The following is a 72,089-nucleotide window of genomic DNA, read 5'->3' as shown; positions in this document are numbered from 1 at the left end:
TAAAAAATTTTCTTTTAATGATCTTGGACTTTGAAGGCTTGAATCTGATTGGTTGCTTTGGATAGTTTCCTGACGCTGGGTTCACACCAGCGTTCGGTCTCTGTTCTCAGGTTTCCGTCTTCTGCCGGCAGAAGACGGAAACCTGTCAGACCGTGTCCGGCCATGAGCGCCGGTGAGCGTTTTGAGCTCTCTGTGGCTAAACCGTTTTTTTAAAACCGGACACAAAGTCCTGCATGTCCGACTCTATGTCCGGTTAAAAGAAAACTGTTTTGCCGCAGAGAGCACAAAACGCTCACCAGCGCTCACGGCCGGACACTTTTCAAACCCATTCATGTCCAGTTTCGGGCAGGAAACGGAAACTTGTATAACAGAGACCGGGGCGCAGATGTGAACAAGCCCTGAGTCTGGCTCCCAGCTCTCGCCTTCCCCCTCCGACCCCAATCAGCTGACAGCAGGGGCTGCAATGTAATAGTCTTTATTGACTTATGGTCCTTGCTCCTGCCCAGGACCTCCCTCGCTTCGCAGTTTATTGTATGGAGGCCAGTAAAGAGAAATATACCATGTGGGGGGTCAGTAAACGGGGTGTTCTACCATGTGTAGGAGCCAGAAAAGGGTTGTTTATATCTGTAAGATGGAGGGGGCAGTCAAACGATTGTTATGGGGCCGGTCTTTCCTAGTTATCCCCCTCCTGCAGACAGAGATCATTCCCAGGCTCCCCCTAGTGGTGACTACAGGCAGGCATTATTCCCAGTCTCCCCCTAGTGGTGACTACAGACAGACATTATTCCCAGTCTCCCCTTAGTGGTGACTACAGGCAGACATTATTACCAGTCTCCCCCTAGTGGTGACTACAGGCAGACATTATTCCCAGTCTCCCCCTAGTGGTGACTACAGGCAGACATTATTCCCAGTCTCCCCCTAGTGGTGACTACAGGCAGACATTATTCCCAGGCTCCCCCTAGTGGTGACTACAGGCAGACATTATCCCCAGTCTCCCCTAGTGGTGACTACAGGCAGCCATTATTCCCAGGCTCCCCCTAGTGGTGACTACAGGCAGACATTATTCCCAGTCTCCTCTTAGCGGTGGCTACAGGCAGACATTATTCCCAGTCTCCCCCTAGTGGTAACTACAGGCAGACATTATTCCCAGTCTCCCCCTAGTGGTAACTACAGGCAGACATTATTCCCAGTCTCCCCTAGTGGTAACTACAGGCAGACATTATTCCCAGTCTCCCCCTAGTGGTGACTACAGGCAGACATTATTCCCAGTCTCCCCTAGTGGTAACTACAGGCAGACATTATTCCCAGTCTCCCCCTAGTGGTAACTACAGACAGACATTATTCCCAGTCTCCCCTAGTGGTAACTACAGGCAGACATTATTCCCAGTCTCCCCCTAGTGGTAACTACAGGCAGACATTATTCCCAGTCTCCCCCTAGTGGTAACTACAGGCAGACATTATTCCCAGTCTCCCCCTAGTGGTGACTACAGGCAGACATTATTCCCAGTCTCCCCCTAGTGGTGGCTACAGGCAGACATTAATCATAGTCTCCCCCTAGTGGTAACTACAGGCAGGCATTATTCCCAGTCTCCCCCTAGTGGTGACTACAGGCAGACATTATTCCCAGTCTCCCCCTAGTGGTGACTACAGGCAGGCATTATTCCCAGTCTCCCCCTAGTGGTGACTACAGGCAGGCATTATTCCCAGTCTCCCCCTAGTGGTGACTACAGGCAGATATTATTCCCAGTCTCCCCCTAGTGGTGACTACAGGCAGGCATTATTCCCAGTCTCCCCCTAGTGGTGACTACAGACAGACATTATTCCCAGTCTCCCCCTAGTGGTGACTACAGGCAGGCATTATTCCCAGTCTCCCCCTAGTGGTGACTACAGGCAGGCATTATTCCCAGTCTCCCCCTAGTGGTGACTACAGGCAGGCATTATTCCCAGTCTCCCCCTAGTGGTGACTACAGGCAGATATTATTCCCAGTCTCCCCCTAGTGGTGACTACAGGCAGGCATTATTCCCAGTCTCCTCCTAGTGGTGACTACAGGCAGACATTATTCCCAGTCTCCTCCTAGTGGTGACTACAGGCAGACATTATTCCCAGTCTCCCCCTAGTGGTGACTACAGGCAGACATCATTCCCAGTCTTCCCCTAGTGGTGACTACAGGCAGACATTATTCCCAGTCTCCCCCTAGTGGTGACTACAGGCAGACATTATTCCCAGTCTCCCCCTAGTGGTGACTACACGCAGACATTATTCCCAGCCTCCCCCTAGTGGTGACTACAGGCAGACATTATTCCCAGTCTCCCCCTAGTGGTGACTACAGGCAGGCATTATTCCCAGTCTCCCCCTAGTGGTGACTACAGGCAGGCATTATTCCCAGTCTCCCCCTAGTGGTGACTACAGGCAGGCATTATTCCCAGTCTCCCCCTAGTGGTGGCTACAGGCAGACATTATTCCCAGTCTCCCCCTAGTGGTGACTACAGGCAGGCATTATTCCCAGTCTCCCCCTAGTGGTGGCTACAGGCAGGCATTATTCCCAGTCTCCCCTAGTGGTGGCTACAGGCAGGCATTATTCCCAGTCTCCCCCTAGTGGTGACTACAGGCAGACATTATTCCCAGTCTCCCCCTAGTGGTGGCTACAGGCAGGCATTATTCCCAGTCTCCCCCTAGTGGTGGCTACAGGCAGACATTATTCCCAGTCTCCCCCTAGTGGTGGCTACAGGCAGACATTAATCATAGTCTCCCCCTAGTGGTAACTACAGGCAGAACTTATTCATAGTCTCCCCCTAGTGGTGACTACAGGCAGACATTATTCATAGTCTCCCCCTAGTGGTGGCTACAGGCAGACATTATTCATAGTCTCCCCCTAGTGGTGACTACAGGCAGGCATTATTCCCAGTCTCCCCCTAGTGGTGACTACAGGCAGACATTATTCCCAGTCTCCCCCTAGTGGTGACTACAGGCAGGCATTATTCCCAGTCTCCCCCTAGTGGTGACTACAGGCAGGCATTATTCCCAGTCTCCCCCTAGTGGTGACTACAGGCAGGCATTATTCCCAGTCTCCCCCTAGTGGTGACTACAGGCAGGCATTATTCCCAGTCTCCCCCTAGTGGTGACTACAGGCAGGCATTATTCCCAGTCTCCCCCTAGTGGTGACTACAGGCAGATATTATTCCCAGTCTCCCCCTAGTGGTGACTACAGGCAGGCATTATTCCCAGTCTCCCCCTAGTGGTGACTACAGACAGACATTATTCCCAGTCTCCCCCTAGTGGTGACTACAGGCAGACATTATTCCCAGTCTCCCCCTAGTGGTGACTACAGGCAGGCATTATTCCCAGTCTCCCCCTAGTGGTGACTACAGGCAGGCATTATTCCCAGTCTCCCCCTAGTGGTGACTACAGGCAGATATTATTCCCAGTCTCCCCCTAGTGGTGACTACAGGCAGGCATTATTCCCAGTCTCCTCCTAGTGGTGACTACAGGCAGACATTATTCCCAGTCTCCTCCTAGTGGTGACTACAGGCAGACATTATTCCCAGTCTCCCCCTAGTGGTGACTACAGGCAGACATCATTCCCAGTCTTCCCCTAGTGGTGACTACAGGCAGACATTATTCCCAGTCTCCCCCTAGTGGTGACTACAGGCAGACATTATTCCCAGTCTCCCCCTAGTGGTGACTACACGCAGACATTATTCCCAGCCTCCCCCTAGTGGTGACTACAGGCAGACATTATTCCCAGTCTCCCCCTAGTGGTGACTACAGGCAGGCATTATTCCCAGTCTCCCCCTAGTGGTGACTACAGGCAGGCATTATTCCCAGTCTCCCCCTAGTGGTGACTACAGGCAGGCATTATTCCCAGTCTCCCCCTAGTGGTGGCTACAGGCAGACATTATTCCCAGTCTCCCCCTAGTGGTGACTACAGGCAGGCATTATTCCCAGTCTCCCCCTAGTGGTGGCTACAGGCAGGCATTATTCCCAGTCTCCCCTAGTGGTGGCTACAGGCAGGCATTATTCCCAGTCTCCCCCTAGTGGTGGCTACAGGCAGGCATTATTCCCAGTCTCCCCCTAGTGGTGGCTACAGGCAGACATTATTCCCAGTCTCCCCCTAGTGGTGGCTACAGGCAGACATTAATCATAGTCTCCCCCTAGTGGTAACTACAGGCAGAACTTATTCATAGTCTCCCCCTAGTGGTGACTACAGGCAGACATTATTCATAGTCTCCCCCTAGTGGTGGCTACAGGCAGACATTATTCATAGTCTCCCCCTAGTGGTGACTACAGGCAGGCATTATTCCCAGTCTCCCCCTAGTGGTGACTACAGGCAGACATTATTCCCAGTCTCCCCCTAGTGGTGACTACAGGCAGGCATTATTCCCAGTCTCCCCCTAGTGGTGACTACAGGCAGGCATTATTCCCAGTCTCCCCCTAGTGGTGACTACAGGCAGACATTATTCCCAGTCTCCCCCTAGTGGTGACTACAGGCAGACATTATTCCCAGTCTCCCCTTAGTGGTGACTACAGGCAGGCATTATTCCCAGTCTCCCCTTAGTGGTGACTACAGGCAGACATTATTCCCAGTCTCCCCCTAGTGGTGACTACAGGCAGACATTATTCCCAGTCTCCCCCTAGTGGTGACTACAGGCAGACATAATTCCCAGTCTCCCCCTAGTGGTGGCTACAGGCAGACATTAATCATAGTCTCCCCCTAGTGGTAACTACAGGCAGACATTATTCATAGTCTCCCCCTAGTGGTGACTACAGGCAGACATTATTCCCAGTCTCCCCCTAGTGGTGACTACAGGCAGACATTATTCCCAGTCTCCCCTAGTGGTGGCTACAGGCAGGCATTATTCCCAGTCTCCCCCTAGTGGTGACTACAGGCAGACATTATTCCCAGTCTCCCCCTAGTGGTGACTACAGGCAGACATTATTCCCAGTCTCCCCCTAGTGGTGACTACAGGCAGACATTATTCCCAGTCTCCCCCTAGTGGTGACTACAGGCAGGCATTATTCCCAGTCTCCCCCTAGTGGTGACTACAGGCAGACATTATTCCCAGTCTCCCCCTAGTGGTGACTACAGGCAGACATTATTCCCAGTCTCCCCCTAGTGGTGACTACAGGCAGACATAATTCCCAGTCTCCCCCTAGTGGTGGCTACAGGCAGACATTAATCATAGTCTCCCCCTAGTGGTAACTACAGGCAGACATTATTCATAGTCTCCCCCTAGTGGTGACTACAGGCAGACATTATTCCCAGTCTCCCCCTAGTGGTGACTACAGGCAGACATTATTCCCAGTCTCCCCTAGTGGTGGCTACAGGCAGGCATTATTCCCAGTCTCCCCCTAGTGGTGACTACAGGCAGACATTATTCCCAGTCTCCCCCTAGTGGTGACTACAGGCAGACATTATTCCCAGTCTCCCCCTAGTGGTGACTACAGGCAGACATTATTCCCAGTCTCCCCCTAGTGGTGACTACAGGCAGGCATTATTCCCAGTCTCCCCCTAGTGGTGACTACAGGCAGACATTATTCCCAGTCTCCCCCTAGTGGTGACTACAGGCAGACATTATTCCCAGTCTCCCCCTAGTGGTGACTACAGGCAGGCATTATTCCCAGTCTCCCCCTAGTGGTGACTACAGGCAGGCATTATTCCCAGTCTCCCCCTAGTGGTGACTACAGGCAGACATTATTCCCAGTCTCCCCCTAGTGGTGACTACAGGCAGACATTATTCCCAGTCTCCCCTTAGTGGTGACTACAGGCAGGCATTATTCCCAGTCTCCCCTTAGTGGTGACTACAGGCAGACATTATTCCCAGTCTCCCCCTAGTGGTGACTACAGGCAGACATTATTCCCAGTCTCCCCCTAGTGGTGACTACAGGCAGACATAATTCCCAGTCTCCCCCTAGTGGTGGCTACAGGCAGACATTAATCATAGTCTCCCCCTAGTGGTAACTACAGGCAGACATTATTCATAGTCTCCCCCTAGTGGTGACTACAGGCAGACATTATTCCCAGTCTCCCCCTAGTGGTGACTACAGGCAGACATTATTCCCAGTCTCCCCTAGTGGTGGCTACAGGCAGGCATTATTCCCAGTCTCCCCCTAGTGGTGACTACAGGCAGACATTATTCCCAGTCTCCCCCTAGTGGTGACTACAGGCAGACATTATTCCCAGTCTCCCCCTAGTGGTGACTACAGGCAGACATTATTCCCAGTCTCCCCCTAGTGGTGACTACAGGCAGGCATTATTCCCAGTCTCCCCCTAGTGGTGACTACAGGCAGACATTATTCCCAGTCTCCCCCTAGTGGTGACTACAGGCAGACATTATTCCCAGTCTCCCCCTAGTGGTGACTGGGGCAAATAGTGCAGCGTACTGAATTACATACTGAGTCTGCACAGAGGCTCTTAAATGTGTCTGACTTCATAACTGGATTGTATAAACTCCTATTCGTGGACTGTTACAGTGAGCGCCTGCCATATATGGAGCCAATAACTAATCCACGTGTCCTCTAATGTATTTTTCAGAAGATTCATCAGTTTCCACCCCATCCGGCCGAACCCATGACACAGGCACAAAAATACCGCAGCCTGTCCGCCGACCCACGCACCCGGCTGCAGAGAAGATACTGATAGCCTTGTAGGTGGCGGAACGTTTAGTATCCTCCATTGTATCATAGCAGGACTGTTAACCCTTCATGTCCCTTACTGTATGTACATATGTATAAATATCTACTGCTGTAATATTTTATTTCCATTTTTATTGAGATGTAATATATGGTTGTGTTTCGGGTGACATTTTATTTTTCTACATTTCTATGAGACGTTTGCACTAGCTGAATGCTTTAGTTGTATATTAGTAGTAGGAACCACACTGGGACTTGTAGTGCATCCTATAATATGAATATGATCGCAACCTAAGAGGTGACGGTGTTAAGTCTATAAATGGCTGCTATGAGAGGTGCTGAGAAGCCTCTTAAAGGGGTTGTCCGAGAATATCCACAGTAGGTGATACATTTTTTATAGTTGGGGTCCTTCTGATCATAAGAGTGGGGGTCCGTGTCCCCTGTATCAATCGTCATGTGTGCATGATGCCACTCTAGTCAAAGCCTGCTCGGAGTAATAAACATAATCCATCAGTCCCATAGAGATTGAATGGGGCGGTAGCTTTCAGACATGGGACGCCCGTTGACATGATCGGTGGACTTATCACATATCCTGTAGCGTTCCTAAACTTTATTTCATCAATGAATAGTGCAAGTAAAGATAGTAAACTTTGTAATATATTTTATTAAAGAAAAATGCTTTTTTCTCCCCTTCCTTCAATGTATCTGAAGATAAAGCATAACCTACAGAAGTCTATGGAGAGGGAATGGGAAGAGAAGGTGCAGCAATGAGTTTAGAGAGCAGTCTGGCATAGTCTTATCTTCATACCCAAGTCCGTGATGAGACCTCACTGTGATGTCTTCGCTCTCTCCATAGACTTCAATGCTTTGGAGGTCATGTCTGTGTACAGACTGCTGGAGTATAGAGGTGAACAGTGTAGGGAAAGAAGCATTTTTCTTTAATAAAATCTATTATATTATATTGCTATTCATTTATGGAATAATTCAAGAAATAAAAGTTTCGGTACACTTTAACCCTTCTGTGCCCTCAGCTCTATGCTCATTTGAGATGTGAGATAGACTAGTTGCTGGGGACAGACTGCCGGACAGCTCCATAGCAAATGACTGTTGTCAGTTACTAGGCACTTTATCCATAGCATCCAGTCTATCTCATACAATTCAGCTGTTCAGAATGGAGCAGTAGCGTGGCAGCAGAGTCTGATAAAATGGACAGGTAAATCTTATTTCCAACATTATTTATTTTATAATTCATCTTTATAGGCTTTTTTCCGATACATTGCTCCGAGTACCCTGACACAGCCATACAGTTAAGTGATAAAATTCTGTCTGCCTGCAGCCACCACTAGGGGGAGTATAGGAGATTACAGCATACTTTATTATTACATTAATTTAATGTATTTATGAAGCTCCCCCTAGTGGTTGAAGCAAGTGTATAGACTTTTATTGTTTAGGCAGGGTATTGGGAACTCTGTATCAGTCAAATTAAGCTGCTATAAAGGTAAATTATGATACTAAGCTACAGAAAAAATGTGGACAATCGGCATCATAGGCTCCGCAGATGTCCGTGTCCTGCCGCAGTCGCCCTTAGAGTTCTATGGGCGAGTCCGTGCAGTGCCGCAATTCACGGCCATTACGGATATGTCCTATAAATTGCGGACCACGGTTGCGGCCCGGCCATACCACGGATAGAATATCTGGTGGTGTAAGAAGCCACGTTGAATATAATGTGTCCACAAATGGTCCGCAATGGAAAACCCTCAATTGCGAACTTACATTACGGTCGTGTAAGACCAGCCTTAGGGTAGACAGATCGGGTTGGACTTCAATTTGGTAAACTGTATCATCAGCTATTCCAGTTGTGATAACCCTAAAAACCCTGAATTATTACATCCCAGCAACTTAGATTGCTTGTCTGATCTCTACACCCATGAGCGATCACTTCAGTAGATGATTACTGAGCTTCAAGCTGCCACACAGTGGCCACTTCAGGAGAGATGTGGTATTACATGGTGCCTATTCATACGAATACAACCATTGAGTCCTCCAGGGCAGGAGTTTCCCTTTTTCATGGGTTCTCCACCCAGGGGGTCTTAGGTGGAGGTTACAAGAGGTTTCAATAGAAAACGCCTTTATGTGTTGTAGCATTTCCTCACATTTTTTTGTTCTTGCAGCATTTTACACTGACCCATGACTCAATCTGAATACGTACATAAGCCTACAATCTGTATTTTTTATTCTGCAAGTTTTTGAGCATTTTTAATACATTTTTTAAAACCACATTTTATTCCCATGGACTGTTTTGGGCTGGAGGCTCAGCAGGATCAATCACACGACTGGATGTGATATCATCCTCTTATCACCAGGGGGCAGTATAACACTTTTATCTAATGTATAACATTTGGGTTTTCTATCCTATAGCATTTGGGTTTTTGATATGTCGGTTATACATGTGTGAACGGTTGTACACTGGAATAAATACCGTCCTATATACTCTAGAGATTTGTAACTACTATAATGCACTTTACTAGATTCTTATATTTTTTATATTTGAATATACCTCATTTTTTGAGTGAAAGCTAATTTAAGTTTTCTGTTGATAGAAAAAGAACATATAATTATTTTAATATCCAAAATAAAATGGTGAAATAAAAATCTTCTGTGTACGGAATTATTTATAGAAGGAGGTTTGCGGGTTTCTATCTGTCACCGAAATAGAAGACAACAGGGAAATGGGGAAAGGTAGAGATTAGATGTTTTTATTTTCTTTATTTGATTGATACTGGGTGAGGGGGAACCTGGAAAGGGGACAATGTACTGGGGGGGATATTATACTGGGGAGGGGGGGGCAAACTGGAAAGAGGACAATGTACTGTGGGGGCAACCAGGAAAGAGGACATAATACTGGGGGAGGGGCAACCTGGAAAGAGGGCAATGTATTGGGGGTTTCAACTTGGAAAAAGGACATAATACTGGGGGAGGGGCAACCTGGAAAGAGGACATTATACTGGGGGGGCAACATGGAAAGAGGACGTTTTTCTGGGGGGGGGGGGGGGTGTAACCTGGAAAGAGATCATTATACTGGGGGGGGGGACATCGAAAGAGGACATTATACTGGGGGGAGGGGGCAACATGGAAAGAGGACATTATACTGGGGGGGGCAACCTAGAAAGGGGACATTATATGGGGGTGTAACCTGGAAAGAGATCATTATACTGGGGGGGGGGGGACATCGAAAGAGGACATTATACTGGGGGGGGGGGGGCAACATGGAAAGAGGACATTATACTGGGGGGGCAACCTAGAAAGGGGACATTATATGGGGGGGCAACATGGAAAGAGGACATTATACTGGAAGGGCAACTTGGAAAGGGTTCACTGTACTGTGGGGGCAACCTGAGAAGAGGACATTATACTAGGGGGGGGCAACCTGGAAAGGGGACATTGTATTGGGGGACAACTTGGAAATGCAACATTATACTGTGGGGGCAACCTGGAGGTATTATAATATAATGACTGAGGGGCCACTGGGGTGGGACAGGTTAATCTATGGGGGCACTACTGGGGTGGAGTTGTTAATGTCTGATGCCTCTGCAGCGACATTTGATAGTGTGATGGCCCACTGAGGGGCATTATATTGTATGGGACCACTAAGGAGGCATTATATAGTATTAGGGTCACTGAGGGGCATTATGCCATGTGGGAGCCAATGACGGGGCATTATAATTTCTGCAAGTCATGTATTTATAAGGGGTGGTGATGGGGTGGGCCATTTATGAAACCTTAACACTGGACCCACCAATGTGTTAAAACGGCCCTGTACAGATGGATAGATATAATGGGGTCCAGGGAGTATCCTGACTTTGCAGGACGAAAACGTCTGCAATTATAGACACCCCACCAGATGAACTACAGAGCTGATGTGAACGTAGTCATAGATAGATTGATATTATATAGATAGATAGATAGATAGATAGGAGATAGATGGATAGATATTAGTTACATATTAGACAGATACATACCCTGGAGCAGTGGCGTAATTTGGAATGGCGGGGCCCCGTGGCGAACATTTGACACAGGTCCCGGTCATGTGACGTCATGGACATCACACAACTAGGCCTGAAGCCTGCCCGTAACACTATTTTTTATGTTCCCTTACCTCTCCCGGGCCTCCGACCATGATACTTGGGGGTCTGAAAAGACCCCCGAGTATAATAATAGTGTTTGTGGGGCCCGCGGCGTCACTTACTGATCCCGGCCCCTGCTAGGATCAGTAAGTAAATAGGGCCCGTTACCAGCTGGTGTAACTCCAGTCAGTAACGGCCTATTAAGAAAAAAAAAAAAAAACGCAGCAGTAGCGGCTGTCTCTGGGCCCCTAATATCCCGGGCCCTGTGGCAACCGCTACCCCGGTAGATACTCCCGTGCCCTGGAGTATCATGTTACCCAGGGGTGTAGTTATAAGGGGTGCTACGGCAATTGCTACCAGCCCAGTACCTGAGGGGGCACTAAACATCCCTCTGCCACATAAAATATACCGCGATTGTGAATGGCACATGGTGGGTTGGAGCCCCATCACATCTACAAGTCTAATGTTACACGTATGACCCCATTTGTACCACCCACACCTTACATGTGGACATACACTAAGTGTATTTGACCCCGCATCCCATACAGGTTGCCGCCATTCCAGCTCTAGGTGACCGCATGTTTCTGAGGAATCCCAGTGTTCCAGAGAGCGCCTGCAGCCAGCTGTTCTCATGGACCGCGGCCAGATAGAGTTTGTAAACATCTCACTTGCTTTGCATCAGTCAATGACATTTATAACTAATTCCAGATCTGCCAGAGAATGGTCAAGGGCTGCGATTACAACATCCGATGTGGTAACTTCATCTCTCCTCCATGAACATTGTTTACACTGTCTCTGAGATGATGAGATCAATGTGATGTGCTGCAAAAGACTAAAAAACAACCAGATGATGTTAAATAACACCATATACATACCAGTCACTGTCTTGTGGACGGACGCAATACAAACAGCCCCCAGAACATCCGATGAGGAAAAAAAATTACCATGTAAACTGGCGTCATCGGTGTCTGTACATCAGGCCTAGACTGGCACCGGACAGATCTAGCATGTGCTACAATCTATAGTATGGTTTGGCGTTAAATTGGATACACACCCAACTCTGGGTCTGTATTTCAAGGGAATGTGGCAACCGAAAATGGCCTATTTTTTAAACCAAACATATTTCTTAAGAATTTGAGATGATTTCATTTTTAATTTTCCATGTCACTACCTATATTTTTAAAATTTTTTGCTATATCTTGCAATTTTCACTCTGGCTACCAAGCCTAATAATAGACAAACACATGTCAATTCCGTAGTGGTTTACTTTGCACTTTGCATTTACATCATAGACAGGATTATGATACAGTCCTATGAAAAAGTTTGGGCACCCCTATTAATCTTAATCATTTTTTGTTCTAAATATTTTGGTGTTTGCAACAGCCATTTCAGTTTGATATATCTAATAACTGATGGACACAGTAATATTTCAGGATTGAAATGAGGTTTATTGTACTAACAGAAAATGTGCAATATGCATTAAACCAAAATTTGACCGGTGCAAAAGTATGGGCACCTTTATCATTTTATTGATTTTAATTCCCCTAACTACTTTTTACTGACTTACTGAAGCACAAAATTGGTTTTGTAACCTCAGTGAGCTTTGAACTTCATAGCCAGATGTATCCAATCATAAGAAAAGGTATTTAAGGTGGCCAATTGCAAGTTGATCTCCTATTTGAATCTCCTCTGAAGAGTGGCATCATGGGCTACTCAAAACAACTCTCAAATGATCTGAAAACAAAGATTGTTCAACATAGTTGTTCAGGGGAAGGATACAAAAAGTTGTCTCAGAGATTTAACCTGTCAGTTTCCACTGTGAGGAACATAGTAAGGAAATGGAAGACCACAGGGACAGTTCTTGTTAAGCCCAGAAGTGGCAGGCCAAGAAAAATATCAGAAAGGCAGAGAAGAAGAATGGTGAGAACAGTCAAGGACAATCCACAGACCACCTCCAAAGAGCTGCAGCATCATCTTGCTGCAGATGGTGTCACTGTGCATCGGTCAAATATACAGTGCACTTTGCACAAATAGAAGCTGTATGGGAGAGTGATGAGAAAGAAGCCGTTTCTGCACGTACGCCACAAATAGAGTTGCCTGAGGTATGAAAAAGCACATTTGGACAAGGCAGCTTCATTTTGGAAACAAAAATTGAGTTGTTTGGTTATAAAAAAAGGCGTTATGCATGGCGTCCAAAAAGAAACAGCATTCCAAGAAAAACACATGCTACCCACTGTAAAATTTGGTGGAGGTTCCATCATGCTTTGGGGCTGTGTAGCCAATGCCGGCATCGGGAATCTTGTTAAAGTTGAGAGTCGCATGGATTCCACTCAGTATCAGCAGATTCTTGAGAATAATGTTCAAGAATCAGTGACGAAGTTGAAGTTACGCCGGGGATGGATATTTCAGCAAGACAATGATCCAAAACACCGCTCCAAATCCTCAGGCATTCATGCAGAGGAACAATTACAATGTTGTGGAATGGCCATCCCAGTCCCCAGACCTGAATATCATTGAACATCTGTGGGATGATTTGAAGCGGGCTGTCCATGCTCGGCGACCATCTAACTTAACTGAACTTGAATTGTTTGTCCAAAATACCTTTATCCAGGATCCAGGAACTGATTAAAAGCTACAGGAAGCGACTAAAGGCTGTTATCTTTGCAAAAGGAGGATCTACTAAATATTAATGTCACTTTTCTGTTGAGGTGCCCATACTTTTGCACCGGTCAAATTTTGGTTTAATGCATATTGCACATTTTCTGTTAGTACAATAAACCTCATTTCAATCCTGAAATATTACTGTGTCCATCAGTTATTAGATATATCAAACTGAAATGGCTGCTGCAAACACCAAAATATTTAGAACTAAAAATGATTAAGATTAATAGGGGTGCCCAAACTTTTTCATAGGACTGTAGACCAGGGGTAGGAAACATACGGCTCTCCAGCTGTTGAAAAACTACAACTCCCAGCATGCATACTTGCTCTGCTGTTCTTGGAACTCCCATGGAAGTGAATGGAGCATGCTGGGAGTTGTAGTTTCACAGCAGCTGGAGAGCCGAAGGTTCCCTACCCCTGCGATAGACAATGACACCACTATAGATAACACAACTGACCCATCAGTTGGCACTTGGCTCTTCCAGAACTACATGAGAGCCAACCTGGACTGAACTGTTTCTGGCTCCGTGAACTATGTATTTCTAAGGCCACAACTGCTGATATAGACTGATTTGTGGGGTACCAAGTGTCAGACCAGAATATTCTGCACAATGTAGAATTTTTGTAAAGGTATTAAAACATGAAAATCTATATACAAATTTGATACCATCACGATCATCCCGACCAACAGAATAAAGCTAACATGTCATCTAATGCACGACGAACAATGTAAAAATTAAATCTGTAAGAAAACGGCACAATTGTGGTCTTTTTATCCATTTCTACCCCATTTAGCATTTGTTTCAGGGTTCCTAGTAAGAAAATTAAATGGAGTCATTATGAAGTACAATGGTCCCGTAAAAAATAAGCCCTTTTATGAACAGAAAGATAAAAAGTTACAGCTTTTGGAAGGTAGGGAGTAAAAACGAAATCATAAAAGTTGAAAATCTCTGTGGCCTCAAGGGGTTGGCCAGGAATTTTTATTTATGGCCTGTCCTTAGAGTAGGCTATAAATATCCAATCCAACAACTGGCCCTCATACTAGTCAGATGATCAGCGCCACTTCTGACACCCATACTATACACTGTAGATGGCTCAGTGCCTTGTACTGTTATTGCACAACTCCCAAATGGTCCCAAAGGGTCTGGCCAACTGCTTTATAGTATGGGTGTAAGAAGTGGCACCAAACAGCCGATCCGTTTGTCAGGCCCCCACCGATCAGATATTTATTGCCTGGACAACCCCTGGAATGACGACCGTTTGTTCCAATCCCAGGTTGTGTAAAAGGTCCTTAAGGGCTAGTTCACATGGGCACAGAGCGGGCGGATTATGGTGCATAATCCACGTCATAATCTGCCCCCTCACATTGGTGGTCACGGAAAAAAGAATCGACATGTCCTTTCTTCAGGCGGACTCCGTGGCTCGTTGAGCAACGGCGTCCGCTTCGCCGCAGCAACCTCCGGAGTTGGCCCATTCATTTGAGCCTGCTCCGGAGGGGCAAGCCCCAAGTGTCGGAAGCCGCGACAGTCGTGGCAGGTGGGTTTTGGCCCAAGAGCGACGCGGCTCCCCGCGTCACTCTTGGTGCCAAAATTAGCCCTTACGCCCCCTGTGTGAACTTACCCTTAGTGACCACCTGGTACAGTTGGAGAGAGGAGCCTACACGTGGGCACCTACAATCTATGAGGGAAGGAGTAAGTTGCCAGCCTGTCCCATCCAGTACTTACAGACGACATACACTAGTCACTTGGCCTTTCATTTCCCCATCAGCCCATATCATAAGTATAGCTCGTCTAACCAGGCAGCCAATAATTAGGAGTTAACTTGACATCATGAAGGGCTGGAGTAATTCAGTAATAAAGCAATCTGTCCTCAGTAAACACACACCGCACGCTCTTTGATTCGCCAATCCTGCTGAGCAAGTTAGTGCTCATAGTCTGACCTCCTTCATAAAACCTCTACCTGTTAAGTTGTGATTGACGTCAATAAAGGGAATACAGAAACATCATTCACCGAGGTCATGACATGAACTTTACTGGAGGAGAAGACCTGCTACTTGTAGAAGACAACATGACGTATCAGGAAGACTTGATCCGATTGTCCATTGAAGGGACAAGCCTATAGACATGACAATATTAGGTTAATACACCCCATGATTTGACCCTGTCTGAGTAATTACTGTTTATTTGGTGACAAAATAATCTCTAGATACACTACGTATGTGCACGACTATGGACCAGTACGGACTGAGCCACATAGGCACAGTGCCTTGGTCTTGAGTTAAAATTTGGCCAAGTGCAACGTCTACATAGAGGTTGTATGCTCTCCCCTTGTTTGCAGAGGTTTCCTCCCATACTCCAAAGACATAGAATAGAGCAGTGGTACTACATGAGATTAGAAATATAAAAAAAACAAGAAAACTTGTTGATCTTCAGTAGTTGATACCTTTTTACAAACATTTTCCTTATACTACATGAGATTAAGGACCTTGTGTACTCTCCTCTAGAGTATTGAAGATACCCATCAAACAATATGGCCATAAATGTCTCTAAGTTTTATTGCAGCCCTCGGGCATTTTACAGTCTGAGAATGTGGTCCTCAGACCAGGAAAACTTATGGCACCACTGGTTTAGCACTTGCACTTCAAGTTGTTGCAACCCATGTTTGTGAGGAGGACAACTGATCACTCCCCCAATATCTCACGACCTGTTCTGTCGCTTTTTGCAAATAATAGAGAGGACCACCCAAAAAGGCAAATTGGTATCCTGTTATGGTTTTCTCCACATGTGGTCTGGAACCAACAACCAATGTCAAGACCCACATAAGACTAGCCAAGAGTAGAGGTTTGGATGTGCCAAAGAGGTGATTACCAAGAAGTGGAAAGTTAATAGTGGTTTCTGGTTGGGAAGAGGGTGGTCTTTACATCTTTGATAAGAGTTGCTTAAGGTTTACTTCCCGCTAGTTTCTATTTCTTCATCCCAATCATATGGTATACTAAGAAATATCAGAATCAGCGAGAAATTTCTGCATCCTTGGCCACCTTTTCTTGACCTACTTTGGTTACAAGATTCAGATCTGGAGACATGGCACCTCGGAATCTCTAAAGAAAAGGTCAAGCCCTAGCCTCAGGCTCCAGCTAGCAGATTCCAAAGCTTTGGACATCACAGCGGGACCTTAATGTCCTAATTTACAAATAAAAGGGACGAGATGAACAACAAATGTTGTCCCTAGGACCAAGCAAGGTCACATGAGAATGTAAACCTACCACTTTACTGATGATCTGTAATCCATGGATAATACAGACTTTACTGATGGTCATCAATGTGGACAAAACCATTTACGACCCTCAATAAAATAAGGAAGTTGCATGCCGGGTGAGGATAGTACTGGAGTTGTCCTTATCTCCATAAGATTTATTGCAACCCATTAACAGACCTCTTCTTGCGGTTTACTTTGTTTATAATACTAAATGGACACACTATAGACCTTGTTGATGGACATCAAATTGGACAAAACTACATGTAACCCCAGTAAAATACATATGTTGGGTGTTGGATGATGAAGATGTCCTATACCCTGGGTAGTTGGTGTTACCTTTGGAACATTAATGGTAAACCATACAAGGGTTCTTCTGCACTTTTACTATGCTGATAGTACAACATGGATAAAAGATATATTTCATTGAACCAGATACAGTCTCTCAGCCAAGGACAGCTGTTTCGATGTATTTGCATCTCATCAGCTTGGCGCAGAGAGGACTGATCTGGCAGAGGTGAGAGGATTAGACAGGGTTGAGGGGATATCATCACAGCTGTCCTTGGCTGAGAGACTGTATCTAGTATAATCCCAACATCATTGCAAACAAAGGCCTCTGAGAAGGTCGGCATGACGTAAAAGGATGCGCCCTCTATAGGTTTGTTTGACTGAGACTCTGTATTCCTAATTACATCATGGAAGACAGACTAGCACATTCTCAGTCAGCGCCCTCTATTGGTGTGCACACTTGAGGCACTGGCTTCCTAATTACATCATGGAAGTCAGATTTGCATATTCTTCCCATGTTCCTTTGCACAGTGGAGCGCTCATGGCTCAATAAGACTCCACACACTTATATGGTGGTTCTCTCCCTATGGAGAGACGATATCCCCTCTACCACTTTCATGTTCAGAGATATGGAACAAGTCTCATTTATGGTCATTATTTTGGAAGAAATCATAGGTAACCCATTAAAATAGAGATATCTGTTGATGAATGATGGATGTCGGATGTCTTGGTAGTTGGTCCAGATATCAGAAGCTTTATCGGACAGGACAATTTCTTCTCAGCCACTACTTGCCTAAATGACCAACACAATTGCTGATTGTTACATTATTACACTATTATTACCCTCCATAAAATACAGATGTTGGGTGTTGGATGATCAAGGCGTTGTTTGCTTTGGTAGTTTGCACGCTCAACATAACGTTTATGATAAAGAAGAACAAATCTTCTTGCCTACAATTTCATTCATGGTCATCACACTGGAAGAAACTGATATCACTAAAGTACAATTGGTGGGTGCAGAATATTTTGGTAGATATAGTCCAATCTTATGAACCTAGTACAAACATGGGAGTAAGGTCATCTCTGAAGTTCACAGAACCCATCATTGTTCTTTATTGGACTACACGGATCAATAACATTTCCAAATCTCTTCAAAGGTGAGATCCATGAATGAAGAACAAGAGGGCTTTTGTTCCACCATATCTATCACCCATCTCTCCACATGACAGATAAAAAACAAACAAGAAACTGTCCCCCTATGACTTTTAGTCCACCTGTCATATATCTCTTTAGAAGAACCGGCCTCACAAATCGCTACAGGAAGGCGGATTTACCAAATTCAAGATATTCCTGTTCTTCTTGATATGGTTATGAAAGACATCACCTTTACAGCAGCTGACTCAGGAATACATGGAAGTCTGTAAAACTGCTGTGTCAAGCTGAGACACAAAGCTCTTGGGTAGTCACTTATGTATGGAGACCAACGTCTGTACAAATTAGTCTCATCTTCATCATCAGCGTAACAACCTCTCGTAAATCAAAACACAATAACTTGTTGTGAAACGTAGGAGAGACCAATCATCTTAAATTTAGGAGTGCGAGGAGTTCTCACATTTTTACTACATTTTTGTAGTGGTGTCCTAATGACAACTATGATGTTCAATGATTTCGGTGCTCTATTGGGTTGTTGTCCAAAAGGGGTCGCCAGGGTTATGACCATGGATGGTCCAGTGGCTCCAGGGCTCAGTTCCAATCTGATCATTCTAGAGCTAGTTCTATCCTATTCTGTGAAATCGTAACGGAACCCCCCATAAAAATAAATGTAGGACACAAGGCACTCGAATGACACTCAGATGTCATCTGTGTGATCCAAGTGCCTTTCTTTAAAATCATCACCCACTCAACTTGCACACTCAATAAAGTGCATGAGGCCTAAATTTGACATGGGTTTATCCCACTATTAACACTTATAAGGATAAATGTTTGACCAATGGAGCCGCGATCTACAAGAAACCTGAGTACCCTACATGAATGAAGACCTTGCACAACCACCACTTCATTCACTTCTACAGGACGGACATTTATCTCCGACAGACCCATAGAAGTGAATATAGTGGCGGTTGTGCATGCGGTTCTTCTTGTGATTTAGGGGTTGGACCCCAGCAGTCAAACTACTTTAAAAACAAAAACTACCCCTGAAGTCCATTTACTTGGCCTCTCAATTGCATAGCAGCTCTTCATTCATTTTACTACAAATCAAAGGTTTTAAAGTTTTGTGCGAGGACAGACATTGATAGTGTATCACCTGGATTTGTCATAAGTGTGTGATTGGAAAGTGGTCAGACCATTGGGACTATCTAGAACCAAGTGGCACTATGAGGGCACCACGCCACCTTGTCTCCTTTCGGTCTAAGGGGGGTATCGTCACTCCTTGGGGAGAGACCATCATATCGGTGTGTGGAGACTTATTAAGCCTTTAGCACAACACTGTGCAAGGGACTATGGGAAGAATATGCAAATCTGTCTTCCATGATGTAATTAGGAAGTCAGCTGCTGCCTCAGTGTTGCAAACCAATAGAGGGCGCTCACTGGAATGTGCAAGCCTGTCTTCCCTGATGTAATTAGGAAGACAGAGTCTCAGTGATATGGCCCAATAAAGGCTGCTCCCTTTAACATCATGCTCAATCTTCCAAGAGGTCTTTGTTTTGCAATGATGCTGGGATTATTACCAGCTATAGTCTCTCAACCGAGGACGGCCGTTTCAATGTTATTGCATCTCGTCAGCCCGGTATAGAGAAGAGTCTATTATAGTCAATGGGTGACTGTGTGGTTTCCTTACAGAAACACTTCCAGATTTTTCTCTTTTTTGCCTGTCAGTAGAGGGTTTTTTTTGCACTGGACATGCACAAAAGATTCAGGACTGTGCTGGAATATTTTGGACAGTTAGGAACTGTGCCTGGGGGTTGGTACATGAAACCGAGATACAAAGAACTCCAAACAGAGAATATCCATGGCATGTCCTATCTCCTTTAAACTGAAGCAGTGCTATACCTAAAATTGGAACAGACCACAAAAACTGTAGGGATGAGAAGTTCATCTAGGTTAAGCTAGGTTCACACCTTAGCCCGGATTCAGTTTGAGGATTCTTTTTTTTTCTTTTTCTTTTTTTATGTAGATTGTGAGCCCCATATACAAATCACAATGTAGTTTTTTTCCCTATCAGTATGTCTTTGTAGAATGGGAGGAAATCCACGCAAACACGGGGAGAACATACAAACTCCTTGCAGATGTTGTTCTTGGCAGAATTTGAACCCAGGACTCCAGCACTGCAAGGCTGCAGTGCTAACCATTGAGCCACTGTGTTGCCCCCCAGTTTGGGGTTTTTGTCCTCAAATCTTCTTGAAAAATCCAGAAAGAAAAGTCCTGCAAAGCAGAAAACCCGATTGGAAACCAAGTGGACCCCATTATACTCTATGTTACCGCTTTTTATGCGGATTGGGTTTTTGTTTTTCCAGTCCCCAAGCGGATTCGAAGAACTGAAAACCAAACGCAGGTGTGAATTTAACGTAAACTGTGCCCAGTCATAAAATCTAATATTCTACCAAAGACCAAGTACAAGATATGGGGAATTGATTTTGCAAAACGGTCCTTGTTTCTTAGAGTTTTACCCTTATTAGAAGGAAATTCATTTGATAAAATCTAAATAGTTATTCCATAGCTGGGTTCTGGTTGCTGCAGTGATCCTCCTGCACAAATATAGAAGCACAGGGTGCACTGCGTTACCTGGGTAAATTTTATCCTATAATAACATAGTAACGTAAATTGTCTTAAAACAGCAAAACCAGACCCTGATGGGGCCATAACTAATCTGGAAGTTTAGCCTGAGGGGTGCAATGGCTAAACCTGTTCCTTAGTGAGAGCCTTAAACTGCAATCAATACAATGCCACTAAAAAGTTTCCAGTACAGCGACAGATGAACTAATACCGTAGTATAGGCAGAAAGCCCCCATGTAGACACTTTGTTGAATTTGAACAGTATATCAAAATATACAATGCAAGATGTTGATGTGCAAGCTATTATTATCTGTTATCAACCTTAATACTATAATTGGCAATAATTGAAATGAGCTCCGAGGAACATTTGCGGGTGGGTTTAACAGCATGTAGGGGCATATTTGGCATTTCTGGGTACCCAAGCATAGTTATGTCTGGGGAGCCTTCTAATCTAATGTTGTGGTGTTGTCACCTTAGGGGGATGGGAGTAAACTATTATCACTATTATTATCATTGGTAATGTATCATGGAGGAGGCAGGCATAATAGGCTCTAACAATTGGGTAAATCATCTGAAGGCTGCTGTCATATCTGTCAGTAATCCTCGGAAACATAAGCGAGGCCTGACAGCCATCACTGCAAGTGTTACTGACGTAAGTGGCCAGGACTCTCTCCATTGTGAGTGCCAAGCAGTTACGGCTTTACTGCTGCCCCACTGACAGGTACAACACCATAGGCGGCAATCGCAAGAATAAGATGTGGGGAGCACTATAGTCAATGGAGGCCCTCCTGATGTCTGGGGTCCTATGCAATTGCCTAGGTTGTGTGGTGGGAAACATTCTCTATGCTCCATTATCAGTTCAGACAGCAGTACCGACTATAGAATGTGTATTCCAAGCCATGGCATCAATTATATCAACTTATTGGGGATATGTGACTTGTATGGTTGCACAAGGCAAATCACGTGTTACTGCTGAAGCTGGTATAGCTGGACTTGATGGCCTTGACATCTGTAGGTTGCATCTTCCCCAACCCGAATTGTACACTTGCTACCTGATGCTATGTAAAGACAGATGCTCATGATCAAACTACAATCCCTATTTTCTTAGATTGGGCAGTGTTATTTAGGCAAATGTCTGACTGTTTTATTTCAGCACCCTATGACATTTATTTGGGCATGTATGGTATAGCTACTGGTACACTGTATGGTGTACACTACATGGTGCAATAAGTTCTGCTCAAGACATTATCCAATATAAAGGCAGCTTCATGAGACTTAGGCCTCATGCATACAACAGCGTGCACTGTCAGTGTGTCAACCCTGTTTTTCACGGCTAGCACACTGACCCATTCATTTCTATGGTCCTATACATACAACCGTGTATTTGCACGTGTATGGGCCCATAAGCAAAACTCAGGACAGGTCCCATTCCTTGTCCATTTTCTGGCTCGCGCTCACTCACATCAATGAATGGGGCTGCGGAGGCATGGGCAGCAGACGGATGTGCCGTCTATGCATACCTCCCAACCGTCCCGATTTCCGTGGGACATTCACGATTCCGGTGACGTGTCCTGCCGTCCTGGTTGGAGGGAGGTATGTCCTGATTTCAACTCAGATCTGCATCCAGAGGACGCAGATCTGAGTTGAACACATACGCGGCTAAAGCAAGGAGCTGTCACAGCTCAGCTCCTTGCTTTGCCGCTGCACGCCAACTACTGGCTTTGTATACGCAATATGATGAAGCCACATCGCGTCTACAACTGTGTGAGAGAGAGAGGCGCGGAGAGAGCGGCGGGGGAGCAAGGAGAAGGTAAGTGTAATGTGTACACTGAGGTGGAACATGAAACTGGGGGCAGATGAAGGAGAGGATGGCATGACACTGGGGGCAGAGATGGGGGGACATGAATCTGGGGGCAGAGATGGAGGGGACATGAATCTGGGGGCAGAGATGGAGGGGACATGAATCTGGGGGCAGAGATGTGGGGACATGAATCTGGGGGCAGAGATGGAGAGGACATGAATCTGGGGGCAGAGATGGGGGGACATGAATCTGGGGGCAGAGATGTGGGGACATGAATCTGGGGGCAGAGATGGAGAGGACATGAATCTGGGGGCAGAGATGGAGAGGACATAAATCTGGGGGCAGAGATGGGGGACATGAATCTGGGGGCAGAGATGGGGGACATGAATCTGGGGGCAGAGATGGGGGACATGAAACTGGGGGCAGAGATGGAGGGGACATGAAACTGGGGGCAGAGATGGAGGGGCGACATAAAACTGGGGGCAGATGAAGGGTATATATGAAACTGGGGGAGAGATAGAGGGGGGACATATAATTTACGGGTGACTGTAGGAGGATTACACTGTGTGCGGGCACATGAAAAATTAATGAGAATGGGCGGAGTCAACACAAAAGTGGGCGCCGCACGTTTTGTCCCTCTTTCGGTTCTTCAAAAGTTGAGAGGTATGTCTATGCAATTCAATCACGGCCCGGTTGCATACATGACGACTAAGGCAAGAGATTAACTACTGCAGTAGTCATGTTTTATGCACAATAAACTGGTTTTCTGCCTTAAGCTAGGGCTGTACAGCGACTTTGGCCACAACGCCCATTGTACAAACAAAGATTGTCATGTTGCCCTCTGACTCCTTCACTATTGTAGGTGAATTGAGTTTTATTGTGGCCCCAAAGGCGCTACAACTGCAACCTCTAGTTGCAAAAAGACCAAGTACTACTCTTGGTCACAGTGTGACTTCATTGATTTACATTAACGAAGGAGTTGCAGGGTAACATGGTGATCTTTAATAACGCAATGGGAGTTGCTTCCAAACTGGCAGTGTAGCCCTATCCTTAGCCAACCCCTATCTATATCACATGTTAAAAAATATGGATCTAATACATGATGGGTTTCCCTTGCTCCCCAGTTATATTTCATTGGCAGCCACAGATTGCACTTCTTATGGTGATAGCCAACCCATTTTCGGTTGTTTGTAGCTGTCGTGGTTGGAGATTATCAGATTGAACACCACTCATTTTTTCGGTGGAAGAGGCATACTTTAAACTTAATAACATTTAATATAGCACAACTCCCACAAGGCAATCACTTTCATGAAAGTAGCATGGGAGACGCAAAAACGCCAGTTGCAATAATTGTCGCAACTGCCATTTAAAAAATCCACAAACCCTAGGTTTGCAACTTTTTATGCCAGAAATCTAATGTAAGGGTCCATTCACACGGAGCAAAATCACGGCTGCAAAATAACGCGGCATATACCATCCAGGCTCCCATTGAAATCAACGGGAGCTTTTACGGTGCTCAAAATCTCACACGCCGTATACATGCCAGGTCACACGGCACGTTACTCCGTGTGAATGGACTGTAAGTAATAATAAATCTCGCCCAATGTGACATAATTGTGACGTCAGGTGGGAGCCATTTTATGAAGCTTAGACGTAATGGGATGAAAAGTCACGGCGGTCACTGACTAAGGCTAGGTTCACATCTGAGTTGGTGTCTCCATATGAGATTCTTCTTAAAATCGGAGGGAAGAAAGGTCCGGCAAGGATGATTTTTCTCTCCAGTATAAAACTGATGAAAAACGTCAATATAGTAGTAATTTGCCGTGGACTTGGGGGCGGATTTTGCCCCTCAATTTGGGGCAGATTTCTCCCGGAACACAGGAAAGCAAAGGGAGGCAGAGATCGCAGCGGGTCATGGGAAAAAGAAGCGTCCTGCTCGATGTTGCTGCGGACACCGTGGCCGATTCAACCATTCATCAGGCCCCAATGCAATCAGCAGTGGGATGCTGCAACGGCATCGGCATCCCGCTGCGGCTAGACTTTGGTGAAAATGGCGGTTGTGGAAAATGAATTCATTTTCATTTTCCACCGGGTGAACAAACCCTATGGGGTCCGCGGGTTTCCGCTGCTAACCGCTTTTTAAGAGGACATGGTCTCCGTCTTTTTGGTCCCCATGTTAGACCCGAATGACGGAAAACCAAACGCAAGTGTGAACCTAGTGGGGTGCATTCACACGATGTAACGTGCTGCGTGATCTGGCACGTATACGGTGAGAGTTTGCGCGCCGTAAACGCTCCCATTGATTTCAATGGGAGTTAGGATCGTATACGCCGCATTATTTTGCAGCCGTGATTTTGCGCCTGCAAAATCACGGGCGCAAAATAACGCGGCGTATACAAGACTAACTCCCATTGAAATCAATGGGAGCGTGTGAGCGTATACGTTGCGCAAACTCTCACACACCGTATACGTGCCAGATCACGCAGCACGTTACATCGTGTGAACTCCCCCTTACACCGGCTGCAGAGGTCAGAGGAAAAATTCCAAATATATTAGAAAGTCTTTCATAGTTTTATGTTATGTTTTTATTTTTTTGAACAGGTTTTTATGGTTGTTCCAATATACCCTTCACCAGGACAGTCCCTAAAGGGTTCATAACCAGTGAACAAAGTTTTACGACATTCCTCATGATCTACACCCTAAACCTACACAGAGGCCCCGCACACCATAGCACTACATTATACACAGCGAGCGGAACGTTTAGAACGCGATAACCTTTCCGGGCGGACGCCTTTTCCCAGCGCACCCGCTGAAATCTGTTGCCGTGGAGACACATACGCGGCAGAATACAAGTTGCCAGTGAAGCAGGAAGATGGCGCAGGGAGAGTCAGTGACTGGTCCTGCTGCTGCTGCTGCTAAATTCACGTTTCATCACCTGCCGAACCGGACATTCAGCTTCCTGGAGAACCGAGAGACGCGGGAGCTGCTGACCAAGTGGTGAGGGATAGTCTGTGCCCACAATGGGAGCTGGCTGGCCTCTAGCATGGGATCTGCATTGCGCTGGGGTTATGGCAGTGCGGTGGTTAACGCTTTAGTGACCAGTGGGAACCCATGTGCCGTACAAATAATTAGGGGGGGGCTTATGTTCAGGACCTTAACCTGTTAGGCTAGGGCTACATGCTGACTTTGCCATTTGACCAAAGATTGCCATGTCCCCCTGCGACTCCTTGACTCATGTTAGTGAATGGAGCCGCATTGTGATCTGATGTACCAACACTGTGTCACACTGCAACAAATGTTCAACTTTTTTTGCAACTAGAAGTCACAGTCACATACCTCCCAACTTTCAAAGAGCAGAAAGACAGACAAAATAGGTGGCGCGCGCCGCAGCAAATTAAGCTCTGCCCACTTTATGTTGACTCCACCCATTCTCATTCATTTTTCATGTGCTCCCACACAGTATAATCCTCCTACAGTCACCTGTAAATTATATGTCCCCCTCCATCTCTCCCCTAGCTTCAGATACACCCTTCATCTGCCCCTAGTTTCATGTCCCCCCGTCCATATCTGTCCCCAGTTTCATGTCCCCCCCATCCATCTCTGTCCCCAGTTTCATATCCCCCCAATTTCATGTCCCCCCTTCATCTGCCCACAGTTTCATGTCCCCCTGTCTCTGCCCCAGTGTCATGCCGTTCCCCCCCCCCTTCATTTGCCCCAGTGTCATGCCATTCTCCCCCTCTTCATCTGCCCCAGTGTCATGTGCCCCCTACATTATGTTCCACCTCCCTCATACACATAGTTGTAGGCGCGATGTGACGTCATCGCGGCTACAAATGCCAGAGCGCAGTGTTAAAGCAGGAGCTGAGCTGTGACTGCTCCTGCATTAAAGAGGACCTTTCATGGATTTGGGCACAGGCAGTTCTATATACTGCTGGAAAGCCGACAGTGCGCTGAATTCAGTGCATTGTCGGCTTTCCCAATCTGTGCCCCGTGTAAAGAGCTATCAGTGCCGGTACCGTAGCTCTTTACAGTCAGAAGGGCGTTCCTGACAGTCTGTCAGGAACGTCCTTCTGCACAGCAGCGCCTATCGCGCTGTACAGTGTGAGCGGGGAGGAACGCCCCCTCCCCTCCTGATAATACCAGTCGATGGACGAGCACTGTGAGCAGAGGGAGGGGGCGTTCCTCCCCGCTCACACTGTACAGCGCTATTGGTGCTGCTGTAGAGAAGGACTTACCTGACAGTCTGTCAGGAACACCTTTCTGACTTTGAAGAGCTACGGTACCGGGACTGATAGCTCTTTACCCAGGGCACAGATTGGGAAAACCGACAGTGCACTGAATTCAGCGCACTGTCAGCTTTCCAGCAGTAAATAGAACTGCCTGTGCCCCGGACCATGAAAGGTCCTCTTTGCCTATGTATTCAGCTCATCGGCGTCCGCAGGACATACCTCCCGTCGACTGGGACCACGGGACAGGACACCGAAATCGTGAGTGTCCCGCGGAAATCGGGACGGTTGGGAGGTATGCAGTCACGACACCCTCAGAGTCACATTGTGACTCCAATCACTAATATGAATGAAGGGGTCGCAGGGCGACACGGTAACCTTTTGTTTGTACACTAGGAGTTTTGTAGCCTTAGTCAAAGCGGAGAGCTGAAAACAGAGGATCCAGGGGACCAAGCACTGTCCGTACCATGAGCAGCCTGTGGATTCCAATATAATGGTTAAAGAGGTATTCCGCTAACAAAAAATTACCCTGCCAAAAGAAGAGGGGTAAGTGCTAGTTCACATGGGACAAGTTGGCAGTCGATTTTAACGCAGACTCCGCCTCAAAATCTGCTGCTCCCATTGACACAGTGCAATTCCATACATTAACATGAGTGAAGGATCACAGAGCGACACAGCCAAAGTTGCCTAAATGTTCAAATATGGGAGCACGAAAATGCAGGATGGCATGGGTTAATAGTCCTGTACAGTTCGAGGTGTTTGGTGAAATATTCTGCCACTCCTGGCGGCAGCGGCGGCTGGAAGGTAACAGTGACTTGTCTGTTCCTTGCAGGCTCCTTGACTTCTATCGGCCTGTTATGTGCTTGCTAATGACAAGTAAATAACAGTAAAGCGCCGGCTCTGTATGAGGGCAGACGCTGTAAATAGCAGGACGCTTTCTGGATTTTTGACTTTCCTCTTTCCTGTACAGCCTTGGGACTGGATTTAGAGAATGTCCCGTCTTGGAGTCAGTGCAGCTACTTCACACGGGTCTCAGTTTTGCAGAGATTAAAATGTAATGTAATGGGAGATCCTGTTAAAACGGAGAATACGGCTACTGGATAATTCCTAGGCTAAAACCTCGGAGTCTCGTAAAATTCTTTTTTGTTACCCCTCCTCAAAATAATAGAAAACGGGTCAATGTCTACGTTATGGTAGCTCTATAGTATATAGGACAATGTATACCAATATTAAAGGTCAGGTCACTGACTAAAGCGCACCATATACAAATATGGAGTGGACGTGTTAAAAATACAACGCTCTTTTGTGGTTAAGGGAAATGAGTCTCGGCCAGACAGTCTGTCAGCGACTTATTTGCTTCCCCTCATTGACTTAGTTATTCAAGATGGTCCGAGCCGAGTGTGCATGTTTATGTGGGAGTCGGGGAACCTATTTGAAGTGTATAACCAACTTAAAGGGGGTCTCCATTATCTCTACTTGTTAGCAGTGTCCAATAAGTGGATCACAAAATGTCCTCCTGCTGGGTCTGCCAGCACTCAGCTATAATTTGTGGGGAAACTGGCAGTGGGTGTTTAGTTTCCCTGCAGCGCCACCACTTGGATAGCAGCAATGCTGCTTCCGGCAATATATATCTTACTAGTGTCCGCGGGTTGTTTGTTGGCGCCGACCTGCGTATACGTATGCAATGGGTGCTGGCAATAATCCGCCTGGGCTTGTGTCACGGTTCTGCGACATCTAAGTATATGCGCAGTATCCGCAGGTGCGGCCCCGCTCCCCCAATCCCTCCAGCCACCTGCACGCGCGACACCCACTTCTCGCGCATTCTAGGCAGCCCCTCACAGCCACCTTTCTGCGTCCCCAGATTTCCAGTGCACCCCCCGGCAGGCTCCCCCCCTCCTCTCCAGCGGTCTACCAGTATTAACCCCCCCTCCTTCTCCAGCAGTCTCCCGGCAATAAACCCCGCTCCTTTAGCAGGCTCTCGCCATACCATTAACCCCTCCCACGCTGTCAGCTGCAGAGGTGCTACCCCCATCGCACTTACACAGTATGGGGAGCCGTGACATGCCGCCGACATTTCTGCTACTGTCACTCCCCACCGGCAGACGCTGAGTAATGAGGAGGCGCACACCAAGGCTGCATGGTGGCGGCAGCCCAGAGCATCGCGACGCCATGTTCCTGAGCCTGCACACTACTATCTAGCGCCGCCCACACACTCGCGAGATCCTATGGACGAACGGCTGAAGGGTCCTTTAGCCCAGCGAATTCGGCGGCTTCGGTAGCGAGGTACGGGCATTTAGCCGCATAATAAGTAGCCTATGTTTCCTTCCCAGTTCCACTGTATGTGTATGCCGATTGTGAGGCTAATCCATGCAGGCGTTTTGGCGTGATTGAGGAACAAACATCCAAACACACAAACTTTCACAAGTAGGAGGATATAATATTAGTAGGATATATGGCTATTAGTGATGGTGTTGGATCTCTACTGATGTGCTACTGGTCATCATTATCAATTATCTTGCTGTCCTGAACAACCCCTTTAAGGAAGGAGGATTCTGACTTGATGGCAAATCCATAGAAATGCTATCAGTTATTAATTGGCAATGGATCCCATCATTATGACCCCAGCTGGATGCTGGAGTGAAGCGGCAGTGGTGCTAGACTGACCACAATGGGCCAAGTATGAAGCCTCTGAGAAAAACAGAGGAGCCTACAGTCTCCTGAACAGCGGGGCCACAAGTACAAAAGAGAAGCAATAACTTCTGGATTTGACATTGTCCCGGAGAACTGTAGCACAGTCCATACAGCTTGTAGACAGACGGACTATACATTGTCATTCAATTATTAATCTAAGCTGACTTCTTCTCCGTATCAGGTCCATGAATGGAAGAATAAGCGCCCAGGCCTTCCGCTATGACCAATACTTCCAGTCCTATCAGAAGGATGACTTTGTTCTGGTATGTTATACGAGTAGACTATAAGGATCCTCCACTGGGTACTGAGTCTTTCTTACCAATGAACAATTTCCTTGTTATTTTAATCTTCATTAAAGGGCTTCCCCAGGTTTGTACACTGGGCATAATAGGTTAAAAAATAAAATGAGCATTACTCAATCCCACATCACTGCCATTCCAGCACTTATCGGATCCCTGCTGGTAACTTCTCACTGGTCCAGTCTTGACACCGGGTAAATGGCTTGACATTCCTGGTCTGGCATTTGCTAGTGTCAAGGTGAGATTAGGAAGTAGAGACTGGTGAGGGGGCCTAGTAAGCATTGGAACAGCAGTGGCGGAGGATTTTGAGGTGACTAATGCTTACTTAAATTGGACCTTTCATGGTCCGGGGCACAGGCAGTTTTATATACTGCTGGAAAGCCAATTCAGTGCACTATCAGCTTTCCCAATCTGTGCCCTGGGTAAAGAGCTAGCGGTCCCGGTACCATAGCTCTTTACAGTCAGAAGGGCATTCCTGACAGTCTGTCAGGTATGTCCTTCAAAGCAGCGCCAATAGCACTGTACAGTGTGAGCGGGGAGGAACGCCCCCTTGCCTCCTGATAATACTCGTCTATGGACAAGGATTGTGAGCAGAGGGAGGGGGCGTTCCTCCCCGCTCACACTGTACAGCGCTATAGGTGCTGCTGTGGAGAAGGACGTTCCTGACTGTCAGGAACGCCCGTCTGACTGTAAAGAGCTACGTACCGGCACCTCTAGCTCTTTACCCGGGGCACAGATCGAGAAAGCCAACAGTGCGCTGAATTCAGCGCACTGTCGGCTTTGCAGCAGTATATAGAACTGCCTGTGCCCCGGACCATGAAAGGTCCTCTTTAAAGGGTTTGTGCAGGTATTTAATGGGATTGAGCTGTAGTATTGCCATGAGACCAACATACGTGAGGTCACTTCCTGAAGCGTATTGCTAAAAAAAATAAAATAAATAAAGACATAATATACAAAAACATATCAGAGAAATAGGCCGCACTTACCCAATACCACATGATATATAGCTGCGAGGGATGCAAGCAGGCCCTATATTATTAGATCAAGACTTTAATGTTTGCACCTCAGCAGCCAGGCCCGGTTAGTTTTTGCAGGGTGCTGTAATTGTTGATGTGCACGTATTAAGGTGCAGAGTATAAAAAGGACACAATATAAAAATCTAATATGTTGCAAAATTCTAAAACAACGACAGCTATGAAGGAAGCCAGAAGTCACAGAGTTCTCCTCAAGCAGAGCTGACTGAGATCATCGACGCCAACAACACGCTCATTATATGGCGTCCCAGCGAGCTGCTGAGATAACGGAACAATCACGGGCACAGTGCGAGGAACAAGTTCAGCAACAGGAAATCTTAAGAGCTGTGGAAACGCCGGAGCTGGCGGATCATCAACAGCAGCAATTTGCTGAATATAGGCGGATCATCGACGCCAACAACACGCAGACGAAGTCGCGGGCAGAAGCTAGTCTAATATAAATCAATGCCTGGTTTTCCTGACACCTAAGCACAGTGGCTCAGTGGTTAGTATTGTAGCCCTGCAGCGCTGGAGTCCTGTGTTCATATCCAGGCAATGACCACATCTGCAAGGAGTTTGTATGTTCTACCTGTGAGGGGTTTCCTCCGGGTACTCCGATTTCCTCCCACACTCCAAAAACATACTGATAAGGGAACGTAGACCGTGAGCCCGATATGGGACAGTGTTGACAATTACTGTAAAGCGCAGCAGAATATGATGGCGCTATATAAGTAAGAGAAATAAATAATACTTACATACTGACCCTATACAGAAATGCACTGGCCGAAAGCTTTTTTTTCTAAAAATAAATAAATAAAAATAAAATAAATAAATAATAAAATAATAATATAATAAAAGCCTAACTTAATATGACGCCATTGTCTGGTGACACATTCTCTTTAATACTACATTCAGGCCTACTGTTTCTTCACAGATCAGCTGTCAGACTTGTCAAGGTGAAGGGAAGGTGAAGTGATTGTATGGCGGTGATATTAATTCGGGATCTGCGGATGTACTTAGTGGCAGGCTTACTACCTGAGACTGTGACGTTTCTTGTAAATGACTTTATCAGATGCCAGTCACATTGTGTCCAGCAGACATAACGTATGTTAATGACATTTCCATATTCACAACGTGCCTCATAAACTAATCTGCCTTTTAGTAAGACCTATGGGGGGGGGGAATTAAGACTGGCATTTCTAAACTGAAGATCACTGGAGGTACACAACGTGCCAAATTTATGAATTTATTTGTCACAATACTTCAATTTGGTATATTTTTGTCTGTCCTTAGGTCAGAAATTGAAATCTCTCAGAAAGATTTCTGATGATTGGTGTTATCGATGCCAATTTTCGTAACCCCATTGAAAGCAGAGGGTGAACCTCATATCTGACAGGGCGCATGCCTCCTCATAGTATAAAAACCTGTATACCTGTTTACATTACCATTTCATTTTCTACCGTCTTCTAGATTTTCTATAAATTTTCTATCCTTTCTATGCTGTAATTCATCCTGACTAAATATCAAGCACTTATCAGGCTAGATGAAAAGAACTGTAAACTGACCTGTATAAATTCCACATTTTAGATAGAGACTTCCACCTAACGAATGTACAGGTAATAATCCATCTTTACTGTTGCTTCTAGGCCTTCTTCCAAGACCCCAATGTGACTTCCCACCTGAAATTCTTATCTGGCTCATCAGGACAGTGGACTACAATGGGTGAGCTCATTGCTTTATATATTTTATAGGGAGTCTGTCAGCAGGAAAAGCGGTATTAACTAATGACAGAACCTTGTAGGGCGTCTTCTACACTTTCCAAAGATGCCTTTCTTATTCTACATCTCAGGAACCAGATTTTGATAAAAAAGAAAAATCTTTGCAGAGTAATATCGAGCAGTTTGTGAGCCAGATAAAAACTAGGAAGCATTTCCAATTCCAACGAGATTTGGCTGAATTCAGAGAGAATAAAGCTTATGATCATTTTATGGAGGAAAGGGAGAAAAAAGATTTGTCATCTTCTGAATATGAGACTTCCGATAGTGAGAAACCTAAGAGACCCCCCTATAGAAACACTAGAAATAGGGGGAGAGGTGGGCAAGGTCCTATGTCCAAGAGTGATAGAAGGAAAAACAGATCATCGGGAGCTCCTAATGCCGGGGAAGGGTCGAGTAGTTTTTTAGGCCAAGGCCCGCCCATCTCCCAATATCTTCTGAGGGGAAAAGGGGACTCCACAAAATAGACCATCAAAAAAGGAATGGTTGGAACAGTGTGGGTTTGGAATTTGGAAACCCACATGGTAGTAAGATAGATGAGACTTTGGATGACACCCAAATTATTAATCTCTCGAAACATGTATTATCTAGGGATGAACAACTATTGCTTTCAAAGGGATTGTCCTTTGTTCCCACTAACAAATTTAGTGAATTTGAATGGGTAAAAGATGTTAGCCTTTTCTGTAGGAAATTAAGATGGGCCAAATATATGGGTCTGGTTAAACAAAGGAAGTGTGATGACTGGGGAGTGGACATAGAAGATCTGTCTGGCCTTGAAACCCTAGAAGATCTCTTTAGGGAGGGACAGGGAGAGGTTATCCCAAGACCCAGTACTGACTTACGTCCGAAAAGTACTAAGACACCTCCTATTTTTGATACTGGACATATTGACGCATTTGAATCTCTAGTAATCGAAGAGATAAAACAGTTACCCCCCGGTAGATCAGAACATCTTAACCTTTCAAGAACACAGTTGACAGCTCTTAAAGATCTTGAAATGGATACCAACTTGATTGTAAAAAGCTCTGACAAAGGGGGAAATGTGGTCCTTATGGACAGACCCATGTATATCAAAATGTGTGAGGATATTCTAAAATTTGAGGACTCATACAGGATCTTGGATAGTGATCCTACCGATCTTTTTGTTAGGGAACTAAGCAATATGCTATCAGAAGCCTTGGAATCTGATTTAATCAGTAGGCAGGAATATATGTTTATGTTGCCCAGAAGACCACAGATAGCCACCTTTTATGCTCTCCCGAAGGTGCATAAGGGGGTGGACCCGCTGAAGGGACGTCCGATAGTCTCGGGCATAGGAAGTGTGACGCAGAACATCAGTACATATGTTGACATCATTTTAAGACCCTTTGTCACTGCGTTGCCTTCCTATGTCCGGGACACGATGGACGTCCTGAGACAGCTGGAAGATCTGGTTCTACCCCCGGGCACCTGGGTGGCAAGCCTCGACGTTGAGGCTTTATATAGCTCCATACCCCACGACTTGGGGTGTGGGGCTGTTCGGTATTTTCTGGAGCAGAGAAGGAACCAATTGTCATCCCATAATGATTTTGTTCTTGGCCTCTTGAGATTCATCTTGGAGAGGAATTATTTCGTTTTTAACGGGCGCTTCTTCCACCAGCTCAGGGGAACAGCAATGGGGAGCCCTGCGGCCCCCACATATGCCAACCTGTTCCTGGGCTGGTGGGAGGAGCGCCTAGTTTTCACGGACACAATGGATCAATGGACGGAGCACATTATTTTGTGGCTCCGTTACATTGATGACATTTTAATCTTTTGGGGAGGTACGTCATCACAATTTGTGTCTTTTGTGGAAGCTTTAAATCATAACGAAATTAATCTGAGGTTTACATTTGAGATACATTCAACAGAGATTAATTTTTTGGATCTGCACATTAAGATTAATGAAGGGGGCACATTGAGTTCCACGGTGTATCGGAAACCCACCTCCACGAACAATCTTTTGAGGTGGGATAGCTTTCATCCTCAATCCCTAAAGAAAGGCATCCCTAAGGGACAATTTTTAAGGATGAGAAGAAATTGCTCTGAGGAGGGAGAGTTTAATCAGAAAGCGTTGGATCTATGCAAGCGGTTTGGACAAAGAGGGTATCCATTGGATACAGTCAAAACGGCGTTTGATTATGCCTCCTCATGTGACCGTAGTGAACTGTTAGTGCCTAAACCCAAAAAAGAGAACGATGGGTCCATTAGGCTTATCGGTACTTTTGACAGCAAACATAGAGAAGTGAAGGACATTATTAATAACTACTGGAAGGTTCTGCAATTGGATAGGGACATCAATCCTTTTCTGACCTTGAAGCCCACAATTACATATAGGAGAGGCAGAAACATTAAAGATCACCTTGTACATAGTCATTTGGGATCACAACAGAAAGATGGTACATGGTTGGATAGAGCAATTCCTGCGGGAATGTTTAAATGCGGGGGTTGCAAGGCCTGTCAATATGTTACAAAAGGTGCTAGGTTCCAAAGTGCAAAGACAGGGAAATCCTATAATATTAGGGAGTACATTAATTGTAAAAGCAAAGGAGTTATTTACCTGGCAACCTGTAGTTGCAATAAAAACTATGTAGGCAAGACTTCCAGAGAACTAAGACGTAGGATTTTGGAACACATTGGTTATGTGAATCGAAAAGAGGATCAACCAATAAGCAGACACCTGTGGGAGGAACACAATGGGGACCTCAGGGCTCTGTCCTTTCAGGGAATAGAACTGGTAAAGCCCTCCATACGTGGGGGGGATTTTGATCACAAACTTTTGCAACAAGAGGCAAAATGGACATATCGCCTACAATGTGTCAAGCCGGATGGCTTGAATGAGATTATTTCATACGCGTCCTTCATTTAATATGCTCCTGTCATTAAGTATTAGGGGTATTTTTTCATAATATAGTGCATGGTAGATATGGTTCTGCGTTATCTGATCGTTTTACCGATATACCGCGGTAATCTTCTATTATGCATGGCGGGTACCCCCTAATAATAACAAAAATGGACACTTATAACAAGCTAGCGTTCAGGGTTAATCTTAGATTTTTGATCTGTATGTGCGGTAAGATCCTCGTGACCTGGGACATGTGTGTATTTTTCTAATATTACATTGGGTGAGGGTTATCTGAAGGATAGGGTGGGTCTGTAGTGATAAAATCGCACAAGTAGATGTGAGACGCTTTTTTTTTTTTTTTTTTTTTTTTTTTTTTAGAGTTTGACAGTTATTCAGGTTATGCAGGTCATGTTTAGAAACATCTGAAAGATGATTATTGGATAAGTTATATCATTTCGGATAATGTTGAGGACAATTATTTAAAGTTAATAAGCAAATTTGGGGTTAACTAAAATTTGTATGTAATAGCTAGGAAGTCCTGCACTCCTGACAAACTGCAGGGCAGATGTGGTATATTTTCTATTTGCGTCCAACATTGGGTCATCTATGAAAAAGAGGGTAAGAAGGCTGGTACCTATCAAAGTAGGGTTTAAATGTAACATCTTCATGACCACGGCGTGTTACTGTCTAGTCTAAAGCTGTTGAAGCGTCACCCAGAGCTGGACTGCATTAAGGGACACACAGGTTAAGATCTGGAGACGTGCGATTCGCTGCAGGCTGGCAATCATCTGGCCGGGCACGGAGATGAGCGTCTCCATTACCATAGTTACTGAGCGTCCCGCCCGCTAACCAATCACTGACGGGGGGGCGGAGTCTATGACACGCCCTCAGTCATGGGAGACGAGCGGGAAGGCGGGTAAGTACGCACCTCTTGTCCTGGGTATAAAGGGACTCGCTGCGGCGCTCTGCCTTCGGCTGGTAAAAATTATCCGTGCCTACCATCAAGGCACGGAGAACGGTGGTTATAACCGCCATTAATGAACATCTAGGCTGTGCTATTAGAGCAGGATTAGCGGACTCAGTAAGCTGGGGGACGGTAGAATCTGCTGCAGGGAATGTTATTGCAGATAGTCCCAGCTGAATAGGAGTTCATTACCGACGCGGTATCGCATCAAAACCGTGGGGTGTATTTATACAAAAGGTCTCCTGAGGAACCCCGTAAACAGGGGGGAAACGCGTAGAGACGCCTATTCATTAGGCATTTGCTTATTATTTTGAATCCTAACCATGCCATCAGCTAACCTATCGTGCTGCTGACATGCAATATAGAGGCATAATAACTAGATATATATTTGCTATGAACAAACTCATGGCAATATTGATACAAAGTTACTTTATGCTTCTTTGAATTCTTAAGAGCAAGAAGCAGTCATATATATTACAACTCAGCAGTCAATTAGCCTGAGATGAATTGTATCTAACTGATCCTCAAAACAGATAGATTGGGGATTTGAGCTAGCACCCACTCAATAGTCTTTGACTTTAGCCATACTATCTACAGGCAATGTCTTATAGTTGTTTGTTTTAACCGGTTAAGGACCAGGCCCAGAAGTACATTAAGGACCGGGCCTCTTTTTTCAAAACTGACATGTGTCACTTTAAATGGCAATAACTTTGAGACGCTTTAACTTACACAAGTGATTTTGAAATTGTTTTTTCGTAACACATTATACTTCACGTTAGTGGTAAACACTAATCAATATTTTTGTATTTATTTATAAAAAAAACTAGCAAATTTGATGGAAATTTGGAAAAAATTGCAATTTTCAAAATGTGAAATTCTCTGCTTTTCAGGCAGATAGTCATACCATCCAAATACATGAATAAATATTATCTCCCATATCTCTGCTTTATATCGGCATCATCTTTTGATCGTCTTTTAATTCATTTTGGACGTTACAAGGCTTACAAGTGTAACAGCGATTTTCCAGATTTACAAGAAAATTCCTCAAACTAATTTTTTAGGGAACACTTCAGTTCTGAAAGGAATTATAAAGGCCTATATAATAGAAACCCCCATAAATCACCCCATTTTCAAAACTACACCCCTCAAATTATTCAAAACAGCATTTGGGATGTTTGTTAACCCTTTAAGCATTTCATAAGAATAAAAATAATATGGAGGTCAAATTTAGACATTTCATTTTTTTTCACTAATACATTCATTTAGACCTAAAATTAACACATTCACAAAGGGTTAAAGGAGAAAATGCATCTCACATTTTGTTATACAATTTCTCCCGTGCACAGAAATACCCCACATGTGGGTGTAAACTGATTTTTGGGCACACGGCAGTGCACGAAAGGGAAGGAGTGACACTGGGTGTTTGAACAGCATATTTTGCTGGAATAATTTTCAGGCACCATGTCACATTTGCAGAGCCCTTAGCGTACCAAAACAATGGAAACCCCCCCAAAGTGACCCCATTTTAGAATCTACACCCCTCACAGAATTCATCAAGGGGTATAGTCAGCATTTTGACCCTACAGTTGTTCCACAGATTTTACTAACATTGGAATGTGTAAAAGAAAAATTACTAAAATGTCACTTTATCCCCAAAGTTTTCATTTTCACAAGGGGTTAAAGGAGTAAAAGCCCCCCAAAGTTTGTTAAACAATTTATCCTGAACACGGCAATACCCCATATGTGGCCATATTCTGCTGTATGGGAACATGGCGGGGCTCAGAATGGAAGGAGCGCTATTTGGCTTTTGGATGGCAGATTTTGCTGGAATAATTTTAGGTGCCATGTCTGATTTGCAGAGCCCCTAGAGAACCAATACAGTGGAAACCCCCTAAAAGTGACCCCATTTTGGAAACTACACCCCCCACAAAACATATCAAAGGGTAGAGTGAGCATTTTGACCCTATAGCTGTTTCACAGATTTTATTAACATTGGGACATGAAAATGAAAATTTACTTTTTTTCCAACAAACTGTCAATTTAGCCCCAAATTTTTCATTTTCACAAGAGGATAAAGGAAAAAAAGCTCCCTAAAGTTCGTTACACAATTTCTCCTGAACACAGAAATGCCCCATATGTGGTCATAATCTACTGTATGGGAACATGGTGGGGCTCAGAATGGAAAGAGCGCTATTTGGCTTTTGAAGGGCAGATTTTGCTGGAATATTTTTCAGGTGCCATGTCGAATTTGCAGAGCCCCTAGTGTACCAATAAAGTGGAAACCCCCTAAAAGTGACCCCATTTTGGAAACTACACCCCTCATAGAATTTATCTAGGGGTTTGGTGAGCATTTTGGCCTCACAGCTGATTCACAGATTTTATTAACAATGGGACGTAAAAATGAAAAATTACTTTTTTTTTCCAATTAATCGTCCATTTAGCGCCATATTTTTAATTTTGCAAGTAGCTGAAGAATTAAAAGCCCCCCAGAGTTTGTTACACAATTTCTTCTTAACACGGCAATACCCCATATGTGGCCATAATCTGCTGTATGGGTATACGGTGGGGCTCAGAATGGAAAGAGCGCTATTTGGCTTTTAGAAAGCAGAAGTGGCTGGAATAGTTCTCAGGTGTCATGTCGCATTAGCTGAGCCCCTAAAGTATCAATACAATGGAAACCCCCCATTGTGACCCCATTTTAGAAACTACACAGGTGACAGTAAACTGGAATTCACCAAGAAGTGACCCCATTTTGTAGGGACAATTTTAGGGCCTCTGCAAATGTGACGTGGTGTCCAAAAACAAAGAATCTAAATCTGCACTCCAAAAGCACATATCGCTCCTTCACATCTGCGCCCTGCTGTGTACCCAAATAGCGGTGTATGCCCACATGTATGACACTGGTGTACCCCGGATAACGGACTTAATGCCATATGTGGGTATAAATGGCTGTTTGGGCACAGCCGGGCACAGAAGGGAAGGAGCGCTATTTTGGTTTTTGGAGCACAGTTTGGTTTTAGGACACCATGCCACTTTTGCAAAGCCCCTGAATTGCCAATAAAGTGGAATCCGCAGACATGTCACCCCATTTTGGACACTAGCCCACTGATGGGATTTATGAAGTGTTGTAACGAGCGTTTTTAACCCTTGAGTGTTGCATTTATTTAGTTTCCAGAAATGAAATCACAGCTGATAATGAGAAGTTAAAAATGAAAAATTTCCAGAGATTCGCCATTTTAGTGCCCGATATGTTGTGCCCAACTTATGTCAGCAGAGACACTCCAAAAACTGGTAAGCGGGTATCCCGGGCACAACAGCTTTTAGAGCGTTCATCTCTGATACAAGGCGGGCACAACATATTACGCACTGAAATGACGTATTCCTGGAAAAATTGTCATTTTCACCTCTCACAATCAGCTTCGTATTCATTTATGGATAATAAGTTATAGCAACACTTGGGGGTTAAAAATGCTCTCTGTACCCCTGGAGAAATCCTTCAGGGGTGTAGTTTCCAAAATAAGGTCACATATCAGGGGATTCCACTTTACTGGCGTTTCAGATCTACAAAAGTGTCATGGCATCCAAAAACCAAACCGTCTGTGCTCCAAAAACCCAATAACCCTTCTTCCCTTTTGCGTCCAGCTGTGCCCTAATATCAGTTTATACCCACATATGACATTACGTCCGTTATCCTGGGTACACCAGTGTCATACATGTGTCATAAACTGCAGTTTGGGCACACAGCAGGGCGCAGAAGCGATGGAGCGCGATGCGGCTTTTGGAGTACAGATTTTGATGTTTGGTATCTGGACGCCATGTCATGTTTGTAGAGCCTGTAAGGTACCAGAAAAGTGGATTCCCCAAAGGAGTGACCCCATTTTGAAAACTGCACCCCTCAAAGAATTTCTCAGGGGGTGTAGTGAGTATTAGTATCCCAGACGTGACTGCACAGCGGATGGCGAAGAGGGAATGTATAAGCTGTGCGGAGAACATTGCAGACACCAAATTCCCTACTATGTCCCAGTAGCTCCTATGATTGGGGGAGTCACTCTGGGGGTCACTTTGGGGGTCACTTCTGGTGTTTTTTCGCTCATAAGCTGTAAATCTGGGGTGTCCCCTGATATTCGCTCGCACAGCTTATATATTCCCTATCTGCCGCAGCCAGTTGTGTTCTAATAATTTGGCGATTTTTGGGGGGTTTTGCCTTGACATTGCTAGATGCTATATTTTCTTTATTTTTCTGGTGACGTGGCCATATAAGGGCTTGTTGTTTGCAGGATGAGATGCATTTTGTAATGACACCATCTTTGGGTGCCTACAACTTACTGATTACATTTTATTAACTCTTTCTTGCTGGATTAAAAAAAAAAAAAATCAATCCTGCATTGAGTTTTACATTTTAAATTTTTCGCCATGCAGCGTACAGCATAAGTAACATGTGTCCTTTATTCTGCGGGTCGGTACGGTTACGGCGATACCTCATTTATGTTATTTTTTTATGCGATACTAAGTCTGCAGAACAAAAACACATATGGGGACATAAATCAATGTTTTTTGCATCGCCATCTTCTGAGACGTAACATTTTTATTTTTCGGTTGACAGTGTTGGTTGAGGGCTTATTTTTTGCGGGAAAATGTGCGCTTTTTATTGGCACTGTTGTGGGGTGAATATGACTTTTTGATCACTTTTTATAGCATATTTTGTAGGATGAGATGGCAAAAAATCATTATTTCCGGCGAGTTTTTTCCGTTTTTTTTTTCCGACGTTCACCGTGTACATTAAATATTATTTCAGTTTTATTGTACAGGTTGTTACGGACGCGGCGATACCAAATATGCATTGCTTTTTTTAATTTTTAGTGCTTTTTTTTATATAATTCATTTTGTATAGAAAAAAAGGGATTTTTGGACTTTAGAACTTTATTACTTTTTTCATACACTTTATTATTTTTTTTTTAACTTTTTTTTTACTTTTTCATGTGTCCCTTTAGGACACTTGAATCAGTTGATGCTTTGATGAAAGCATCAACTGATTCTACACAGTAGCAGACAGGACACGAGCAGGACATGAGCCTGCTCGTGTCCTGTAAGCTGCAGAGGAAGTGAGACACATCGCTCACTTCCTCCACCGCCTGGCAGGATCACCAGGTATGTGGGGGCTCCGGTAGTCTGGGGTCACTGGCCAGACCCCAGACTACCTGTTACTGACATCGGCACCCCTCGATCTCGCCGCGGGGGGTGCCGATCACTTTAAATTATCGGCGGATCCCTTTCGATCGCGCCGTGATGTTTCACGGCGCGATCGAAAGGGTTAACACGTCCAGTCGGACTGAGTTCCGACTGGACGTTATGGAGGAAGGGGTTAGGTGTTAGTAACACCTAACCCCTGTCCCCCCCGCACCCCTCCCCCCGCCAGAAAGGTACCTAAAGGCCGGACGTATTTCGGCAATAGTCCGGTCTTTAGGTACCAGCACATGAGGCCGTAAATTTACGTACGGCGGTCCTCATGTGGTTAAACACCCACTGAATAGAGGGGCTCTCAGACACTTATTAGATACCCCTTGGTGTTTAGAAATATATGGTGCATAAATAGACTATTTTTATAAAAATTTTGTACCCAGGGAAATATTTTTAATGGTAATATCAATAAAGATTAGTGTTTTAATGCCAATTTTTCTTTTGGATTTGCTAAAATTAAGATTCTAGTGGAAGTTCTTATTCTACATTGCTCCATTTTCATGAAAATCAGGGTTTTATTCCTGTGCAAATTAGCTGAAAATGGATTTAGGGATGTTTTTCCTCTTACTGGAACTTCACTCTCAGCTCTAAATAACCAGCCCTGGCAGGAGAAGACACTGTGTTCACTATCCCTGTACTGTGACATCACTGTGTGTATTATCCCTGTACTGTGACATCACTGTGTGTATTATCCCTGTACTGTGACATCACTGTGTGTATTATCCCTGTACTGTGACATCACTGTGTGTATTATCTCTGTACTGTGACATCACTGTGTGTATTATCTCTGTACTGTGACATCACTGTGTGTATTATCTCTGTACTGTGACATCACTGTGTGTATTATCTCTGTACTGTGACATCACTGTGTGTATTATCTCTGTACTGTGACATCACTGTGTGTATTATCTCTGTACTGTGACATCACTGTGTGTATTATCTCTGTACTGTGACATCACTGTGTGTATTATCCCTATACTGTGACATCACTGTGTGTATTATCCCTGTACTGTGACATCACTGTGTGTATTACCCTGTACTGTGACATCACTGTGTGTATTATCTCTGTACTGTGACATCACTGTGTGTATTATCTCTGTACTGTGACATCACTGTGTGTATTATCTCTGTACTGTGACATCACTGTGTGTATTATCCCTGTACTGTGACATCACTGTGTGTATTATCTCTGTACTGTGACATCACTGTGTGTATTATCCCTGTACTGTGACATCACTGTGTGTATTATCTCTGTACTGTGACATCACTGTGTGTATTATCCCTGTACTGTGACATCACTGTGTGTATTATCTCTGTACTGTGACATCACTGTGTGTATTATCTCTGTACTGTGACATCACTGTGTGTATTATCCCTGTACTGTGACATCACTGTGTGTATTATCCCTGTACTGTGACATCACTGTGTGTATTACCCTGTACTGTGACATCACTGTGTGTATTACCCTGTACTGTGACATCACTGTGTGTATTATCTCTGTACTGTGACATCACTGTGTGTATTACCCTGTACTGTGACATCACTGTGTGTATTATCCCTGTACTGTGACATCACTGTGTGTATTCTCTGTACTGTGACATCACTGTGTGTATTATCTCTGTACTGTGACATCACTGTGTGTATTATCCCTGTACTGTGACATCACTGTGTGTATTCTCTGTACTGTGACATCACTGTGTGTATTATCTCTGTACTGTGACATCACTGTGTGTATTATCCCTGTACTGTGACATCACTGTGTGTATTATCCCTGTACTGTGACATCACTGTGTGTATTATCTCTGTACTGTGACATCACTGTGTGTATTCTCTGTACTGTGACATCACTGTGTGTATTATCTCTGTACTGTGACATCACTGTGTATTATCCCTGTACTGTGACATCACTGTGTGTATTATCCCTGTACTGTGACATCACTGTGTGTATTACCCTGTACTGTGACATCACTGTGTGTATTATCTCTGTACTGTGACATCACTGTGTGTATTATCTCTGTACTGTGACATCACTGTGTGTATTATCCCTGTACTGTGACATCACTGTGTGTATTATCCCTGTACTGTGACATCACTGTGTGTATTACCCTGTACTGTGACATCACTGTGTGTATTATCTCTGTACTGTGACATCACTGTGTGTATTATCCCTGTACTGTGACATCACTGTGTGTATTATCTCTGTACTGTGACATCACTGTGTGTATTATCTCTGTACTGTGACATCACTGTGTGTATTATCCCTGTACTGTGACATCACTGTGTGTATTATCCCTGTACTGTGACATCACTGTGTGTATTACCCTGTACTGTGACATCACTGTGTGTATTACCCTGTACTGTGACATCACTGTGTGTATTATCTCTGTACTGTGACATCACTGTGTGTATTACCCTGTACTGTGACATCACTGTGTGTATTATCCCTGTACTGTGACATCACTGTGTGTATTCTCTGTACTGTGACATCACTGTGTGTATTATCTCTGTACTGTGACATCACTGTGTGTATTATCCCTGTACTGTGACATCACTGTGTGTATTCTCTGTACTGTGACATCACTGTGTGTATTATCTCTGTACTGTGACATCACTGTGTGTATTATCCCTGTACTGTGACATCACTGTGTGTATTATCCCTGTACTGTGACATCACTGTGTGTATTATCCCTGTACTGTGACATCACTGTGTGTATTATCCCTGTACTGTGACATCACTGTGTGTATTATCCTGTACTGTGACATCACTGTGTGTATTATCCCTGTACTGTGACATCACTGTGTGTATTGTCCCTGTACTGTGACATCACTGTGTTCACTATCCCTGTACTGTACTGTCATTGTTCCATATGACACTTTTTTTTTTTTTAATCAGATAATTTTTATTAACAAATTTTTCTTAACATAAAATCAAACAATTGACAAAACAACAGCAACACAATAACAATTCAAAGTAAATATGGAGACACAATCTGACACAGAGGGAGGGGGGGGAGTCCATTAGGACCCCCTGCTAAATCTCCTGAACCTCCCTTGATTTCCATGTAAAGAATAGCATTCAGGGGATCAAGGAAACAGAGAACCATATGACACTCTTGATTTGCCTAATATAAAATGAATAAACCAAAATCAGTAAAAATACAGCAAGAAATGTAACATTTCCAGTGATCCACAAATTTCTGCCTCTTTTGACTGAAAGCTGTCGGATTATCCATTTACTACTTTGGTAATTCATGAGAGATTTAAAGGGAAGGGAGGGATAGATAAGAATAGCAAACATTTCAGCGAATACTTCTATAAAAAATGATCCTTTGTTCGGGAGATAACATTTACGATTCATTTATTTGCTGGAGTACATTTGCAGCGGGCCATGAAATATGGCTGATGAAATTGCCCTTCAGAAGCAAACGCCCATGGGTGCGCCTTTCAGCCCCTCCATATACGGGAGATCCTTATCGAAACGGCAGACGCCAATATACGTGTAATGTATATGGCTAGTTTTAGTCCATTGCCCACATTGTATCTCCCCCTCCATCACCATATAATCCTGAAAGGGACACTAGACCTAGAAGTGAAAGATACAGTGACAAACCAGGTACATTTCTGGGGGACTTTTTTTTTTTTTTTTTTTAAGAAATGAGCTACTTCAAATTGAAACAGGAAAAAGGAAGCCCCTTGTAAACTGTTATATCTAGTTCAGTGGGGGTCACAACAATTCCAAAAAGCACCAAAGACAATCCATATGTGATACACTATCCCTCCGGTCCTATAAATGACACAGTGCATAAGTTCCATCTCTTAAATCCCTATTGGAAGTGAAGGGAACAAACTCTGTAATATAGTTTTTTAGTGCCTGATCATTCGCTTATTTGCTTCCATCTGCCACTGATCAGATTTGTACAATAGACATCTATGGAGAGGGGAGGGGGAGGAAGAGAAAAGCAGCTGAAAGTAGAGAGAACATCTGCGCAGTAGAGAGACGGTTTGTTTTCACAACACAGCTAGGTTATCAAGATTTACTGTCCAGCCTCCACCTGACAGGCATGACTTATATGGCCTCATGTCTTTGTCTTGCTCCTTCTTCTCTTCCCCTCATCCTCTTTCCATAGACTTAATTGTAAACTGACACTGCTTGTGTACGGAGTGTGGACGAAATCACTCAGATAACATGTAAAGACAGGTATATTGCAAATTGTATTCCTTTCACCTGTACCTGTCTTACACTTAAAAATTGGGATAGTGGACCCCCTGAACTTCTTCAGTCTTCTCAGGCTCCCTCATTTGCCATTTTGACTATCCAGCCCTATGTCTGTGGGCGGCCTCCACAGATCAGAGGGACAGTCCTGTATTTCAGGTGCAGTACACTTCCGTGGTATAACGGCCTCTTCTAGCCCACTGGGTGACATTGGGGCGCACTGACGTCATGATGCATAGAAGAAGCCTCACATCGTGCCCCACATGACTTTTGAGGCCTGTGATTAGTGACCCGTAATGTTACCCAGGAGTCCAGAAGACCGTTGTATATTCACCCAGAGGGAACCAAGGTGAGATGAGGTTAAAGTATAAGGCTGAGTTCATGTGCGGTTTTTTGGACCAGAACCTGAGGTGGAGGCCGCCTCAGGTTCTGGACCAAAATACGGGCGGCTGCGACTGGGTGCCGGTGCAGTGCCTCAGCATCCAGTCGCGCACTCAGCTCCGGATTAGGCCCAAATGAATGAGCCTAGTCGGGAGGAGGGAGTGTCTTCAGGTAGATGTCGTGAGGCAAATCCGCCTGAAGGAATGAGCACGTCGCTTCTTTTTTCGATGGGAGCCCTCTATTTGGTCAGGATTTTGAGGCGGATACGAATAGTGATTTGTAGATAACTAACCCCAAAAGTTTTGTGATTGGGATGAGTCCCAAATTTTTTAAATCAAATTTGGTTCACTCATTTCCACTCACCTAAGCGTGAAAATCTAAGGCCATTGTTATTCTCTGTGCAGTCTATTATCCAGCGCTGGGAGTAGCTGTCACTTCACCTGCACGTTTGTGGATGCGCCGAGGTCCGCACCTTCTACATCCTGTGTTACTAGTGATTGATGAGTCACATTGACAATCGCCATCCCCACCCATGTGATGAAACCTTATCCTTCTGTGTAATTCTCCTCCAGGACATACCCAGCCTTTCAGACACAATAGATAAAGATTATCAGCCAAGTCCTGGGGACGATCATTAAATTGTCGCTATTAATGGGTCAGCATTTTTTGGGGTTTTTTGAAAACAGGCCATCATATGTTGTTGTGTAGATATAGTTCAGCCATTGAATGAGAACATTAGGAGGAATTTCCAGTTTTCCTTTTTCTTGACATTTGTGATTTTGTAGCAGTCTTATCCCGACTACATCTTAAAGTGTCCATAGACATTAGACGTAGAAATAGCTGACCATGTGATGTGTATGGGGGTCTCCAGACTCTCCCCCACAACCGATGTCGGGAGCGGTAAGGATTGGGCAGATGTATTTTATCTTGCCCAATCCAGGTACCTACTTTTTTTTTTCTGTATGGTGGCTGCTGAAAGCTGCAGATCGGGTGGGGGGGTCCAGGGGTCCGAACCCCCATTGGCCTGAGATTGGTGCATAGATCATCTATATCATTTGCTTGCAAAACCCTTTTACTAGCTGTTGCAGAACGCGATCTATAGATTTCTGATCTATAACGTGGTAGGCAGACCCCCACCAGGTTTAACCCTTTATTTGCCTTTTTTTTTTTTTTTTTTTTTTTTTCTTAGGTCTCATGGACCAAACCATTTTTTTGTGTTCTTCCTTTACCACGTACCAAGTCCTATAGCTTTTTAATCTTTCCCTCAATGTGATTGGGCTTCTTTTTTTTTTTTTTTTTTTTGGGGGGGGGGGCAAGTGGCATTGTGTAATAGCACTATTTTGGGGTAGATCTATCTCATTGATTAACTTTTACTAACTGTTTGGGAAAGAAGACAGATAAACTGCAATTTTGCCTTTTTATGCAATAGATTTTGTGCTCTTTACTGTGCGGCTTAAATATCCTGATAAATGTATTCATCAGGGCGATACTATTAAACCGATACCAAATTTTTGATACCAAGGGGTTTTTTGAACATATTTTATGACTTTTTTTTCTTTATTTTTATTTATTTATTTATTTATTTATTTCACTTTTTACATGTCCCACAAGAGGACTTGAACCTGGGATCTCAGATCCCCTGTGCAGTGTATTGTAATAAATAGAAGGCTTCCAGGGGGTGTATTCGCCGGAGTCGGAGTATCTGTCCAGGACCTCAGCTGAATGCCAGTAATGCTGCAGGCACAACTACTATGCTGCAGCATTACAGCACCGTACTAGCAGGAGCTGAGTGTTAGCTACACAATCATCGCAACGTAATGGTACAGTGCAGAGCTGGAAGGGGTTAATGGTATTGTTTTGTGCAAGGATTTATTTTTTTGTGGAAAGATTAGTTTTTACTGATGCTATTTTGGGAAAGTCTTTTTGACTTTATAATGCTATCTTAGTGGCTGGCAAACAAAAAATATGTCACTTCCAGAATTTTTATTTTTTTTAATGCCGTTCAGCATACAGGAAAATAACATTACAGTTGTATTGTTCGGGTCCTTACAGATGCGGCAATGCCCAATATGTGTGAAGTTTATTAAAAAAAAACCTGCGATCAGTTGATATGGAAACCTGGAGTAAAGCTGTGTGTATACGACCTTTTGTTACAGTATGATCCACAGCACTCTCCACCCTTATAGCTGACCTACGCTGGTGAAGAAAAGTGGCTGAGTTTTTATGGAAACCTGGAGTAAAGCTGTGTGTATGTGGAGACTAAGTGCCTGCGAGCTTCTATTGGCTGATAAGGGACTTGTGACAGTGTGCATGGCAGTTAGAATGTGAGTGGAAAAACTTGCAGGCTTCTATTGACTAATACAGGTCATTTTTTGGGAATACTGTATATCAGGAGCGGTATGTCCCAGAGAGCTGATACCCGGTCCAAAACCTTTCTGGACACTTGATGTATCTGTGTGCCAAAGTTGGTGAAGATCGATCCAGTCGTTTGGCCATGCATAAAGAACAGATAGACAGAGACTTTATTTTTATACATCTAAGACTAGCAGGAGGACCCGGCTTCGCATGGGTATATTTCATTTTTGGTTTGTGTATTGGCCCCATAAGAATTGCCCAGTTTTGCACTGGTGTATTTTGTATGTCGTTAGTGTGTGTGTCCATAAGCATCATGTGTATCTCAGTTTGGGTATAATTGAAAAACCTGCGATTGGTTGTTATGGATACCTGGAGTAAAGCTGTGTGACTGTGAACTTGTGTAACAGTGTCATCCACAGCGCCCTGTTACTTTAAAGTTGACATACAGCAGTGAAGAAAAATAGCGGGGTTGTTATGGAAACTTGGAGTAAAGCTCTGGTGTGTGGTACTGTGTGCTGAGCAGCGTATCTAATCCTCCGGTGTGCAGACGCGCGTATCTAATCCTCCGGCATGTGGAACTGTGTGCAGACGTTCGTATCTAATGCTCCGGCATGTGGTACTGTGTGCAGATGTGTGTATCTAATCCTCGGCATGTGGTGCTGTGTGCAGACGTGCATATCTAATCCTCCGGCATGTGGTACTGTGTGCAGACGCGCGTATCTAATCCTCCGGCATGTGGTACTATGTGCAGACACGCGTATCTAATCCTCCGGCATGTGGTACTGTGTGCAGACGTGCGTATGTAATCCTCCAGTGTGTGGTACTGTGTTCAGAGGTGCATATCTAATCCTCCAGCATATGATACTGTGTGCTGTGCTGTGTATCTAATCCTCTGATGTGTGTATCTCAGTTTGAATATCCGTGTTGGATTGTGCATGTGGAGTGACCGAGTAAGTTGATGTCTCGTCTTAAACCTTCCCGGACACCTGGAGTATCTGTGTGCCAAATTTGGTGAATATCGGTCCTGTCGTTTGGTCGCGCATTAAGAACAGACAGACAGAAACTCATTTTTATAATATATATATACATTTAAACATTTTGGGATGCAGGTATTAATGTGTTAATGTGATTTTTTTTTTTTTTTTCTGTAGTGTTTTTTTTTTTTTTTTTTAATTGAATTTTTTTTAACACTATAGAACTTTATCTTGCAATTTTCTGATCGCTTCTTAAATTCATTGCGTTACATTTGTAGCACTATGCATTATGCTGCCTATCATTTTCTGAAGCACAGCCTAATAGGATTATACTAAGGAAGCCCTAGCGGCCTTCATTATGCCCCCAGCTGCTATGTAAGGGCCACAACCTGATAGGATTGCACTAAGGTGGCACTGGGGGCCTTCATTAAGCCTCTGGCTGCCATGGACTTCTGCAATTTTGTTCTCAGGGGTGCTAATGCCTCCTCCGATACACCTTAGATGCCGTGGTAGCTATTGACTACGACATCTAAAGGGTTATATATCCGGGATCACAATTGAGCCCATCCCAAACGTTAGGAGCTGTGAGTATACAGTTGTGCACCTTTGTTTGCGAGTGCAGGAGGCCTCACATTAGTCCATTGCAGGTGTAGAAAGTTGTTTGTGACGGAATAAGGCCCATTAGTGACTGATGTAGAAAGTCTGGTGTTTTCTTGAGTTAGTAAATGCTTATTTTTCAACTTTACTGATAAAGATGATTCTTGTTTTTGCAGGGACCAATGTGAAGAAAATTGAAGCGAGAGAAATCCCGTGCACTCACCTGTCCATGTCTCTGTTTGATCGCTTGCACGAAGAGAACATTGTCAAGGAGAGCGGATATATATCAAAATGCCTCGATGAGTACGTTGGAGATTTTGCTGTTTCGGATGAACTTCGTAAGGTAGGTGCTGAAAACCTTTCTCCCTATTGAGTCCCAAGAAGTAAATGGGCAGATCCCTAGTGAAGCTCTCCACGGCTGCAGCGCTCCTGAGAGGAACAATGCGCTTTTTGTTTCAGGTCCTTCTTCTAGAAGACTCTGAGAAGTATGAGATATTTAGCCCATCCGATAGAGAAGAATTTCTTTTCCTCCTCTTCAAACATCTCTGTCTTGGAGGAGCCGTCTGCCAGTTTGAAGATAGCGTAGATCCATATCTAGAAATGACAAAATCCATGTACAAGGAACTTCTGAGGTAAGGCCATTGATTTCTTTGGCGTCATGGTGTGTACCATTTGGGATGGCCTATCCTTGAGACAGGCTATATTAGTATTAGGGCGGGTTCACATCTGCGCCCGGTCTCCGTTTTACAGGTTTACGTCTTTTGCCGTAGAAACTGGACAGGAGATGGAAATCGGCAGTCACTTTTCAAACCCATTCACTTGAATGGGTTTGCAAAGTGTCCGCCCGTGATCGTCTTCTGCCTTTCTGCAGCAAAACCATTTTTTTTAACCGAACACAAAGTCGGACATGCAGGACTTTGTGTCCGGTTAACAGAAAACAGTTTTGCCGCGGAGAGGCAGAAGACTCTCACGGGCGCACACTGACTGCCCGGTTTCCATCTCCTGGCCAGTTTCTCAGGCAGAAGACAGAAACCCACAAAGCGGAGACCAGGGCGCAGGTGTGATCCCACCCTAAGATTGACAGCACTTTTGCTTAACACGCCAGATGACTTCATGTCCAACACTCACATAGCCTGTTTGCAGTCCCATTCAAGTTAATGGGTCTGCAATGCTTAGCACAGCCACTACACCATGTATAACGCTGTGCTTGGAAAGCAGGGAGAGGCCTGAACACACAATGGGGCTCCTGGGTGTAGGATCTAAGGATAGGTCATCAATATCATAATCTAGGAAAACCTCTCCTATCAGCCCATTGATTCCAAATGACCATATCACAAGGGGAGAATGATGGGAGTAGGAGTCCACTACCTCTGTATTACCACGTTTATGCTTTTGTGACTATTAACTGTGGCATCTGTGGAGTTAAATGGCTAGAATCGGAGTCCTTACTAATCCCAGCCATTGCAGTAGAGAGTCAACTGTATTATACAATATATACCTGCTGTTGGCGTTGGTGGAAGCGTTAGACATAGTGCATGCCTGTGAGGGCTAGTTCACATGGGGCAAGTTGGCAGCAGATTTTGACGCGGAATCCACCTCAAAATCCACTGCTCCCATTGACTTCAGTGGGAGCTGCTCGCTTCTTTTTTCCGCTAGCTAGTAGCAAAATAAAGAAGCAAGATGACCTATCTTGTCGCAGATTTCGCAGCTGAATCAGCCACGGCGCGAGGATCCGGCCCATTCATTTGGGCCTAATCCATCGCAGAATGCCGCGATGGAATGTGTACACAGGAGCCGCAAGCGAGCAGGGTAGACGTGAGTATGGTTTTGTTATGTTCATGGCCCTTTTAAAAATAAAAAATATGTCGGACAACCCCTTTGCACTTTTTATGCTATAAAATTATTGCAAAGACGCAACTTTTTGTGTAAGCCCCTGAAACTTTTTTTTTTTTGCTATTCTGCCTCCAAAAAGTGTGCAGGGGTAGGGAACGTACGGCGCTCTAGCTGTTGCAAAACTACAATTCCCAGCATGCATACTTGTTCTACTGTTCTTGAAACTCCCATGGAAGTGAATGGAGCATGCTGGGAGTTGTAGTTTCACAGCAGCTGGAGAGCCGAAGGTTCCCTACCCCGGGCTTAGTGGGATAACTCGCGGCAGAATCAGCGCTGATAAAGACTCCCATCGATTTCAATGGGTTCCGTCTTCCACGCGGAACACATTGAAGTCAATGGGAGTCTTTTTATCAGCGCTGATTCTGCCACGAGTTATCGTGGCACAATCAGCGCCAACTTCCTCCACGTGAATGCCCCCTAAGTGGCCTAAACCGTAGCCCAAATCTACATCAGCTCATAGCTAGTGTAGGTTTGATGCCCTTTCACATGGACCACTGGAAGATTTGCCAAATATGATAAATTTAGTGCACTTTGCTCCAGCACTCCTTCTATAAGGAGGCACATAATGTCAGTCTTTACGTCCCCATCACCCCCGTGTAATGCCGCCAGACCTTACACGCACATTGTTATAGTGGTTGGGCAAAATCAAGATTATAAAAAAACAAAACACAAGTAAAGAATTAAAAAAATAATTTTTTTTATCTTAGTTAATAAACCGATAAAGTTTCTTTTTGAAAGCTGCCATCCTGAGCTTGGTGCGTTCCGCCGCCACATGCTTTACATCGACACGTTACAGAATCGGCAGGGCTTTCTTTTATTAACAATAAACTTTTACAGAAGGAAAAGTTTGCAGTTCACAAGGAGCAATTTCACGACTGCCCTTTAATAAATCAGCAGAACGGGAAACAGATGGGGACAAGCGGGAGAAGGCGGGTCCTTAATGAGGACAATTTAGCTAATTAAAGTCCTAAATGAGCAGAAACTCCATAGAATGGGGTCTTTGTCTAAGTCATGTGACCACACCCCGTTTCTATCATCTCTCTATAGGTGATCGGTTCCAGCCTCGCACCGCTGTGTTTATTTTTCCTCTAATATAGTTTTTGGAAGCGGGGTAATGTTAGAAATTATTAAGCAAAGAAAACAAGTTGGAGCAGAACGCCATGTGGGGGTGACTATGCCAAACATGCCCTCCGAGTGAACCAGAATGGGGTAAGTTACTGTAATGCTGGAAAATAGGAGCAAAAAAAAATCGACCTGGTGTCCGTTCACTTTCATCATCCGCTCTCCAAACGTTAATAAAAGAGGAAAAGGAAACGAGCGGTGCGAGGCTTGTGTGTGCTCTATTCTATCAGGCCGGCCCTGGACACATTCACACATAATAGCTTCCATTCACAGAGAAATTTTCCCAGACTTGTGCAGCATCTGGGCTCCATAAGCCTCCAGAAACTGCAAGCCTGCTCCACTGTCCCGGCCCTAGACCACCATATCATGTTTATATAGGCAGGGGGGCAAATAACAGACACATCAGCCAAAACCTAAACTCCAGCCTCATGTAATGAGCAGGAACGTCAGCCATAACTAGCACTTTCATCATTGCTTTATTCAGGCCAGGGATCTAAGGAGATGTGGAGTTCCAGCATTTCTTTATGTGTATACAATTACATTTACCGTTGGATTCAGTATTTTATATGTCCGCATATGTCCTGGTGTGTAATAATAACACAAGGTCTGAAATACACAGTTACTCTGTACTGGGCTGTACCCAGGGGTTACCATACCATCCCAGCAGCTGTATGTGGGGGGGGACCTGCAGTGGTCAGATAGATAGATAGATAGATAGATAGATAGATAGATAGATAGATAGAGGGATAGATAGACAGGAGATATAAAAGGATAGTTACAATAATTAGATACAATAGAAAGATACAATATATATTTAGAAATAGATACAATACAATAGATTAGCTACAATTGATAGATACAGTGGATATTAGTTGCAGTTGATATTACATACAATAGATTTCTATTCTATCTATCCTCTATCTATCTATCTATCTATCTATCTATCTATCTATCAAATCTATGGGGGGGTGAGGTGGTTGATTTGGGGTATAACAGTCCATGGAGTCTCATCTTCCTCTTAGTTGGTGACTGCTATATGGGGAGGTGGGGGTTTGGTGGGGTGGGGTGGGTGTATTGGGATAAATATAACAGTCCGTGAAGTCTCATCTTCCTCTTGTTTGGTGACAGCTGGACACGTATTGGGCAGCGATCTCCATAGTGGTCTCCTCCTCTCCCAGTAGGATGTAGAGTTTCCTCTTCTCGTCTGCAGATATGAAGTCTGGGATGTGGGCAGAGAGTCTTTGGTAGTAGACGGCCCTCACAGCTGAGTATTTGGTGCAGTGTAGCAGGAAGTGGGTCTCGTCTTCTAGGGCCCCTGGTCACAGTGTTGGCACAGTCTGTTCTCCCGTGGCTTGTACGTCTGCCTGTGTCGCCCCGTCTCTATCTCTATCTCAGTCTGTACCGGCTCAGGGTCTGTCTGTGTTTGGGGTGGCGTATTCTCTCCAGGTAGGTGGCCATGGTGTAGTCTCTTTGCAATGACTGGTACACGGTGAGTTTCTTGGAGTTATTTATTGTGCTTCTCCATTCCTTGATGTACCGCTCTCTGTCTCTCTCAATTACTTTTTTTATTTGAGCCTTGTTCAGGGCATGTTGGGGGTTTTGGCTTGGCAGATGGCTGATGCTTGGTTGGGGGGTATCAGGTTTTTCTCGGGGCTCTGTGGCTCAGCCAGGCTTGTTGGTGGTAAGAGCCAGGACTGCTGCCCTGTATATGAGTCCAGAATGATAGCGCCCTCTTCTGCATGGTGAGCCATAGGGGGAGTCTGCCTAGCTCTGCCCTGCAGGCCATGTTGGAGGTGCTGCGGTGGACATGGAGGAGGTACTTGCAGATATCTATCTATCTATCTATCTATCTATCGCCTATCTATCTATCTATCTGCTCCGAATAATATCTATCTATCTATCTATCTATCTATCTATCTATCTATCTATCTATCTATCTCATATCTATCTATCATCTCTAATATCTGCTATGAATCTATTATTTAATTATATCTATTGTATCTTTTTATCGTATCTATTAGATACAATAGATGGATACAGAGAATATTACATACAGTACAATAGAAAGATACATAGGTACATGGATACATAGGTAGATATTAGACAGACAGACATTGGATGGGTAGGTAGATAGATATATTAGATAGATGAATACATGGGTAGATAAAAATAGAGCGCAGATGTGACTGTAGTATAGGCCACCAGTATAGGTGCTTTGCAGTCTTTTACCTCTGTCTCCATTCAGGATACCTGCACCACTTTGTTGAGCTGAGTGTGCATGTGTGTGAGCGAGTCAAGTGACTGTCTAGCTGTCGGCTAATTCTTACATTACTTAGGTTTTCCACCAGTTTATTTCTACAAGGGAGGATTTCTCAGTCCCAGTTATTACATCTCCTTTTTCCTGCAATGTGCACTTTTGGGCCGTTTCCTCCCATCTCTTTGCTTGTACATGTGTTGTTAGTGGGCGTGAGAAAGACTCTCCTTTGGCTCTCATGGAAGAAAAACAAAACAAAACTAGGGCAGATGCACCTGCCATGTACTTTCGATTCACTTCTTATTGCTCACTTACACACCCTGCACTAGCACAGGCCTGATTTACACACAATGCTATTCCTTACTCTGCAGAATATCAGCGTATAGCAAGTGGAAACACTTTTATACTGTGGGAAAGTATTCTACAGCGACCTATGTGCAGCAGACCAGTGTGTTTTTGGGCCCTGCTTGGACTTGGTATGTTATATGGGCTATACACTGGGCATCTCCTGTGTAATGTAATAGAGGTGGGTATGTGTCACACTCAATTTCCTAATACAATATGAGAGGTGGGCATTGTTGATTTACACACTTTCCCTACAAAATGGATTGAGCCTTGGTATTTGATCCTATCTCTGTATTCCCCAATCTCTCCTTATGTGCCTATCCTCGCTCTTCAGTCTGCCCAGGATGACTTCTGTCTTCATCCATGATAACTACCTATTAAAGACTTCTCCTGTGTTGCACCTATTCCCTGGAATGTCTTCTCTTCCGTCCATAAGACAATTCACCTGCCACGATGAACTAGGCCCCCAAACTGTCACTAACCTGCTATCCAGGACAGTAACAATTGCCATGATTTTTCTTTTACCGTTTGGGAGGTTTGACATCATACCAAAAACGCTATGGGGGTAATTTAATAAAGACCCCAACTGGCACAAGGCAAGTCTCAATTATCAAAAGTCTTTGGCGACTTAATAAACCGGGTACAATCTTCTGTGCCAGAATGGAAATCTACGAGAGTCCGAAACTGGTGAAGATTTCCCATATAACTCAAGCTAGCGTTCCGGATTGAGTTATAACAAATATGTTGGGTATTTGTTGCTTATCATTGGTGCAAGAAAGGGCCGTGCATTATTGGCGAACCACCAGGGGCATAACCTGAGAGGCTGCAGAAGGTGCAATCGAGCCGGGGCCCATAAGCACTGGCATCAGTATCTGGATTGCATCTTGAATCTGGTCCATAAGCCAAGGAGACCCACAGATTACCCGAACCACACTAAGGTGGATTAAACTCCTTAGCACCCCTAAACATCACTACAGTTGAAATGATGAGGTAGGAGGCCCCGGACAAAAGATTGCACCCGGGCCCAGAAGACTTTAGTTATGCCACTGCGCACCACATTATTACTCATCTGACATAGATAGGTTGATAAAGTCCGTCCTGTATTCCCATGTCTGTAGAGTCACAGGGGTGGAGCCAATCTCTGGAGGAATCATGATGACCAGTCCCCCTCCTGGCTTCATTCGAAGTCCCTCAGAATGGGTATGTCACAAGCCAATTTTGGTGGTATGTGGAACATATATAGGTACTCTCACGGTGTATGCAGCGGTTTGGTCATAGGCAGGGCAATGGAGTCAGTATGGCCTCCTTTATTTATCCACAGCCCAACTCCAACAACTTCAATAATGGCCGTCAGACAAGAAGCAGTCGAGACCCTCTAATTCACAAAGAAGTTAGTGCCTGAATTCCTATCACAGTATATGCATCAAACTGTATAATAATTCTATCATATTTATAATTGTATAATATAATTCAAGGTAATTAATCATTTTATTTTGAAGAGTTGGAGTAAGCACCTAGTTCCATCTCCACCCAAAATTGGCCCCAATTTCAGCTATGATTCCCCAACTCCAACTCCACAGCCCTTATGAATGGTAAATGAGGAAAGACATCATAAATCATATCATTGGTCTGGTATATAAAAACCTTATTAACGAGACGGTCCGGACAAAAAATTTATATTTTAAATATCCCGGGGGAGGTGAAAATTTAAAGAAAAAAAAAAAAATCATTGCTGTCCTCGGTGCACCGCTTTCTCGTCTCCTAGAAATGAAACCCCGCGCCGTCTGTAACGTCCTGGGGGGACGTGGGGACTTCGCCGGATGACAACAGTGGACTGGCAGGATCAAACTGCGCTGGGAGGCACCAAGGAACCGGGTAAAAGGTGAGTGTGATTTTGTTTTTTTGTTTTTTTTTTCACCTCCCGCAGCCTGTTTAAAATATAAAATTTTGCCCGGACAACCCCTTTAATAAGGTTTTTATATAATATATGTCTTCCGTCAGCCTTCAAGCACATTGTCAGGAGGACGGGCAGGTTTAGCCGATGGGCCCGTGTCTAGATATGACATGGTGACTCAGCAAGTGAAACCTATTCACCTGGACAGTCATGGATTTCATACTGGAGTGGTCCTTCACTGCAAACTTGAGAGTCCTTGTAGGGTTGGGTTCGAGATCACACGTACGGAGGAGGAAATAAGGCGCCAGAGGTAAAAGTAATATTAAATGGGGCTTTATTTACCATCAATAGTCATCAATCACATTGTGTCAGTCTCCCGTACACTGACAGTACTTTGGTTTTAGCTCATAGACGGGAACAATAGAGCGGAGACTTCTGTAACATTCCTCTTCTGACACTCCCATTACCTGTCAGCTTCTCTAACCCTGATCTTAAAGGGGTTTTCCTCATACAGGGGTATTTTGGTCTTGTTATGCCCTTCATGGTAAATATATACCTACTACCATTTAGTTTATGTTGACAGCGCAACTCAAGATGGGGAAGTGGTCTTCAAAAATCTTGAGAATCCATCATTACAATCCTCGCTGTCAGTGTGAAGGGTCATTGTTGTTGTCAACATGGGGCACATGTCATGCTGCCAATAATGATGATTGCTATGGCAGCAAGATTGAAGGTTAAAGGGATTCTACCATTAAAATCAAATTTTGTGTTGATCACATGTAGGAATAGCCTTAAAAAAGGATATTCTTCTCCTACCTTTAGATGTCTTCTCTGCGCCGCCCTTTGGTAGAAATCCCGGTTTTCGTCGGTATACAAATGAGTTCTCTCGCAGCACTGGGGGCGGTCCTCAGCGCTCAAACAGCACTGGGGGCGTCCAGCGCCACCTCCATCTTCGTTGGTGGTCGCCATTTTAAGGTCTCTCCAGAGATGCTCAGTTGGGTTGAGGTCAGGGCTCAAGAATGGTCACAGAGTTGTTCTGAAGCCGCTCCTTTGGTATTTTAGCAGTGTGCTTAGGGCCATTGTCTTGTTGGAAGGTGAACCTTTGGCCCAGTCTGAGGTCCCGAGCACTCTGGGAGAGGTTTTCTTCCAGGATATCTCTGTACTTGGCCGCATTCCTCTTTCCTTCAATTGCAACCAGCCGTCCTGTCCTTTAGCTGACAGAGACACCCCCATAGCATGACGCTGCCACCACCATGTTTCACTGTTGGGATTGTATCGGGCAAGTGATGAGCAGTGCCTGGTTTTCTCCACACGTACCGCTTATAACTAATGCCAAAAAGTTCAATCTTCATCTCATCAGACCAGAGAATTTTACTTCCCATAGTCTGGGAGTCCATCATGTATTTTTTGGCAAACTCTATCTGGGCTTTCATATGTCTTGCACTGAGGAGAAGCCTCCTTCAGGCCACTCTGCCATAAAGCCCCGGCTGGTGGAGGGCTGCAGTGATCGGTGACTTTGTGGAACTTTCTTCCATCTCCCTACTGAATCTCTGGAGCTCGGCCGCAGTGATCTTTGGGTTCTTCTTTACCTCTCTCACTGAGGCACTTCTCCCACGATTGCTCAGTTTGGCTGGACGGCCAGTTCTAGGAAGAGTTCTGGTCGTCCCAAACTTCTTCCATTTAAGGATTATGGAGACGACGGTGCTCTTAGGAACCTTGAGTGCTGCAGAAATTCTTTTGTAACCTTGGCTCAAAAAACTGTGTCCGTTTTTGGCAAATCGTTTCTTGTTTTTTTTTCCCCCCTTCTTCATTCTGAGCATGCACAGAGCTATGCAAAACGGACACAAACAGATTACTGACCATTGGTAACCTGTTTGTGTCCACCTTCCATAGACCTCAATTTAAAAAAAAAAAAAAAGGCTTGGTTATTGTTAGAGATGAGCGAATAGTATTCAAAACTCTAGTTTCGAATACCTCGTTCCCATAGGAATGCATGGAAGCGGCCGAGCACCAAGGGGTTAAGCGCCGGCCGCTAACATGCATTCCTGTGGAGCGAGGTATTAGAATCTAGTATTCGAATCAACTCTAGTTATTGTCTATCTGATATCCTTATTTTTTGGAGATGTAAGTCCAACTTTTTTCTACATCCAAATGAGTGGACATCATACAGAAATACTCAAAACGCACACCTGCCCATAGACGATAAACATCCGGAAAGCGGTTGCCTTGTTCTGACAGGATGTGCAGGTACAAGATCGTGCAGCCGCAGATACTGGGAGCCAGCTGTAACTTCATCTGGAGCTCCCAGAGAGAAGGCAGGAAAGGTTTATTACCTTCCCTGCCTTCTCGATCTCTCGGTATACAGTGTGCAATGAGTGCTGTATACACAGCTATGCGCGCCGCCATGATGGGACCGCCCTGTGACCTGGCGGACACGTGATCCACCTGGCTCAGTGTCTTCTAAGAGCTGTTGGGTCCTATAAGATCCAGATCAGCTCTATAAGATGTATACTACCATGCAGGAGGCTAAATGTACCAGCCCCAGTTTCAGGGGAAATCGGCCTCCAACACAACAAAAAAAAGTGATCAGATGTCCCCAAAGGTCTCTTATGACCTTATGGGGACACAATCTATAAAAAAAAAAAAAAATTACCGTAATAAAAAAAGTTTTAAAAAAATGTAAATAAATTAATTCTAAAATAAGTAATGAAAAAAATAAATAAAATAAAACGCCAATAAAACGCTATTATTAAAGGTTACAGCCCCACCCCTGACGACACCATACAAACTAAAAATTACCGCAACGGAGAGGAAAAACTATTTTATAAAGTTTTTCAGCAGCACTTTGTGTTATTAAATAAAAAAATTTTAAAAAGTGAAAACCAGACACAATCAGTGGCGTAACTACCGTGGTAGCAGCAGTAGCAGCTGCCACAGGGCCCGGGACATTAGGGGGCCCAGTGGCAGCCGCTACCGCTGCGTTTTTTTTTTTTTTTTTAATAGGCCGTTACCGGCTGGAGTTACGCCAGCCGCTAACGGGCCCTATATACTTACCGATCCTGGCAGGGGCCGGGATCGGTAAGTGACACTGCGGGCCCCACAAGCACTATTATACTCGGGGGTCTTTTCGGACCCCCGAGTATAATGATCGGAAGTGCAGGAGAGGTAACTGAACATAAAAAACTGTGTTACTTACCTCTCCAGGCTCCGCGCAGGCTTCGGCCTACTTGTGTGACGTCTCAGACGTCACATGATCGGGGCCTGCGTCCTTATGCGTCGCGACGCAGGCTCCCGGTCACATGACGTCCCTGACGTCATTGAAGATGGCCGCCAGCGGGGAGTCGGGAGACAGGTAAGTTACAGTGGTTTTTTTTTTTTTTTTTTATGTTGTTCTTCCCCTGGGTCTCCGATTATTATACTCTGGGGTCTGAAAAGACCCCAGAGTATAATAATTGTTAATGGGTGTCCACAACGGGGCATAATAGTGTGTGCAGGGGCCACTATGGGGTATAATAATGTGTGCAGGGGCCACTATGGGGGATAATACTGTGTGCAGGGGCCACTATGGGGGATAATACTGTGTGCAGGGGCCACTATGGGGGATAATACTGTGTGCAGGGGCCACTATGGGGGATAATACTGTGTGCAGGGGCCACTATGGGGGATAATACTGTGTGCAGGGGCCACTATGGGGGATAATACTGTGTGCAGGGGCCACTATGGGGGATAATACTGTGTGCAGGGGCCACTATGGGGGATAATACTGTGTGCAGGGGCCACTATGGGGGATAATACTGTGTGCAGGGGCCACTATGGGGGATAATAATGTGTGCAGGGGCCACTATGGGGTATAATAATGTGTGCAGGGGCCACTATGGGGTATAATAATGTGTGCAGGGGCCACTATGGGGTATAATAATGTGTGCAGGGGCCACTATGGGGTATAATAATGTGTGCAGGGGCCACTATGGAGCGTAATAGTGTGCGTAGGAATGCGGGGGGTGGGGTCGTGCGGGGTTTTCGGCGTTGGTCGGGGGGGGGGGGGGGGGGCCATGTCAAAGGTTCGCCACGGGGCCCCGCCATTCCTAGTTACGCCACTGGACACAATTATTGTGTCCTATTGTCTCCTATTTTCTTTTTATTTTCCCAGATATAAAATAATTAAAACACATTTGAAAATAATTAAAAAAAAAACATAAAAATAAAGCTCTACGTGTCCCCGAAAAAAGATGCAAAAATTAGTTGAATGAGACGTGAGAAAAATGTTACAGCCCTCAAAACCGCACATACAAAAAAACCTAAAATGTGTCTGGTCCTGGACCACAAATTGGCCCGGTATAGGAGCTGTAGACCATATTCAAATAATCATTACAAATCTAATTCTGATTTCCCTTTGCCTGCTCTTTGTAACCGTTGAGACTTTCCATTGGAATCTAAATTTGCCCCCTTTTGTTTCAGCAGCAGAAGCGAAGGTGTTCGCTCTGCCCCTCCGTAATCTCCTGCGCTCACAGCGGCCTCACATAATCTTTATTTCCCATAAAAGCCTTTTCTTCCGTTTTGAGTGGCAGGGAAGTATTGAGGGGCGATGTTTTGGTAGGGATTGTTATTGGACTTTTCTCATTACTGGTGCACAAGTGGAGGTTGTGGAGTGTCTGTACTCGGAGAATTCCACATGTGCTGCTCATTATATTCCTATGGGCACCTTCATCTCCAGAGTGGTACTGACGTGAACCCAACCGTGCTGTCAGGATGATTTACTCACAGACCCTTGTAACAACAGCTTGTTAGGCATATTAAAGGCTAGCGGGGAAGAAAAACAGCGCTCTGTGTCCGGTTTCATGCATGGATGGCATTTCGATTTTTTTTTTTTCTTCTATTTATGTAAATTCGCAATAAATATAGGAGGATATAATGAAATCCCGTCCATTGGGAACAGCGATACACAGTCAATGAGCTGGTGCAAACCATGAAGTCTAAATATAAGCTGCTCGACACATTAGAGGAATGGCGGACCACCAGTAGAGAGGATTGTTTGATCCACCGACAGACATCAGCAGCTCCCACCGTTTCCTTCTCCACCATCCAGACATAGGGGGCAGCTTTATTACACCCCCTGTTTCGGTCCATTATATTTCCAGGCACTTAGCAGAAGGAAATGTGGTGTCCTGGTGACAATTACGCATCCTGCCAGCTGCCGCCACCTGTGTTTGCAGTGGACGGGATGGGAACCATATCCTCTTTGGAGCTCTGTTCGGGATCCAATGTTGGTCAGGTCTGAATATGGAGGCCTCGGGTGAGCAGTTCAATCCTGCCTTTGGGTAAGTTCACACAGAGTTTTTTGATCAAGATTTTGAGGCCATGTCCGCCTCAAAATCCTGACCAAAAGGACGGCTTCCATTGAAATCAGTGGGAGCCGATCAGTTCTTTTTTCCGGGAGCTGGTTCGTTCCGTCTCCCGAAAAAGAAGCAAGATGCTCATTCTTTCAGGTGGATTTCGCCTCGTGATTTCCGCCGGAAGACACTCCCTCCTCCTGACTAGGACCATTCATTTGGGCCTAATCCGGAGCGGAGTGCGTGACTGCACCGGCATCCAGTCGCAGCTACCCGTATTTCGTATTTTCGCCTCAGTTTCCAGTCCAAAAAACCCCGTGTGAACTTACTGTTTATGTGGAGTAACACACATTCCCAGCTGCTGGTGTGATAACCTGGGGACAGTTGGTCACCCCTACTAGTGATATGAGGGACACTAAAAGCTCAGTGATCTGGTCAGGACATCCTGCGGCCACTTGTTGCCTCTCATAGCTGAGTTTCCAACTTTCAGCAGGATAATGCTCGCCCACACACGTTAAGGGTCTCCCATCAATGTTTCCACGAGATTACAACACTTTCTTGTCCTGCCCAATATGTTGGTGTGAAGGAGCTACAGGCCCAGCTGTAACATCTGTGGGCAATGTGCAACAGGATACCACACAGAACCTGTATACCTTGATTCTCAAGCGTATGTCATCTTGTTTCTAGGCTAGAGGCAGGTCAAAAGGGTGCAGGAAATAATTTTACTACCACGCAAGCACATCCCATCTCAGTGCTACCTACAGTATTGCTTTCATAGCACGTGTCGGTAAATATGGCATGCATGCACTGTAGGGAATTAGCCGCCCCTTTAAGCTTTGCTGCCTATAGGCATAGGCCTACTGTGCCCAGTGACGGTTAGAGAGTCCTCCACCTGCATGAGTTTCTGTAGCACCGTCACCATGTTAGTCCAATAGATATGACTAACTGTGTGAATGACATTTTGCAGCCCCAGGGCCATCAGGATATCAGGGGCGAGTTTCTTCCAACCCGCAGGGGTCCAGTACACAGCAGTATATACCCACGGGGCACAAAAGAAGAAATTCACTGAAATAGAACTAAAAATAAAACCGTCTCTGGAGGTGAAATAGATGGAGGTCACAAGATCGAGCAGTGATTCAGACGCCAGACCCACTGCGATCAAGTGATCACAAGCCCGACTTCCTTTTGCAAAGTGGTCTCGGAGATATTCCAACCTCCCCTTTATGTTTCCTGGCATTTTTATTTAAACCCCTATGCAGACTGCTTATTTTTTTTGGAAATAGTGCAAAATGAAAAGGTTTGTGTAACTACTTAGAACAAAAAAAAATTGCCTGTTTTTCCTCAGAAACCATCAAGTATGTCCATGGACCGTGTCTGGCATTGTAGGTCATACCATTTGAAGTGAATAGGGTTGAAAACTAATAGCAGTTATAGCCCATGGACAAATCTTTCTCTTATTTAAAAAAAAAAAATAAAAACATTTTTAACTACTTTTCGATCATATTTTTATTATATATTTTTATTATATAGTTTTAATTTTTTTATATTTTTTTAATCTTTTCTATGAAGTTACTGTATTTATATTTAAAAATAAGTCCTATATCCTGCAATTTCTACTCTGGCCACTAAGTCTAATAATAGACTGACACTTGCCTGTTCTGTAAGGGTTTTCTTTGCCGTAGTCATTTCCATCACATACAGTATTACAATAAAAGATAACAAATCTATAGATAACACCACTTACAGATCATTACATTCATTGATGATGTCACAGCTTATCTTATCTCTCCCTGCACCGAAAATGTGTAGAAAACTTTCCCATAGAACTCAAGGAGTCAGCTCCAGTTCATTCATGAGTGTGCTGTAATCAATAATATATCAATAAATGTTTTTCACCAAATTATTTTTTACCCGTTGCTCACAGATGCTCAAATATGACACCGTTCTGCATGGGGCTTGTGATTTATAAGAGAAAACAGTGGGCAGCTTGATTAAAATCAATTTTTTTTTCTCGTTCACACGTAGAAATTGCCTTAAGAAAGGCTATTCTTCTCCTATCTTTAGATGTCTTCTCCACGCCGCCATACGGTAGAAATCCCAGTTTTCATCTGTATGCAAATTATTTCCCTCGCAGCACTGGGGGCGGTCCCCAGCGCTCAAAACAGCACTGGGGGCGTCCCCAATGCTGCCAGAGAATCTCCAGCGACGCCTCCATCTTCTTCAAGAACGGCCTCTTCACGCGTCTTATTCCGGAGCTGGGTTCAAATGTCAAGATATTTGATTAATAAGTGACATTAAAAGGGTAATGTGCTGAGTTTAGGGTGACCAGCTGCAGAGCATATGTGGAAACTTAGCAACAAGTGTTTAATTCCCCAACAGCACTCCCGCAGGAGAAATAAAGTATTACACATTGCTCAGTATTGACTGGAAACCAAACACATCCTTTACATAGGGTTACCAATTGTCATATGCAGTCTCAGTACAACTAAGCCTTGTATACATTCCCCTCCAGGGTTACATGTACAGGTATGTATTATTGGATGTTGCATTCATGTATACACGTATAGTCAGTAATACAGGTAAGGAGTGCATGCAGGTGATCTTGAAAGCAGCCATATAGCTTGTGGCTTGAGGCAGACTCTTACACTTTACACACTGGAAGAAATATGCTTCACTCGGCAGGAGACAGTGCATGAACAGGTCTGACCGTCATAGTATGTGGAATCCTCCTGGAGCATTTGTGTAACACATACAACGTATACTTCTAAGAGTAACAGTATGGTATATAACATCCGCCCCATGACAAAGCATTTCGTGCAGTCCAGTCCTCCTTTACATTTTGTCCATCACAATCTCTAGCTCTGAGATGTATGTCTAATATGGCGTGGAGGAGCCAACATTGTTACATTGGTCAGGAACATCTCCTTCCTAATCTTCAGTATACCCGCCTGATGAAGGAACCTAGCAGCAGTTCCAAAAGCTTGCAATATGTCATCATTTTTTGTTAGCCATTAAAATAGCTATCAACTATTGAGAACTCTCAATCTTTACATTTCAATCTTCACTAGTGATTTGGAAAGCCACCCCTGATGCTGGTGGATCCTCATTTTCTCCTCTGTCCTCTGATAATCCTATGTTTACGGTGGCTTTCAAATCCCCTCTGGCATTCACTCTCAGTGGGTGGGAATGGGTACTGGGCAAAATAATTAACCTTCTTTTGTTGTTCACCCCATGATGGAGAAGTAGAAACCAGTAAACTTTGGGGGAAACTAGCAATATAATACTAGCAATATAATAGATACCATAGCTGGAACCATCCACATCAATTAAAGAGGACTTTCCACCAGCACCCCTTCTTTGCATCCGTTATTAGGTACCCCTTCTACATGTTTCAATGCCGTTGAAATTTTTTCACTAGCCCCCACCATTCCTGAGCAATCATCACAGTTAGTTTTGAGGTCTAATATGCCAACTAGACAAGTGGACGGCTTCATGCGCAAGCAGACAAGGGGGTGTGTCTTAGACAGTGTAAGGGTGGGTTCACACCTGCGCCTGGTCTCTGCTTTGTGGGTTTCCATATTCTGCCCGAGAACCTGGACAGTAGACGGAAACCCGGCAGTCAGTGTTAGCCTGTGAGTGTTTTCTGGTCTCTGCGGCAAAACCTTTTTTTTAACCGGACACAAAGTCCTGCATGTCCAACTTTGTGTCCGGTTAAAAAAAACGGTTTCGTCGCAGAGAGGCACAAGACGCTCACATTGGTCACAGGTGGACACTTTGCAAACCCATTCAAATGAATGGGTTTGAAAACTGATTGCCGGTTTCCATCTCCTATCCAGTTTCTCGGGCAGAAGACGGGAACCTGCAAAGCAGAGACCGGGCGCAGGTGTGAACCCGCCCTAAGAGCTCGGACTCACCGCCCCCTTTTCCTGCTCCTGTCTGACATTAGAGAGTCTAGTTAGTATATCAGGAATCAGTGGAGCAGCCCCTATTAATGAATGAAAAGAGGTCGAGTTGGTGAAGGTGATGAAAAGTCCCCTTTAGTGTTGGTCATAGGCCTTATTTGACTATCCAAATGGAAAAAATATTCCAGTTCTTTCATACGCTACTAGAACATGCATGATACAGCTTTTCTGTACAGATCGAAACAGGGTCAGCAGAGCCATCTCATTGTCAGCGTAGGATTTTAATGGCTCTATCATGGATGGAAGTCTAGATAAGAGAGGACTACGGTACTATACATACATATAGGACTCATCCCCTGTCACTTCCCGTCCTCTGATTGTACTACATTAATTCCTAAAAACTGTAATAATCTTTGGACACTTTTCAGATCAATAAATCCTATATATTGCAGCCGACTTAACGCACAAAAAACCTGCTGTGCTGTCTATACAGATAGTATAGCAAGGTGTTTGCCTCCAAAATGGCTGCCCCCAGGGAAATTCTTAAAAAATAACTAGCTACATAAAAATAAGGAAAAAAAAAAAAAAAATTCTCGTCTGTATATTTTTACTTTTATGCCATACTTTCATTTACTTAATATATGAGATTTTCCCTTTAACTACTCCCTCCTGATAGGATCTGGGAAGTTACCGAAGGTCGGGGAATGAGAATTATTTTGTGGTTTGTGATGTTGAACTGAATTTTTTCTATTTTTGTTTTCTTTTTAGTGTTCAAAAGGATCCCGAGACCAAGCAGATAAATATCATCTCATCTGTCTTCAAAGTGTCAGCCTATGTAAGTCTCTATTGAAGTTGTAGCCTTAAAGGTATTGTCCTCTTGGTACAGGCCCTTGAATGTGACTTGATATGTTGTCAGTATACATATAGCAGTTTCAAGTAGGGCTTCTGGTGTCATATGAAAGCTGAGTGTTTCGAGCCGTAAATGCTGCATATAGAAGTCACATTACTGACTGTGATTTCTGGTTTTCTTATAGCTAGAACTGCAATCTTGGTAACCTGTGAAAGCTGTGATTTTCAGCACTTTTCTAAAGGGATATAAATCTAGAGATACAACCATCTAGCATCGCTAGGGAGAACTTTAGAGCTTTCTACTTATGGAAATAAAATAGCATAATAAAGCATATTACAAAAGTGTTCACTTAACCCAGAAAAAAAGTGAAAGGACATTTAGACTTTAATAGTCGACATCTTGATACATTAAATGCAATTTATTCTTTCCCACCCTCACTTCTATGTCAGGTAGATAAAAGGTGTTTTGTGAAGCTTGATACGTGCTTTGTGTTCCTTGTGATAACCTCGGATAACAATAGCGATCTATTATCTACTATACAGGATGAGAATGGATTATGCTATCCATCACCCAAGCCTCATGAACAGACGTTTGCCTATCTGATCGTGGACCCACTGAAGCGTCACGTCCTCGTGCTCTACCATTGTTTTGGGGGTGGAATCTTTTAAAGCTCCAGCTACATTTGGACTCCAAGGATGTATGCAATTATGTATAGACTGAGAGGTACCGTTTGTTCAAGGGGTTTTCCAGAACTTATATATTGATAACCTATCCTTAGGGTAGGTCATCCATATGTGATTAGGGAAGTCTGACACCTGGCACCCACACGGATCCACTGGGTGAAGAGGCTGCAACTTGTAGGTGAATACCAAGCAGAGCACCGTACATATCATAGTGGCCGTGATTGGTATTGCATCTCAGTCCCATTCACAATAGCGATGGACGTCATCATCGGCATAGGGCTCATGAGCACCACTGCTTGGACCACCACCGATCACATATTAATGACCAATTCTAAGAACAGGCTATCAATATCAAAGTCCAAGAAAACCCTTTTATAGGGGTATCCTGGCTATAGGATAGGTCATCACTTTCTAATGACTGGGTATCGGGCTAGTTTCCCCACAGATAGACAGTGTATACAGAGCCTGAGCAGCTTTGATGTTACACAAAGAGAAATTTTGAAGGAGCCATTTAGAGGATTGGTGGGGGTCCCATGAATTAGAAAGTGCTGGTATATCTTAAAATCAAGTTGTCACATGCTGCGGCCAGAGAGCCCCTTTAATTGTCAAAACTTACAATTGACCTTATTTATTTCTGTGTCTTTTTAGGGTTGCATCCCTCAACCATGTCTCATGTTGTATTATATGTCTTCTTTTATTATTAATAATAATAATAATAATAATAATATCAAAATGTATAATTTTGCATCACCCAATGTCAGGCTGTGCAGGAAGAGAAGGCAAGTACCATACTCGAGTATAAGCCGAATTTTTCAGCACAGTGCTTATGCTGAAAAAGCCCCCCTCGGGGCCACAATATCAATGTACAGAATCTCCCATAAAATAGTGGGAAAGAAAGAAAGAAGCTTTAAAAAAAATAAAAAATAAAAGTTCTAAATCCCTCCTTTCTCTAGAATACATACAAAAGAAAATTACTGTGAGACACAAACACATTAGGTCTCCCTGTGTCTGACAGTGCCCGGTCTACTGAATATAGGGGATCTGCAGTGCTCCTGTTCCGTCGGAAAGGGGTTAATAGGAGCACTGCAGATACCCTATAGTCAGCCAGGCTGAATTCCAAGTGGGGGGAAAGCTCAGGGAAGGGTCAGACAGACAACCAAAACACCCCCTCGCCTTCCCCAGCATCTACTGCGCCCAAAAACTCCAACCATTTTAATTTTTGAAAATTTCCAGTACCTGCTGCATTTCCCCCCTCGGCTTATACTCGAGTCAATAAGTTTTCCCAGTTTTTTGTGGTAAAATTAGGGGCCTCGTCTTATATTCGGGTCGGCTTATACTCGAGTATATACGGTATACAATTCAGTCGTGAGGCCTGGGCAGTATGTGGGATGGGGAGGGAGAGAATTATTACATTATAGCAGTGCTAATATCTATGGGGGAAACATTATTAGGGCACTATTACTTATGGGGAAGGACAGTTAGGGCACTCTTACCTGTGGGGGGGGGGGGCACTGTTAGGAACTGTTACCTATCGGGGACTATTACCTGTAGTGTAGCCTCAGAATATATTAACAGTACCACATTTGTCTTCAGATTGTAGCTGGTTCTGCGGTAGTCACCTGAATGGAGATGAGCTGTTATCGAACACAGAACACCTGGGCAAGAGGGGCACTTCTCCTGGAAAAAAAAACACTTTTGTTTTATAATCTAAGACCACCTTCTTAAAGAGGACTTTTCATGTCCTCGGAGATGGGCAGTATTATATACCGCTAGAAAGTTGACAGTGAACTGAATTCAATGCACTGTCAGCTTTACCAGTATATGCCCCGGTGCCAAAGGTACCATTAGTTTCGGTACTGATATCTCTCCACTGTCAGAAAAGCGGCCTTACTTCCTAGCCTTATCACTGGGGCGGACAGCAATCTCCCATAGCCTTGTACTATTCCTCACAGTCCAGCGATGATGCTAAGCCATAAGACCGCCTTTCTCAGGGCGGGTTCACATCTGCGCCCGGTCTCCGCTTTGCAGGTTTCCGTCTTCTGCCCGAGAAACTGGACAGGAGGCGGAAACTGGCGTTCAGTTTTCAAACCCATTCATTTGAATAGGTTTGCAAAGTGTCCGCCCGTGAGCGTCTTCTGCTCTCCGCGGCGAAACCGTTTTTTTTTTACCGGACACAAAGTCAGACATGCAGGACTTTCTGTTCGGTTAAAAAAAATAATGGTTTCGCTGCGGAGACCAGAAGATGCTCACAGGCGGGCACTGACTGCCGGGTTTCCGTCTCCTGTCCAGTTTCTCGGGCAGAAGACGGAAACCCACAAAGCAGAGACCGGGCGCAGGTGTGAACCCGCCATCACTGGTGCTGAAGCTAACTGTACCGATACCTCCCGCACCCGGGCACGCACCGACAATGTTCTGCATCAAACTTTCTAGTGGTGTATAATACCACCCCTCTCCGAGAACATGAAAGGTTCTCTTTAAGACATTTCCTAAATAACAACCCCCTAACCTTGGGGTTATTTCTCAGTTTCTTCCTATTTCACCAGGAATAACCAGAAATTCCTGACCACAGTCTGATCTATCAGTCTCATAACACATGAATATGACAAGTTATTGTAAAGGCAACCAACAATTTATTTAAAGGAACACTAAATATAGAAAATACTAAATCTCCGCCCTGTTATTCACATCTGTCAAAAAAAACGGACGAGCTTTATCATTGTCTGTTTTGACAGATCCAAAAATAGACTTTCCTAGCTCTCTGCCCCTGTCATGTGAATAGGTCCTACATATACTAGTCCCAACATATAGAAGCAGCCATACTCTCCTCACATCGCTCTTCTGTTACAGCCGCTCTGGTTTTCCTCGCTGACTCGTGTTGTGGTGCTTCGAAATGATGTCATCAACACTTCAGCCAATCACAGGCCTTAGTGATGAGGTTTGGTGGTTGATGACATCATCACTGACATTCCCTCACATCACCACTAAGGTCGATGTGTTTGATGTCATCCTGAGGAGAACTAGCGCTGCCACATTGTAATAGAGGGTCAATAGAAGTTGAGGGGGCTGATTTTTATCTCATGACTATCCTTGGATAACCCCTGCTCGTATGGAGGAAATAAATCAGAATGGAGTGTAGCCATAGAGGGTGCAGAGAAAGCAGTCGCACCCAGGGGCTGGTTCCTCTCCAGGTCCAAAGGCCCCGCTTCCACGTAAGACACCAGTATTGTAACTGTAGGTGAGGGGCCCGATTATAGACTTTACATTGGGGCCCAAGTTCCTCCTTTGACCAGAAGAACCAAATCCTCGCAGCCTCGGCCCATTTTTATCTCCTAAACTTTGGTACGTTTGCTCTTTTTTTTTCCAGGTCTCTGCTCAGTTCACAGCAGAAACTTGATCTACAAGATTCTTGCCTGTGACATTTCTGCAGGGCAAAAAAACAAAGCTCTTTGATATGTTCTTCAGATCACTGCTTAATATCAGACGTGTCCAGGAGGATGATAACCAGAGCCGGAGATAAGCGTGCAATGGAGGAATCACACAGCGCAGCACCTACAACACTGTCAGGGACTAAAAAATACATGCAGAGATGAAATGTAAGGCCATTTATTCAGGATTTTTGCAGATATTTGTCATTTTTCACAGCATTATTAGGATATACGTGTGGGCATAGATTTCAGTGGAGGCAGGTTGTTTTTA

General features: G+C 44.5%; 2 protein-coding genes across 2 annotated transcripts in view; both read left to right on the top strand.

The window, feature by feature from the left end:
• CEP126 (centrosomal protein 126) overlaps nt 1-6,782 on the top strand; it is a 49,781-nt gene extending 42,999 nt beyond the window's left edge. Inside the window, exon 12 of the mRNA XM_075266102.1 lies at nt 6,534-6,782. Coding sequence (XP_075122203.1) covers nt 6,534-6,638 — 105 coding nt within the window. The 3' untranslated portion in view covers nt 6,639-6,782. The remainder of the gene's footprint in view (nt 1-6,533) is intronic.
• An 18,621-nt stretch (nt 6,783-25,403) lies between these two features.
• On the top strand, nt 25,404-68,661 carry CFAP300 (cilia and flagella associated protein 300). The gene is made up of 7 exons (XM_075266149.1): nt 25,404-25,528; nt 29,630-29,711; nt 32,407-32,482; nt 50,297-50,463; nt 50,580-50,752; nt 67,629-67,695; nt 68,253-68,661. Exons 1-7 carry the CDS (start codon nt 25,404-25,406, stop codon nt 68,376-68,378), a joined length of 816 nt encoding a protein of 271 aa, XP_075122250.1. The 3' UTR covers nt 68,379-68,661.
• Nucleotides 68,662-72,089: the final 3,428 nt, after the last annotated feature.

This window comes from Leptodactylus fuscus, chromosome 2 (assembly GCF_031893055.1).
Source record: "Leptodactylus fuscus isolate aLepFus1 chromosome 2, aLepFus1.hap2, whole genome shotgun sequence".
In the NCBI taxonomy this organism is placed as follows: domain Eukaryota; kingdom Metazoa; phylum Chordata; class Amphibia; order Anura; family Leptodactylidae; genus Leptodactylus; species Leptodactylus fuscus.
Note: the sequence above shows the minus strand (reverse complement) of the source record. Positions and strands in the feature narration are given on the sequence as shown.

Coding starts and splice junctions, on each gene's coding strand:
- CFAP300 (XM_075266149.1), top strand. CDS start 25,404: ATGGCGCAGGGAGAGTCAGTGACTGGTCCTGCTGCTGCTGCTGCTAAA. Junction 32,483..50,296: donor AGGACAGTGGACTACAATGG/GTGAGCTCATTG, acceptor TTGTTTTTGCAG/GGACCAATGTGAAGAAAATT. Junction 67,696..68,252: donor TCTTCAAAGTGTCAGCCTAT/GTAAGTCTCTAT, acceptor TCTACTATACAG/GATGAGAATGGATTATGCTA.